We start from the raw sequence: 69265 nt of genomic DNA, 5'->3' as shown, positions 1-69265 counted from the left end.
CATGGAAATGCATTTCTCCAGGTAGGATTTGGCTCCTTGCATAAAGATTCCTGCTTGAATGGGATCTGGGGAGGGACTTGAGGATTTTAAGCTCCCCTGTGGATTTCCTGGCTCATTCACATCAGCCTTTTTTGGGACAACCCTGTGAAGTTCCTGCAACCTGTGGGCCTCAGACAGAGCAGAGGTATCACCATTGACCATGCTCTGCATCTCATGCTTCCAGGCATAGTATGTGGATCGGGAGATTTCTGGAAACATTTGTCGGAAGTGCTGGAGGGGGATTATATTGCCCTCCTGAAAGCAGGACTGGAGGAAGTGTTTAGCTGCAAACCTGGCAGCCGCTTTCTGCCGGTGCTCACGAGACTGGCGCTTCCAGCGGTAGAAGGTGCTCTTGGTAATGCTGTAGCGGTCACGCAGGTTGGAGTAGGTCAACTGGGGGTCACTGTTCAGCAGCTCAAGGGTCTTCATGGGCTGGACAGGAGGCTCTGGTGAAGGTATTGTGGGTTCCAGCTCCTCCAGGCCAACCACGGCCACAAAGTACTGCGCTTTGAAGACCTGCCGGGAGAGCTGCTGCCCTGACCACATGATGTGCAGCGTGGAGGTTCGCGGGCCACACTTCCTGGGCCGGATGAGCCGGTTAAAATAGGGTCGGATCTTCAAGTTGCTCATGGGATAGATGGAGTAGATGTTACACTGCAGTACTGAGGCAAGAGCATAGACATGCCACATGTTGGCAAAGGTGCCAGGAAAACAGGTAGCTTTGATATCAGCATCAAAGATGGCTTCCAGGATAGCCATGGGGAGGCTGGTCATCTCCGGTGTCTCCTCAGTGCACAGGGAATAGCGGGCAGCCTGCAGCATCACTTTAGAATCAATCATGCCATTCAAGTAGTATTGTTTGTGCAGCAGCATCTCCACCACAGTACGCACCTGCAGCTCCAGGCTGAGGCTGGGGTTGCCCCAGAGCAGCACACTAGCAGCCTCAAAGAGGCGGTTTCCCTCACCCTTGCAAACGAGAGGCAGCATGTTACTTGGGGCATCCTCAGGATAGAGGCTCCTGGCTACCCGGTCAACCTCCAGCTCCTCTTGGAACTGACTTCCACAATAACCAGGTAGGGAGAAAGATGACAAGGTCCTCTCTGCCTCCAGTGCAGCACTGGTGAGGCCCTCCAGACCAAAGCATTCGGTGGCTTCCTGTAGCTCCTGCAGCACAGACTGCACCAGCTGGTGCCTCTGGATCATCCTGAAGGATGGCAAAAATAAAGAAGTCACTGGAGATGAAGACATTGCACACTTCAGACTGGCAGTGACCTGGCCTCCAAGTCCAGCTCTTCCCCAAAGGACAGGATGGGGGAAAAAGGTAGAGGAAAGGCCACCATGCACATTCCAAGGACAAAGGAGGAAGACCCAGTCCTCACCAGGCAGACCTGTTCCTGGGAGTGGAACATGGGTTCAAGTTTGCTCGCCAGTGACCTCCTGTGGGCAGCACATATGGCACACAGACTCCATTTGTCTAAACAAAACTAAGGAGTGACTGCACCCATGGGGTGGGAATCCAGGTCACTTCCTACCATTGCATACCCGGTTTTGGCCTGGCATCACCCCTACACCCACCTCTCCCTCTAGTGGTTCCATCACTTCCATTTTACTACTCCCCTACCAGCACCCAGAGAGAAGTTTCCCTCAAAGGGAAAACATTTGTCGTCACTGCAGGAAAGGACCTGTAACAGAACCACCCTGTATGGGGCCATGGATGCACCTGGCTCAAGCTCAGCAGAAGGGGCAAGGAGCTTGCCTTCTCCCTCAGAGCAGGGCACTGCAGCTGCACCCACTGCATGCACCAAAAACTGCCACAGAACCTCGCATGGAAGTGACAGAGCCAGCCCAAGCCATGGCTACTGCTATCTGAGCTGACACTAGATGTCACTTGCTGCTCAGCCGACACACACAGCTAAGGAGAAGGAGCAAAAGGAGGGCTTCTTAGACGAGCTACCAGGCAGGAGGCAACCCAAAAGTACAGATAGAGTGCAAGCACTGAGTGGGTATTCCAGAGTCTTTATGGAGCGCTCCTCCCTGCCTGAGCCGGTCCCAGTCCTGTCCTACCTCCTTCTGCATGCCAGCTCCCGCTCATGAAATACAAAGGGTCAAAGCTTCATATTTCTACTGGATTCCACACAGGAATCCAAAAGCTTTGTTCAGCTTTTGGATTCCTATGTGGCTCTGTCCCCAGCACTCCAAGGGCTTTCATGATGGCTGCACGGCTCTTAGCTCCAGATTCATCAGTGCAGCCCTCTTCAGCATCCTTTCACAGAGAGACAGCTCAGGCCTCTCCCCAGCCAACCTACTCTTCCCCCTTTTGGGCCAGTTTTCTCCCAGGGACCACAACACCTCACTCAAGAAGCCAAATCTCCTCCATTTTCTCCAAATTTTCATTCTCATATCATGGCTACTATGTACAGCATCACTTTGCAGCCTGCTCAGTTCATAGGCCAGCCAGAGCTCACCTTCTCTCAACACTTCACAGGTATCACTATGTACTCACTGTTCTGTGGGTACATGACGCACAGCAGAAGCAGGAAAAGCAGCAGCTCTACAGTAAAGCAGATGTCCAGCCAGAACTCTCCCAATTTTCAGTCCTGCTGCAGATATGGTTTTTAGTGCTGTTACATCTATGGCCCCTGGCCATGAACAAACCACACAAGGTGCCAGAGAATCACACGGACACATACAAGTTCTTCATCACAAGGAGCCTCCATGCTGGTGCTGCTGCCCCTTGCCTTTAATCAGACCACAGGTAGTCACCAATTGCATCCCTTCCCCTGCTCCAAACTTCTCGACAATCTCCTTTATGTCAGAGGCCAGAACGCTCCTACAGCTGCTCCCACAGCTGTAGGGCATCAGTTACTAGAGACAAACAGGAGAATGCACACAGCTGTGAAGCAAGGAAGATAAACCTGTCCTAAAATCCTGATCTGAGAAGGTATGGAATTGTCACTTCAGGTCAGATCTGCATTGTTATTTTGACTAAGCCTATGTTGAGTGACATACACTTGGGGAGCTGAAACAAAGGCACAACTCAGGACAACTGTAGAGCTGACAGAGCCCAAGTACTCCCTCTCTGTGGTCTGTCAAATGCTTTAGGAGCCAGCCACCTCCCCTTGCAGCAGCCAAGGTCTGCTGAGCACTGTCCCACCAGGAGACTCAAGAAAAGCAAGACAGACTTTTTTCACCCAGAAGAGAGTGAGGACATAATTGATACAGACTAGAGAGCATCAGCAACAACCCTGGTATTTCTGTCCTAGTAGGCATTTCCTATCCCCTTATAGACTGAGGAAGAGCTGGAGGCACAGCTTAATGGCCATTAATCCTTTTCTTCAGCAATAAATCCACAGCCTCAATGTCACTGTCAGCTCCTGCTTCCCAGAGCAATCCTAAGGCAAAACTCACAGCTGAATCAGCAGCAGGGAACTCCTCAGGCAGCTGGAGAGAGGCTTGGGTAAATCAGAAGCAGAAGTCAGACAAGCTGGGGGGCTTGGTTCATGGCCAGATCAAACCCAGCAGCTCTCAGCACAGGGGACCCAATGCAAAGGGAACACTTCTCCCTGCACAGCCCCAGGGAAGCATGCTGAACACGACAGACAAGTGTCCACTAAAGCACCTCAGCACCAAGAAGTAACCAAGGGAGCTTTTTGCTGCTGATAAAGGTTTTACCTAACCTAGCCACTTTTGCATTGTAACAGATAAGGAAACAGCTGCAGGTCACGTTCCCTCACCTAAACTGATGGGCTGGTGGCATCCAGTAGTGCAAGTTCCCCCAGCCAGTCCCAAAAATGCTCCCACCAGCAGGAATCCAGGAGACTTCAACCCCAACTGCCAAAGACTGCATGTACCCCAGAGGAGCAGGGGTGTTCATGCACCCCAGCCCACCTGGGTAAAGTGGCTCACCTCCCAGCCCCAGCTGCAGGTTCACACCACCCCAGTGGTACAGCCTCTCGTTTGAGAGGAGGATATTTGAACCAGCGGGACCCTACGGCAGGAGCACAGAAGTAGTAGCCTCCATCAGCTGTCTAGGCTAGAAATATCACCGGAGGAGCTCCAGGGGGAAGCAGCAAAGGCACCAGGATGCCTGCTCCATCTGCCAACAGCCACATATCCACCGAAGCTCACAAATGGGGAGTCGCTCACCGGGAGAGGGAAAAGCCTCAAACCCACCTTAACCCAGGCCGAAGCGCTGCAGCCAAGTCCGGCTTCGTCCGCCCCTCGGGCGGGGGCACGGAGCGCCCGGGTGCGGGCGGCGCCGGGCAGACACCCCCAGCCCAGGCACCCGCGGCTGCTCACGCCTCTCCCGAAGGCGGCGGAGGCGGCTCTGCGCGGCTGCCCCGCGACGGGGACGGCCCCGCACCCCGGGTGGGAGCACAGGCGGCCGCTCCCCTCGCCAGGAGACAAAGGGACACACAGCCCCGGGCCAGGGGAGAGGCCGCCGATGCCCGGCTAGCTGCCGAGCGGAGACCGAGGGCAGAACGGGACTGGACTCCCGCCGGGGGATGGTGCCGCCACAGCGGGACAGCCCCGGCTTTGGAAGGGATGGCGAGGAGGCGAGGAGCCGCGGCCCCGACGGCGCCCAGCACGGGTCCGCACTCACCTGACTCCGGGGGTCAAGTCACGCCCAGCCCGCACCCTGGGCCGCCCCGCACCTTTAAGGGCGGCGGCAGGAAGCGGCGCGGAGCCGCGGCCGCCCCGGTGCCAGCCCCGCAGTGACCCCCGGGAGCGGGCGGCCGCGTGCGGCGCCGGGCCGGGCCGCCCCTCCCCTCCCCGCCGGCCCCCGCCCTCCCCTCCCCCGCCAGGAAGCGGGCCATCCCCGCGGCCCCGGCCCACATGAAAGCGGAGCGGGCCGGGGGTCACTTCCAAAGCTAAAGTGATAATGGCCATTGTGCCGCCGCCGCCGCACTTAAAGGGCCCGCCGCCTCCGGCCGCCCTGCCCCGCTGCGCCCCGGAGCGCCCAGGCACCCTGTGCCCCGAAGCATCCTCCTGCCCCACATCCCGCCCGGGCTCGCAGCCGCATGGCCAGTGGCGGAGCCCACTGGGGCCACGGGGTGGGAGCTGGGCGCCTGCGTGGGACACCCTTCGTGTCCCACGGGGAGCAGGCATGTCCCAGGTGAGTGTCACTGCAGCCCAAGGGTTGGCACAGCCTGTATGTGTGTCTGCTCCCTTCTCCTGGCTTGCTCCTGACGAGGCCGTGGTCCTTCTGTCCTGCTAGCTAGGAGATGCCCTTTCCTCTCTCCTTCCCGAGTGGTGACCTTTCACCAGCAAGGCCAGGTTGCTGGGACCCCTGGGCTCCTAAGGCAGACAAAGCTGCCCATCAAAACCTTTTCGTTTGTCTGTGGGAGACATCCAAATTACAGAAACATTTTCCCTGTCCCCAGCTCTGTCCCCCTTACATCTGCCTGCTGATGCCTGGGCCCTCAGTGGAGCTGTCTTTCTCCCCATTATCTCTGCCCTGCTGCCTCCTCAGCCTAATCTCAGGGCCGAGGTCCCCCTTCTTAACTCCCGCTCTCACAATGGCTTCATCCTGTCTCTTGGGCATCACGTGAGGCTGTGCAAACAGCCAGCACATCAGGCACCTTGTTCCAGCATCGATCCAGCATTGCTAAGTTGTCAACACCACCTCCACCCTATGGCCTCTCCACGTGTCCAGAGCTCTAGCTTCCTCCAGAATCTGTCTCATCCCAACCTACACCACCCCAAAACAGGAACCAAGGAGCCCATCTGGTCTTGCGTGTGAGGGTGCATTTTAATGACAGGGGCCAAGAGGGAAGAGTTGGGATCTTCGTTAACTGTGTCAGTGCTTCATGACCCCTGTGTGTGTGGAGCTCTGGTTGCAGGCAGTATCTAGTCTCCTGTCCCTCTCCCCAGACCATCCCTGGGGACCAGCTTGAAACCCACCACAATTGCTCCAAATCCAGTGAGGGGCACAAAGTAACTCCTGGTGCCAGAGACAGCAAGGGCTTCCTGCCTCACATGCCTCTGCCCTTGGGGAACCTCACTGTGGCACTCATTTCTAGTGCAGTATTTGGCAATGAGAGGGCAGGAGGGCTCACAGAGACACCATGTATAGGATTCCTGTGAAATTCAGGAAGCAACCAAACACAGATATTTCAAAGGGTAAATGTGCCCAGCTCCCTCTCCTGCTGCCTTCGCTTACACCACGGTCCAGGGACAAGCATTGCTGCACAAATCAAGGCATACCTTCACTGCCCAGAAGCACATATCCTAGAGCATTTTCCCCCACTTCTCTTGTCTCACATTTGATCCCAGGAATGCAGGGAGGGTTTGACAGGAGGAAAGGGCTCCCTGGAAGCTGTGGACTGGCTGATTGAGAGTCCTCCCAGCCTCAGTTAGGAGTCATCATCCCAGGTGACACTGAACCCCGGCCTTCAGGACTCAAAGAGGTCCTCTCAGTGAACCCAGAGAAGCTACTGTGCAAGGAAGAGAGACCTAAACCATTCCCTGGTGAGCTTTATCCCCTTCAGACAGTCTTTCAAAGCCAGCTCCACTCTCTCTATCAACCTGTCCAGTCCTGGCTCTTTTCCCCTCTTGCAGGCTGGTATTCATATTCACAGCTGCTGAACTTCCCTTCTCATCCTTCATCCTTTTAACTTCTTGGGTTGCAAATGCAAAGCAGTGCTCACAGGGCAGTGAGACACTGGTAAATGCCGGAGTCAGCAGGGTCAGTGATTAACATAGGAGCTGGAAAACACACAAAGAGACAGCTTGGGCAGTTCTGTTATGCAGATGACTGCACACACCCGCTTCCAGTTTATAAACAAGTAGTTAGCATTTTTCTGTTCCTCGGAGGAGTTCAGTGGGGGGACCAGAGTGCTTCCTGCTTTGGTGCAGGATGCTTCATCATTACAACCATGGAGACGTTTGCAGTTTAGCTATGACTGCCAGAAGTTTTTCTGTCTCTTGGGTTGGTTTTAACCTGCCTGCTTGCAGCCTGTTCTCTCCCAGACAAGGCTCAGAGAAAAGGTGCAGACATGTCCAGCTGTGGGGGGTCTCCAGGCACCGTGTTACCAGATGTGCTGTAAGGGAGGTTTTACTGCTCCAAGTTTGGGCACAGAGTCTTCCCCCAGATCAAGAGCAACCTCTTTGTTTAGCAGATAGAATTCTTGTTGGCTTGAACCTCATGAGGATGTCTCAAGGACTCAGTGCTGAGTTCTTGTATAAGTTCTTGTATAATAAGACAGGGCTTGCTCTGGTTCTGGAATGTGACAATCTTGACACTGTCACACATGGGGACAACATTTGAACACTCAGCTATCCACCCCATCAGGAAAGTTCCCCAGTCCCACCTAGGGGACCTCCAGGAGTGGAGGGAGGCAGAGCACCCTGCCTACTGCAGGGTTGTCCATGGGTGGACCAGATGAGACTATTCAGAGAGGATGGGATATAACTGAAACACCTGGGCAGCCAAATGCCATTTGGGGCAGGTCAGCCTGCGGACTACTTGCCAAAACCACTTCTGGAGCTGGAAAAGGTTGACCCACACTACTTTATGACACATTTGTGTTCTACACATGGGCTAAATTGATACAGCCATCCTCTTAAAGTCATTGCTGGTGCTCTGGCTTCTGTTTTTCCCACCTTTCTTGTTCCAGAGCACTGCAGAATTTGAACCTCTCCAGGAAGTCAGGGGAGATGAGACTGTAGAGGGGCTGATGGAAATGAGAGCATGGGAGCTTCTAGGAGGGTCCTAAGTGTCTATTACCTTGGCTGCTTTCTCTCTTGTGCCTGGCATTACCCCACAAGGAAAGAGCAATGAGCAGAGCTTGCAGCCTGAACAGGCAAGAGAAAGCAACAGGTTGCTGCAGCTGCAATATTCCCACCAGTCGTAGGGAGAAGGAAGTTCAAGGGGTTCTGGTGCAATATTGCCCCATAAGGACCTGGAAAACATGAAGTCCACCGCAATTTTTGTAATAACTTGTTTACTGTGAATTACAGAAGTCCTGTTTTGGCATTCGTATTGTCTGGTAGTTCTCATCCCTAGGCCTGAAACCACCTTTGAACCCACTGCCTCATGTCTGTACTGAAGCCCTTAAAGTGATGCTCAGAGAGAGCAATGGTCGGGCTCTGCACCTGTGAGGTACCCTCCACTCTGTGCATGCCTGGGACAGTGCTGCAGACAGGTCTGCTTACATCATACTGAAAGGAAAAGTAACAAACTATAGGAAGTTTTCAGCCAGGAGTAGCAGAGCTGGAGTGATTAAATTATAAGTAGGAGATGATGTGAGGAAAAAATGTATTTAGTGGTGCTGAAGTGAGAACTGGCAGGCAGGGATATTCAAGTGCATCAACCTCAGCAAGGGACAGCAGTTAACAGGAGTGACTTCAGCTGAGAAAAAAAAGAGCAACACAGACACAGAAGTATTTGGCCTGAACTTGAAGACAGCTTAAGGGCAAGGCCCAGCCAGGAGTTTCATCTCCCAAGGGAAGTGGGGAACTTGCCTACTACACATTAGATCCCACCTTGGACAAGAGACTGGAGGCTCCTAAGTCTCTCTCACACCCTATAGTCCTCTTCCTTTGAAGTGAATCAGAACTCAGGGTCATTCCCCATTGTCCAGCACTGGTCAGTGCCACCTCCTCATCCTGCAGAGAACACCCAGGACTCATTGCTGTTCTCTCTCCGACTTAAAATAACTCTTTGTGGGACATCAGTGCTGTCTTCTGAGAGCCACTCTCTGTCCCTCTTCTAATGGTTACTGCTTCCTAGTTCATCTTCTGGGTCGTGTTCGGCACTGACCAGCCTAATGCACCAGGACACACAGGAGAGCCAGGTCTGCCTGCCCCCTGCCTGGGGTGCCACAGCCTTGAGAGCAGGTCCCATCTCTAGTTCACCTCTGCTCATCTCGGGGCTCTTTTCCCTTCTGGCTTCTGTCCAACTGGGCTCCCTTTCTCTTCCCATCCTGTCAGATGGGGGGAAAGTTTGAACTTGGTGTTGGCACTGTGCTCTTGCTCCACGAGGCCTCTGTGAGGCTCCCAGGTGTGCAGGAGGAAATTGAATGTGAAACAGCAAGTGAAGTACCATAGCACAGAGCAAGGACTAGGAGTCCTGGCTATATCCTGTGGTCCTGGCCATAGGTGGGAGAGTGGGGGAGAGCTGGGAACTGAAGGAGACTCAAAGTCAAGATCAAAGCATTTCCCTCTGAAGCCCTAACACTCTCCTTCCCTCCCACTTGCACATAAAAGCACTCTGCCCTCAGTGGGCTCTCCTCTGGGGAGGGTGGGTGGAGGAGGGGTCCCTTCCCCCCCCACCTTTTTTTTTTCCTGTGTTACTAATAATTCTTCTTATAGGTGAAATGCTGGAAATCCTTGACCTCTCCTCCCCCATGCCTGCTTCTTACCCAGATCCAAAGGGCCCAAAGCCGTTTCAATGACTATGAGTTCACGGCAGACCTGGCCTGCTTTGGGGGTGTTACCAGCCAATGCCAGCATGGGGGAGATGCACCAAGCAAAGCCTTTGAAGTGTACAGTAGAAAGACACTGTTAGAGGCAAAGCACAAGGAAGGAGGATTGAAAAGAAAGCAGAGCAGTTTGGCCCACAGGAGGGGGAAAGGCTAATTAAGACACAGAGTGTGGAGAAGGAAAAGGCAGAATCATTAAGATATCACAGCAGGAGCCCGTGGTGCGGCTCCATGGAGGTTTAAGCCGTGCTGAGCCTGGCCCATGCTGTTTGCTCCCCCTCGGTTTCCCATTCCCACCCTCTGCTTTGGGGTGGCACAGGAGTGTGAGGGACTCAGTCAGTTCAGCTTGTTGATCCAGCTGAAAATTAGCTGGTTTAGTTCACACCCTAATACAGACAGAGCTGAAACTCAGGATGGGATTTTCATTACCCCTGCCTTACTAATGATCTGACAGAGGGCTAAAGCTTGTAGGTGACCTCACACTGGAGAAGCTGCAAGCTCTGGTGAGGACAGGTACCCATGAGGAGACTAGAAATTGGAAACATGGGCAGGAAATGGTGGATTCAGTTTTGGAAAGCCCAGGAAGGGGATAATCTTCTGGCAGTGCTTCATTACGCAACATCACACAAAGCCAGCAGCACTAAGGAAGACCTGGGTAAGAGGGAAAGCAAACTACAGATTCAAGGCTGCAGTATTTATGTTTCTTTCTGTGATGACAGAAGCTGCTGCTTGCTTCAGAGGACACTCAGGACCACTTACCACACAAAGGCAGTGAAAGATGGGTTTGTCAGGCTTCTCCCTGCATCCCAGCTTCGGGCCAATAGGCAGAGAGGGACCACAGGGAAATGGAAACATAGAGGGGCAGTGGGGAACAATGTGAGTCAGGGACTGGGAGGCCAGGGATGCGAGAGGATCTGGCTTCCTTCACTGGTCCAGGGCAGGGCAAAAATGCATGGAACAGGCAGGGGAGGTTGGGGGATGGGACGTTTCACACCTAGCAAGCAGGAGCAGATGGGGCTGTGGTTAAACACCGCAAGGAATTAACTTGCACTGCCTCAAGGAGCCCAGGACCTAGCAAGCCAGGCCCAGCTCTCCCTTCCCTGGATTCATGGCATACGCTTTGGTGACAGGTTAGCAGTGCAGAGGGGGTTTCTCTTGGGTCTGTAGCTAGTCAGGGAGCTGAGATATGGCCCTTCAGTGCAAACAGACCCATAAAACTCTGCTCAAGTAGTGATTGCCAGTCCTTTCCCAAGCCCTGCCCCCAGGCACACACTGAAATGGCCATGGTGTTTGCTGGGGGAGAAACGTGAGAAGTAGAGCTGGAGTGCTGTAAAAGATGTAAATGTTTCTGTGCTGACAGCAGCTGAGTGTCTAGGGCACAGCCTCAGAGGGGGGATGGAGAGGCACTGAGAAAGCACTTCTCTTTTGTTCTTGATCTTGGCTGCCTCTAGGAGGGTTCCCAGGAAAAATCGTGAAGCTGATACGCCAAAGGGAGCTCACAGCGTGTGCTTTATCAGGTGGAGGTCGTGGGGTGCCAGTGACAGAACAAAGGGCAGGGAGAAGGAAGTAGGAGGGCGGGCTTGGGACAGACAGTTGTGGCCATCTCATCTCTGTGTTAGATCCTCTGACTCCCCTGGTGCTGGAAAGCCATTTCATCAGTCGGGAAGGGAAGGGAAGGGAAGGGAAGGGAAGGGAAGGGAAGGGATACCCCCTCATCATAAAGTGGACAGCAGAGCAAAGGAGTCAGTTCAATCCTGGTAACAGTGACCCACACAACTGCCACAGCTGCAGTACTCCCCATGAGAGGATGTGACTGCCTAGGAGCAAACGTCACCCAGGTCTGATGCAACAGCTGAGAAAAAAAAAACCCCATGATTCTTTTAACATAAAAGTTAGTCATCACTGAGGTCAGGTTTTCACAGGGCTGATCTCTGCCCTCTGGAGCTTAACCTTTAGGTATGACTGATAGCATTGTGAATTCCAAAAGAGATGAGAGAAGGGAGATGAGGGCAAGGAGAAAGGGGCACTGCTTAGAGACAAGGCCATTTGCTGAGCAAACACACTGATGTGTCTTCTTTCATCCCTGAGAGCATATACATTGATTTTGTGAAGTGTGAAGTATGAATTATCTGGACCACTGAGCAGGTAGCAGCAGAGCAAAGATGAAGGAGATGAGGATGAAGGAAAGAAGGAGGGCTGGGAGGCAGGGAACTGGCAGAAGAACAAAGCTACTAGGCATATAGGAAGAGGGACCCACAGGATACGTGCAGAAGCCCAAAGGCTCTGCAGAAGAAATGGCATCAATGAGGTTAGGTGAGAGACACACCAGTAAGGAAGGCATGGCAGCTCACAGGATCTCTCATTTCTAATCACCAGGCTTGTCCAGAAATGTACTTGTTCTGAAATGTTTAATAACTCAGAATTTCGGGTTATGAAACCAGATTCCAACCCAAACCTGAAAAAAAAAAAAAAATTACTTGTTTTTTGTATTAAAACTGGGGTCACTGAGAAGCCAGAGAGGGTCCCTTCACTGACAGCTCATTGCTGCTTTCTTGAAGTCCGTCCCTCTGCCGGGGGTTTCGCTGCTTCGTTCCGTTCCTGCGGCAGCGTGGGGAGCACGCACTGCCACTCATCATCACTGGCTGGGGATCGTGCCTAATCCCAATGTCCCCTGCAGTGGCCACTGCGAGTTGTGAGTCCTTTGGAAGCAACCTGAAACTTCACTGCCCACCCCAAAATAAAACGAATGTGCAGAATTAGTACGGTACTTCTTTCTTGTCTCCCCTGCAACAGGCGGGCAATACCTGCTGCCCACGGCGACTGTCCCTCAGCCTCTGGGATCCCCAGAGGGATCAGTTCGTGCCTGTCCGGCTCCTTCCTCAAGAGAGGCGTTAGTGCTCGGGATCTCTGGCCCTGCCGCCTGTGGCTCGGCCCTGGACCCTGCCCGGCACCACGGTCCGTCTCTGTGAGGAGGCGAGGGACGCGAGCGCACCCACCGCGCCGGGATCGCCAGCCCGGCTCCGCTGTGAGGGAGGCGCGGGCGGGGCGGGCCGCGCGCGCAGCCGCACGGCGCCGCCAGGGGGCGTCGTGCCCGCCGCGGGGGAGGCGGCGCTGGCGGCCCGAGCTCTGTGGTGACGCCGCACGCGGAAGCGGCGGCAGCGGCGGTCGCCCCCGGGCGGGGCTGATGCCGGGCGAGGAGAGGTGATGAATATTCATGTGAAGCGCCCGCGGGGGCGGGACCGGCCGGGCCGGGCCGCTCGGGTCCGGAGGGCGCCGATGGCGGGGGGCAGCCGCAGCGCGGGGGGCGCCGGGGCCGGCGGGCGGTGAGGACGGACCGGGCCGGGCCGGGGCGTGGCGGAGGCGAGGTGGGGTGAGACCCCCGAGCTCACTGCCACCCCCCGCGTGTCCCTCCGTTGCAGGGCTGGTTCCCGGCTGGACGGGCTGTTCCTGCGGCGGTTCCTACGGCTCCTGGCCGTGCTCTTTCCTGGGTGGCCCTCCCCGAGCGCCCTCATGTTCTTGACGCTGCTCGGTGTCGCCTTGCTGGGTGAGCCTGGGTGGTGGGGATGGGGGGCTGCACCCCACGTCTGCTCCTTGTGGTCCCGACTTTGCCTTGTCACCGCAGTCCATCAATTCCTTCCCCTGCTTGCCTTTCTCCTCCAGAGCAGCTGGTTATTTACCAGGTCGGCGTCATCCCCAGCCAGTACTATGAGGTGCTAGGGAACAAGGACTTCTCCGGATTCAAAACATTGACTGCCGTTGCTGTGACTCTGATCATTGTGAACTCCACGGTAAGACCAGAGGCTCATGTGTCTTGGGAGAAGAAGAGAAAGCTGCCCATGGCTCCTGGCATGATCCTTGGCCACAAAGGATTCACGTCTGCCCGTGCCCTGGATCACTAGTACAAACTGCTAGTTTTTATTTAAGTTTGAAAAAATGTTTGTTCTCACTTATCTCTCCCCATCAATCTTTTTGCCCTTGTTCCAGCTAAAAAGTTTCGACCAGTTTATCTGCAACATGATGTATGTGAACTGGAGGAAATCCCTCACTGAATACCTCCACCGCTGCTACTTCCAAGGCCAGGTCTACTACAACCTGCTCGTGCTGCGTGAGGACATCGATAACCCGTAGGCTGCTGGCAGCTTCTTTCAGTATCTTGCTTGGCTTCTCCTGGGCTGCTGCACACCTTTTCTCTTTGTTTCTGGGTAGGGGCTTGAGCCCTAGAAGAAGCTTTTACTATGTAGGCACAAATCTAGGCACCCTCTTCTACCCTGGTGGGAGGTGTTACCTATTGCTGGGAACTCCTGTGACTGCCAGTTGTGGGCAGGTTTTAGGGGCAGGATGTTTCAGTTGCAAGGAAAGTGGATGCCCATTGGAACAGGGATGTAGTGCTGCTATAAAACCTCTGGTCTGCAAACTCAACCCTTGACACTGTGTGACGTTGCGAAGGGCCTGGCTGCAGTCAGCAGTGCCTCTCCTTCACACAGCTGGTGCTTTAGGACAGTCTCTGTTCTGTTTAAACTTCAAACACCAGGATCTGCAGCTGAGCACAGTGGAGTTGTATTTTAGTGGTTTGATAACCCATGGGAGCCAAATCCAGGAAGGGCTTTGTTTTGCACTGTACGAGGGCTACATTTCCCTTTCCTGTTCCTAGGAAGGAAGTGTCAGTGGTGACTTGAAATATAAGAGGAGGAGCTTTCAGTCTCTCCTTGTGGATCCCAGACCCACCGCCAAGAGGCCCCTCTCCAGTTTGCTTTGTGCACTGTCCTGCTTTCTGCAGAGCTGTTGATCTACCTGGGCTGCACAGCAAAGGTTGAATGCCCTTCCTCAGAGCTGTGTGTGGACCTTGGCCTTCCAGCCTGTCCTCACACACAGGGCACTGCTGTTATAGTTGCAAACTGTGAAGAGCTAAAAATCCTACGTTAGACATCATGTGAGAGGTCACAGAATCACAAAATACTCTTAGTTGGGGTGGACCCACATTGAGTCCAACTCTTGAAGTGAATAGCCCACACAGAGATTGAAGCCATGGCATTATTACTACCATGCTTTAACCAGCTGAGCTAATCTCAGTGTAGAATCTCCCTAATTCTTCCCCCTCCAGAATTTAAAGTTGTTATTATTAAATACTAGCTGAAAAACTAGAAATCAAAGGGGAATTTTTCCCAAATAATGTGTTGTAATACCATTGTTTTGAGACTCCAAGCTCTCCTCTGCTGGCGTGGGCACCTCTGATCTAGTCACTGCATTAATGTCGTTTCCCATGTTGATGGAAAGAGAGAAGAGCATGCCTAGGGTCCTGGGGAAAAATTGCTGTCTTGCAGGGACTCCTAATTCTTGCTAATAGTGGAAACTTCAAGAAACTGAAGCAGCTTCTGCAGTTCTGCTGCCTGTTGCTACTGGCTGCTTGTCCTTGCTCCTTCATTGCAGAGGAGGGTGGTTTGTGTGGCTGCTGCAAGAAAACATGCTGGGTATCTAAGGGGGAGCAGCAAGCTTGGGTCAAACAGCTCTGCATGTTGGGCAGTAGGTCATCATTATCAAGCTGATGCACTTCCAGGCTGCTGTTGGGTTTACTCCCAATATCATTAAATGTTCATTTCTGATAGTATTTTCCGTGGCACGGAGTGACAAGGAGAGGTTAAAAACCCATGTTTGTCATCAGGGCATGCAGCACTTGCTAGGCAGTGCAGCACATTGAAGCCAGAAGCTCCTGCATGCCTTTTTCTTTGGGGACATGAGGGGAGGTGGAGGACAGAGGCCCCTCACCACATGATTATTCTGCTCAGGTTTATTTTTAACTAGGGAACATGTTCACATTGTGCAGTGAAATGTAGGAGACAACTGGGTCAGTCTGCCCTGCAGCAAGAGACTCTCATGGCCTTTGCAGACCAAATGTGTGGGATTACTGTGGAGTACGTCTCATTACACCTTGCTTCTGCTCCAACATTCAGTCTTACTAAACAAGTGTGGTTTTGGTGCCACTGCAAAAGTTCTCTTCATCTTGCAGTTCTTTGATGAGAGTTTTTTCCCTGCACCAGGTACTTAGAGAACAAAGTAGAGCAACAGAGATCTCCCATTATGCAGTGCAAACCAAACTGAGTGTTCATTCCACTTCAAAGGAATGAAGAGTGGGTTCTGAGTGGCATACAAGCACTTGCAGCACCTAGTAGGGCATTTGAATTGATGCTTTCATGTGTTTCATGTGTTTTCATTACATGTTATTTAATAGCTTGTAAAAAGAAATATCCTCCTGTGAGACTATAGCACAATTTAAGTTACAATTTTGTGGGAAATATTACAGTGTGAGGAGAAGGAAAAATGATGCTGCAAGGTCAGTCAGGGTGAGAGCTGCCCCGGAATTAATTCCAGAGCTGCAAAAGTGTTAAAAAATTAATGCCTTTGTGGTAGTATCTGCACTGATACTATCCAGGAGTCCATCCTTGCTCCTCGTTCTGAACTCAAGCATTAAGTTACGACCTTTCCACTGGAGCTTAGCACAGTAGGCTGAAGCCTTCATCCATGTGCTCTGGACAGATGAGGTGCTGAGAAGTAAATATACTGAAATTCTTCCTAGTTATCCCGAGTGCAACTCCTGCTCAGTAGTGGGATAGATGGGACTTGAGGGTTTGTCACCCATGTGCCTGCTGCTGGTGAGGTGAGAAGGCTTGGTGTGCTGCTTCCTGCTCTTGTGGGCTGGGGTGGGTGGAAGCACTTCCTTCTTGGCAGCAAAGGAACCAGAGGCACTCCATGCAGAGCCAAGGGATTGGCTCTTGTGAGAGGGTAGCTTTGATGGAAGTGTTTGCAAATATCCAGTAGCTGGTGAAGGTTTGCCTTGTGCTCTGGCCTGTCCTGGTGGGTCTGATGGCATCTCAGTCCAGTACTGAAGGTTAGGGAGAGAGTCAGTAGTTTTTCATAGTACGGAGGTTGTTCCAGGAGAGGAGTAAAGGACAATGATGCAGAGACCTTCAGCACAAGTTTTGAACAATGTTGTTGAAAGTGGAACAAGGGATAAATACAAGGAACAGGTTGAAACCAAGAGTTGGCAAGAGTTGTTCTTCCTGGGTGCCATGAAGGCCCTTGGGTGGGTCCTGCTGGGCCATGAAAATGGTCTCCTGTGGGGAATCTGCAGATCCTTCCCAGATAAGCTTGTTCACCTGCTGCCTGTCCTGTGTTCATGCACTGAAACAGGCTGGTTTGTGCCCTGTTAGGGATTTAGTACTGGCTCTTGCTTCTGGGCTGTAATGGTGTCAATGGCTCTTTGTGCTGAGCAGGGACCAGCGCATCAGCCAGGACGTGGAGAGGTTCTGCAGGCAGCTCAGCTCCATGGCCAGCAAGCTCGTCATCTCACCCTTCACACTGGCCTACTACACATACCAGTGCTTTCACAGGTAACAATGTATCCTGGCCCTGCTTGCACACCTCTTTTCTGTGTTCTTTTTTTGGACCCAGCCACCCACATTACAACTCCCCAGATGGATATTTGTACACATGGGTGAGTGATCTCTATACTCCAAGGAGAACTCTGCCTTGGGGATGCTGGGATGTGCAATGTTGGCCCCCAAACTTCTGTGAAAGCCAAGAGAGGTGACAGCTGAGGGCTCTGATTGCTTGAGCCTAATGGTGCAGGAGTGTCCTTTTGCTTGGATTATTGGCTGAGTTCTCTTTCTCCTCTGTAGCACAGGCTGGCTGGGCCCGGTGAGCATCTTTGGGTATTTCGTCATTGGGACGATGATTAACAAAGTGTTGATGAGCCCAATTGTGTCTAAACTTGTGCAGCAGGAAAAACTGGAGGGAGATTTCAGGTGAGTCCCAGCAGAGATATGTTTTCACTGCCCCTTGGCAGCTCCTGTGAAAGCTGCTTTTTTGTCCCCATTCAGGGCTGTATATGTAGCTAATTCTCTTGTCTGTGACCTTCCTCACACTCAGAGAAGTCTACCTCTGCAATGGTGCCTCAGAGTCAGTGTACTGAGCCTCTGCCAACAATTCACAGCCTTGTGTCATGGCAGGCAATGCCCTTGGTTCAGTCTCACAGCCCAGTCTTTCCATATCCTCTGTAACTCACCTCCTCCCCCTTGCTTGCAGGGTTGGCTGTGTGTGTAGCAGGGGCTTTGTAGCTTTCCCTGGGGCTCAAGGGATCCAGGGACAGCAGCATAAGCTGTTGTGGCACAGGGAACCCAGCCCAGGGCAGTTGGCTTTGGTGATTTTGTGTGGTGGAGATGCTGGACTAGCAGCAAAGAGTAAGCCCAAGGGCTAAGAAGATGTGCACAGAGAGCAGGATATCAAAAAAATGTACCACTGAGCTGGCTGTGAAAGATGGCACCTCGTGTTAAGCCTTGGTCTCTGGTGCCTTTCTGAGCCTGTTGAGTATTTCTGCCAAGAGATGCCTCAGATCAGTGCTCTAACATGCAAGATAAGTTTCCTCTAGGAATGGTTTTGGCTACATAATTCACTGAGCATTTGTGCACAATTTTTTTTTTTTTTTTGCTTGTACAGGTTCAAGCACATGCAGATTCGTGTCAATGCAGAACCAGCTGCTTTCTACAGGTTAGTAGTGTTAATTTCTTTGTATCCTCATAAGGATTGTCCCAGTTCAGAGCATCCTTGTTCACATATCCCAAAGGAGCCTAAGTTCTGTTGCTGCAGCTTTCTATCCCTTCCATTGCAGCATCATTCAGCTCTGACACTCAGTTCTTTGCATTCTGTGCATCATCTGCAGAAGTAATCCACAGCAGCTGGAGACAACGATCTTTCCTTTGCCTCCCTTCTAACATCCTCAGAGGCAGATACAGATTTGGTGCAGGCTTAGAGACCCTTACTGATGTTTTGCTCGGTCCTTACCCGGAAGATTGCTCAAAGTCTTATTGCATCTGGTTCTGTTGAGGACTCACATGTTGCTTCTGGCCCCATCCTGCTGCTGCTTGCCTGCATGTCTTCTGTGGGTGTGCTAGCTGCTACTTGGCCATCTTACCTCTGCTTTGCTGCTCTTGGTCAGCCTGTGCCCTGACCCTCCACATGCTGTACTGGTCTCTGAATTTGCTGAACACCATTCACCCCAGAGCTGAGCGCACAATCGGGAGCCCAGCAGCACCTCCCCCATTTAGTGATGCCCTGAAACCTGTTGGGGTGGCAGGAGGTTGCTGCTTCCCTCTTGTCACAAGTCTGCCTTTGTATGTTGCAAAATTGCACTTTCAGGAATTGTAGCACATGTCCTCTCTGTGGTCTTCCCTGCTCAGGATCTATATTTGGCTCCTTCGTGCTATATTGAGCGAGCGTTTCAAGTGTTGTGGTGCTGTCCCTACAGTGGTTTGATTCAAAATCACTGATTTCATAACTTATATTGACAGGCATGAAACTCATTTAAATAACCAAAATCAATATTGGTTTGCACTGGCAAGTCTGAGTTATTTCCTTGTACTCTGATTGATTCTTACTGATTGATGATAATTTTTTGTAATGGAAAAGATACTGTAATTACATGCCCTTATTTAAGATGCAATACTTTCCCTCACAATTTTGATTTTTTTTTAAAATTCTATTACTAAGTAGAAAATGGAAAGTGGATTATTGTACCAGAAAACAGAATGTTTTGGTTCAGTACAATGTTTTAGTGGAAAAGCTTCATTTTGTGTGAAACTAGAACTTAGCTGAGTTGCACACAACCAGGCATTTTCATGGTATGCATCATAATTGAAAATGAAGGAATTTTTTAAAAGGTGCATTCCTAGAATGCTGCAAGAGGAGGAGCATATGGTGAGTGGCTGGTTTTGATTGCTCAACTTCTCTAGCTTGTGATCTTGTCCTCTTAAGACTGACTAAACATTGCTTTGGTAAAGGAAGCAACAGAAGCAGAGCACTGCCACCTTTTTACTTCTTTTGTTACTAAGTCCTTGGCAAACTTGCTTTAAAAGTGAAGTGAATGGGAGGAAAAGAGGAAACCAATACAGCAATCTCTCCTCATCTGCAAGAGAATAATAGCTCTGGAACAAAGGTCCCCGGTTCCTTTCTTACCTTTAATTCCTTGTGTCCAGGCCTTTCTCCTTTCCTAATACATGGAAAGCAAAGACTGCAGCTCAGTAGTTACCTGAGATGTGTTATAAGGCAGTAAAGCCAAACTGAATTCTAACGAGGTGCATTTTTGAGAAAGAAAGTATATATTTCTATGAACTGAGAATCTTTAGAAATGAGACCTCAAAAATCTTATTTTGAATGTTTTTGTGCTTCTGGCCTTATCTTCTTGGGCCCTAGTGAGTCCCCTGTTGCATAGATTGTGGTGGGAGCGTGGTTTGTGTAGTGACACAAGCCTCTGTTGGATGTCAGGGGCAATAAGTGCTATGGCAGGTGGGAGACTGAAATGAGATGTGGAGCTCTCTCTGCATTTTGCCACCTGAGGGCAGCCCAGGCCTTGCAGAGCAGCAGAAGGAGCTGTCACGCTTGCTTGAAGAGATTTAGGAGATGTCTCCTTGCTCCTGGCTCAGCCTGGCCACTGGAGCATCACCACTAACCTGTGTGGTGGGTGACCTGATGGAGGTAGCCCTGAGAAGGGGGAAGTTGTGAAGCTGTGGTACCCGTACCGGGGGTTGCACTGTTCAGGACTTGCCTTTGTCCCATTCCTGTGGAGTGGGAAATGGGAAGAGGTAGGCTAAGGCTGCTGGCCATGCAGGCTGGTTATCACCCCTGGACTCTCCTCTACCCTCTCCTTTCTGGATCCAGCTGTGTAGCAGTGCCATCCCTCTCTTCCAACCAGGCTGTATTTGGGAACTGTGTTTGACGTTGGGTGTACATGGCTTCAGCCTGGAGCCTCGCTGACAGTGTGTGGCCTGGCTTTACCTCCTCCTGCTGCAACAGCAGCAGCAGCCATGGGCTCTCAGAGATCTGTAGGACTGCTTGCTTCAGCCAGAGTTCCTTGACAATACCCTTCAGGAAGGCAGTCCTGGCTGTTCAGTTCCTGGTCAATAAAGAGCTTGTTAGTCAGAGGCAAGGATGCCAGGTCCATTCAAAGCTTCATTTTTAAAGCCCATGGTCCTAGGATGTCTGTGGCATTTTGCAATCTTACTTTTACAGGGCTGGGCGAGTGGAGCACATGCGCACAAACCGGAGGCTGCAGAGCCTGCTGAAGACCCAGAGAGAGCTGATAGGCAAAGAGCTGTGGCTGTACAGTGAGTGGGCAGACTGGGGGGTGAAGTGGGATGTGTGGTAACTCCATTCTAGTGGCCGATACGCTGGGAAACTCCACTGGGTAGAGCAGTTGGGTGGGTGCTGTGTTTTCTTCTTCTGCCTCTTGCTGGTGTGTGAAAGCCCTGAGGGTGAACAGAGGGTGTGTCCTGCAGTGCTAAATAGGAATCCTGTTGTGTAAAAGCCTCATAAAGAGGCAAAGTTGTGGAGGGCCCAGAATCTGGCTTTTTGTGGTGCAGGTGTTCACACACCAAGAAAAGAGGGAAGGGCTTGAGCTCTGGGGACTGTATATGTTGTTGGGAGCTATGGAAACTTCTTTCCCATAGAGCCTGTCCCTTAAGCATAGCTGTCCCCTGAAAATATTCCTCTCCCTTTTTCACTGAGTCCAGGTTTTTCTTTAAATGACCACTATAAAGACAGCTCTTCCTGATCTCAGCAGCACAGTGAGCTTCTGAGCAGTGTAATGGAGGGAGAACCCTGAACAGAAGTGTCTGTGGGAATTTGAATCTTAAGTCTTTTTGCCTGTGTGCTCCCAAGACACATTTCATGACAAACTATCTCACCCCAGAGCTTCCTTTTTGCCCTTCCCTTCTGTTTGCTGTGAATCAGTCAGGCCCCTGAAGCATAGCAGCGAGCAGGCAAAGTGGCTTTTGCCCCACAGTAGTCCCTAAGCTGTGTGTCTGGATGATGATTCTCTGCTCAGGGGCCTGCCCCAAAGTGCTCTTTGCTTGGCAAATGCTTTTTCACCCTGGTGCTTTTGCTATCCTGCAAAATGGGTTTTTCTGCTTTGGTTCATTATAAAGGGCTGAGGCAAGAACACAGCTCTTCCTCTGACTGGGCTCAGGGTCAGCACTTGGACCTGGCTGGGACAGAGGTTTCTATTTTAACTCACTGTCTTCTTTCAATGTGCTTGTGCCCAGTTGGGATCAACACCTTTGATTATCTGGGCAGCATCCTGAGCTACGTGGTCATTGCCATTCCCATCTTTTCTGGGGTCTACGGCGACCTGAGTCCAACAGAGCTCAGTGCCCTTGTCAGCAAGGTGAGCTAAGGGTAATCTGCAACCCCATTGTAGAGGGTGAGCAGGCACTGAGGATGGAGGTTTCATGTGGTGCTGGTGGCTCTGGGGCTAGATAACCTGCAGCACTTGATGTTCAGGTTAGACTGTCCCAAGTCACAGTGTTATGGAAACAGGAGCTCGTAGCCAGCTGGTATGTGATTAACCTGGGTGTGAGAACTGTCAAGGACACGTTTACGTAAGTGTTTCCTGGCTCAGACCTTTGTTTCTTAAAAATCCCAGGAGGTCAGAAAGCCTCTGGTTTTCAGCAGTGCAGGTGGAGATGGGGTCTGTGCAGTGCTGTGGGTCTGGGTTGTGCCCTGGGCTACTGCCTGTGGTAAGCCTTGCCACCTCAGGCTGAGCTGGCTTGCATTCACTTTCCTGACCTGACTCATTACAGATACTCAAAACTGGTTTGTCATAGAGAATGCAGAGCTAAAAATAGCTAAGTGGGCACTGCAGGCTGAGACACCCTGCTCTGAGCCATATACGGTGCTGAGGCAGGGGTGGTGGTATGGATCTGTGTGACTTGGGCAAGCATGCTGGGCCCTAGGCAGGCCATCAGGCACTCTGCAGACACCATCCCTGGGTGACAGGACATGTGTCTACCTGGCAAAAACTGCTGCATTGAGTAGGGAAGCCCTGCTTCTTTCAGATGTGGTCATCTTCACTCCCACCATCCTGGGTGACTTCACCACTCCTCATTCATCTTGCTGAGACAGCTGATGTGGCCAAATGTGTGGATTCCTTGGCTGCCTCCTTGCAGTCATGGAATAAGGGTCAGGGCCCCAGCTGAGCACTGACCCTTACTCTGCCATGTGATTTCTCCCCAGAATGCCTTTGTTTCCATCTACCTCATTGGCTGCTTCAGCCAGCTCATAGATCTCTCCAGCACTGTGACTGATGTAGCTGGCTACACACACAGGTGAGCTTATCTGTGGGCACATCTCTGGAGGAAAGGGCAGTGCAGAACAAGACTCTGCCCAGGTCTGTGCTAAAAAAAAAACAAACAAACAAAAAACCAAAAAACAACCAGTTGCTCGTGTGCAAGCATGGGCAAGTTTGGATATTGTGAGGAGGCTGATGAAGTTGTCCCTGGCTTTCATGCAATCTCTTGTGTGTCTAGGATTGGTGAACTGCAGGAGACCTTGCTGAGCCTTGGCAACAAAAAAAATGATAACTACTCAGAAGCCAAAACCAGTTGGGATTTGGACAGGTGAGTTGCCTCTCAGCAACTGGCTGGCTTGCAGCTTACGTGCCAGAGTGTGGGGTTGCCATGGGAGGGAGGTGGCCCTTGGTGTCACAGTCTGTTGCATGCATTTGGTTGGAGCAGGCAGTGCTCACTGTCAATTCTCATTCCCAGGGTGTGTGGGGCAGGGCTACTGTCACAGAGGCACAGGAGGTCTAAGGTGTCTGATTTTTGCCAATCTCAGCACTTACCCCCAGATCTCTTGTTCTTTGTTTTGGTGGTGGCCCAGCAGCCATTCTGGGGAGGACCCAGTGCCAAGGGACACAGCTTTCCTTCTGGAGCGAGTGACACTCTCAGTACCATCCTCTGGCAAGCTGCTCATCAAGGACTTGAGCCTCAACATCTCACAAGGAAACAGTGTGATGATTGTGGGAAACACTGGTACAGGGAAGACATCGCTCCTGAGGGTCCTCGGAGGACTCTGGGAGAGCACACGGGGTGAGGACTGCTACTTGCCTCAGCCTTCTTCTCAACCAAGGCTACCCTGAGTTTTCAAGGTGGCAGTGTGGCAGTTTGTGAGGCCAGTATCACCACGTGATGGTGAATGTGTCACTGATACATTTGAGCCACCCATCTCTTGTCACAGTCTTTGGCTCTCATTGCTTTGCCCTGTGTTGCAAACACGCTTTTGTGGGGACTTGTTGGTTACTTCATGGGACAGGACTACATGGGGCAGTGGGAAGTTCCTGCCTGATACTGCTGATGTGATGAGTGTCTCTGTGCAGGGAGCATCAGGATGCTGACCTGCTTTGGCCCCCGAGGAGTGGTGTTCCTACCACAGAGGCCCTTCTTCACTGATGGAAGCCTGCGTGAGCAGGTGAGCCCAGGGTCTGTCTTTGCTGTGGCCTCCCAGCTGTGGTCATGCCCTGCAAACCCTGCAAGAGGGTGATACCTGTGGCTGCTCCTTCCCTTGTGCCTGAGTTCTTGTTGTTGCATCTCTGATGGACAGTGTCCAGCTCCCTCTGACATGGTTTCTTTTGCTCTGTTAAACAGGTGATCTATCCCCTGAAGGAGATCTATCCACTTTCAGGTTTGTGAAAATTCATTAGAGCAATTAACCAACGCTGTGGTATTGCCTCACGTCCTGTACTCAGTGCAGCTTCTTCCCTGCTGTAACCCATCAGGAACACTCATCCATTTTGCTTTTGTTGTTCTGGTGTTCCCTAGAAGATTTGTGTGTGTTAAGGTCAATTCTGTGTCCCCCGCCTTTTGTGAGGGAGCACACTCAGTTGATAAGAACTTGCTCTCTTAGTATCATGAAGACAAGTTGGCCATGCTCTTCCTGCTGTGCTAGACATGCTATATGTTGCTGTTGGGATACATCTGATTTTTTGGTACAGCCTGACTTTCTGCAAGCCATGTTTGCCTTACTCTTATTTTCCATCCAGGTCCATCTTTTACTTTTCCACTTTTTCAAAATGATGTCCCAGGGCTTTGCACACTGTTGTAGTCAGAATATATGGATCCTTTCTCTCCCCTACCCTCTTCCAAAGCCAGACCACATGTGCTCTGCTGTAGCTTGGGAGTCACAATCTTGCTGAGAGTAACTGCAGCACTCAGCTACTGTTGTGGCTCTCCAGCAGCTTCAGAGAGGTCCATGGCAGATGCACAGCACTTCCTCTCAACTTCCACAGATGCTAACTGTACCAGCTCAAGTGTGTGTTCTGCTCCACAGCTGACTCACCCTGAGGTATTTCTCTTCCACACAGGGTCCTTTTGCTAGCTCCTACCTGACCCCCATTCCCATGACTCCACTACTTGTAGTGTGCAGTCTCAGCTCTAAGACAGCAACTGTTGGGCAGGGTCTTGGCAGTTGAAGCCTGGATCCTTGTATTCTGGCTGTGGCTGTGAACTGAGGCAAATCTCAGGTGTATTTGTGGAGCCCAGCTACCTCCTGGTATGCTGCTCACAGGCATGGTTAACACTTTCAAGGAATGTCTTTGGGGCTATCTCTGCCAAAGCTCAGGGTCTGGTATAACTAAGTGGTCAGGTCAACTACATTGAGCCTCAGGAGGTACTCCACTTCTTCCCTCCTGCCTCACCAACTCCTTCATTCAGCAGTGGCCTTAGCACACACTGCCTCTCCTCATGCTGTATGGCTTTCTCCCTAGGGTCTGCAGATGATGAGAGGATTGTGCGATTCCTGGAGCTGGCTGGGCTGGTGAGTCACTGATAGCACTGCTGCCTTCTTTCCTGGTGCCACCAGTGAGGGAAGGAGAGATGATTTTTTGTGGCAGCACAGCATGATTATGTGCTGAACTTATGCGGGGACATTGTCTGTGCCTGGGACACAACTGTCTGGGACAGAAAGAGGAGGAGAAATGTGGTACAACTTCAGCTCAAGTGGGGAAAAGGAGACTGGTAAAAAGCGTGTGGTAATGCTCAGGGCCATAGGCTGACAGGGTTGGGGACTGTGTTCACAAGTCTGCTGTGCTCTCTGTAGACTGATTTGCTGGCAAGGGCTGGAGGACTGGATGAACAGGTGGACTGGAACTGGTAAGGGAGCTCACTGTCTGTATGTGTTTGGGTGATTTCTGAGTGGGGAACACTTCTAAGCAGATGCACGTTGCTGCTGGATTTATCTGTGCCCATCTGTGTCCTGTGAGATGTGGACACTACACAGGAGCAAAGCCTTCATAGCCCAAGCATCTGTGCCAACAGTCACGAGCTGTGGTGTTCTGCAGACAGCTGACTGTGTACAGGGGTGCAGAGCCAGTTGCAGTATGGAAGGGAGCACAAGGGACACACAGGGACAGTTGTTTGCTGGTCTCCAATATCAGAAGCCATAAGATTTTCAGCAAACAAGCTCTGTTTCTTGAGGAAGGTGTTGAATCTCGACCCTGCTGCAGGTATGACATCCTGTCCCCAGGGGAGATGCAGAGGCTCTCATTTGCACGGCTCTTCTACCTCCAGCCAAAATATGCAGGTGAGTGACTGACTACAAAGAGGGGAGAAAAAAAGACAAGGCCTTTGTTATATAGCAAAGCTGGTACAGAGACAGCTTGTGAAGTCCCTTTTGTGCTAGGAACATGCTTTGTCTTGGCCATTATTTTCACAGCATAGCACACAGAGGATCCATTTGTGAAATGTGAAAACGTTTCATTATTTGTGTGGACGGTGGTAAGTCAAGAGGCTGTACATAAGACATTTTCTTCTTGGGGAACTGGTGATTCATGTTCATGGTCCATGTCCAGTGGCACCAGAAGAACTTTGTCAGCCTGCTCACCAGTTGCTGTGCAAAGAAGTGCATGTGTTGGGGAATATGGCAGCAGCTGTCATATCTGAAGCTCGCAAGCATCTGTACAGTTGTGGGGCAGTATGGAAGGTTTAGCCCTGATGTGGCAAAAGAAGACAAGGAGCAGAAGGAGAAACAGTCCTGAGGGACCACAGAACATCTGTGATTAGCTAATGGGGCCAATTCCTTAGGCTCTGCTGGGGGCTTGAGCTGTTGGAGGACTTGCCATGAGGGTCAGGTTGGATGTGGGTGAGCAGAGCCAGTTTCAGTAGCAGGTAGCTACATGTAAGTACCTCTCTTTCCCCTGAGGCCTGGGGCACAGCTAAGTGATGTCTGGGCAGAAGGAACCTGTGGATTGCAAACTAAAAGCTGTAGAGATGATTTGAATTTATTTGCTCCAGGTATGTAGTATTTACCCTTAATAGTCAGGAAAGTGCCACAGGCCATCCTACATACTCCATGTAGGGTCTGTGCTGGATGAGTACACTGACTGCTGTTTGACCTGGCACTCTGGCACGTGGTCTGCCTGGAGAAGGTCATGTCTTGGCTTTTGCTATGATGGGGATGAGGCGCAGTGGTGGGTAGCTGTTGAGGGAGAGGAATGAAGTGAACAGTGTGGTTTGGATGGATTCAAGTACTTGAAGGGAAAGACAGCTTTCCTAGTTGCCTGTCACCAGCTGTGGCAGAAGAATACCAGAGTTCTTGGGTTTTTCCTCCCTTGCTTTTTGCAGATGGTCTTAGTGAGCTCCAGTTAATATGTGAAATGTTCTTGTGAGTTGCTCTCCTTGCCTACAGGAGATATCTGGTTGGGAGAGGATTTGTGGGGCTTATGGCTTTTTTTTCAGTGTTAGATGAAGCTACCAGCGCCTTGACAGAAGAGGTGGAGCATGAACTGTACCGTATGTGCCTTCAGCTGGGCATGACACTGATCAGTGTGGGACACAGATCCAGCCTGGAAAAGGTGAGACAGGGAGGCAGCGCTTCATGCCTCCCTTGCAGTGGTGAGGTAGAGAGGGTCTCTGGCAAGCAGAGGGGAGTGACTAAGGCTGGAGGACCTCACTGTGGGTGGACTGCGCCCTTGTAGAGACATCCCTCAATGTGCTATTGAATTGCAGTTCCACAGCTGGATTTTGAAACTTCATGGGGAGGGAAGGTGGGAGCTCACTCGATGTGAGAAGATGAAGCGGCTCCCCTCTGAGGAAGAATACTGAAGAATATGCCCTTGTCGGGCCAGCCACAGAACCTGCACATGTATGGAAGAGCTCTCAATAGCAGACATGGAGCTGCCAAGCCAGCAGGTGTGTCAAACAGTGCAAGACCAGTTCTGGATTTTGCTGATGGACACAGAGTGTGTCTGAACTCATGGTGTGGAATTCTGCCAAGAGTAGACACAGCTATGCCACCCTTCTCCCATCCTCCTTCTGCCTCCCTGGCTCTCACAAGAGAAAGGAGCTGAGCTCCTAGGCCGCCCTGAGAGAAGATGCTGCCTCATGGGTCTTGTAGAAACAACAGCCAGAGAACCCTCTACGTTGTCTGGAATACATTGGTGTGAGGCTAGAATGCAGCCTCCTTTTCTGCCCTCTGTGCCTTGCGAGGAGCTCTGTCTTTGATACACAACTCTGCAGAATAGATTTATGTACCTTTTGGCTCTGTTCAGAATTGTGTTTTCCAGCAGGAGACAAGGGGAGAAGAATGCTAGCACATGGCATGTCTCTGCTCTCTTTACAACACACAGCTACAGGTGAAACGAACATTTTTGTATTAAAATGTGGGGCCTGTTTTCAAACTGGTTTTATGGAGAAGAGTCAATATTTGTTAACAGGACTGTTGCATGTTTTCTTTCTGGGCTTTGCTTTGGAGGAGATGCTTGTATATTGGCAATGGTCCTGTACAAGACTATTGCAATAGAGCAGAGGTAAGAGTAGTATCCCTATCCAGGGCTGGACATCTTGCTTGCTGCTACCTCTGCAGCTACTGCAAGGCACGAGGAACCTCAAGGAGGGATTTCTGTCCTCTGCTTTCATGGAACAAAACAACTTATCTCCCCTTACTTTTTTGCCTATGATGAGTCATGTTCTCTCTCTGTCCACATGGGTGTATGGAGACAGGTTTTGAGGGTCTCTTGTGTTGTGGAGAGGTCACTTCAAGACTGCAGTGGAGGTGTGATCTGAGAACTTACTGGGCACCACTTGCTTAGTGGTTTTTCTGGATGTTGCCCTGGTTTTCCTGCAGTGAAGGAGGAGGAGGTGGCTACTGGCAGAGCCAAGCTAGTGCCCCTTCTGCCGCTCCACAAGGTGCTTGTGTCCCTCTATGAGCTGCTGCACAGCCTCATGGTCATCCAGGGTGGTTAGGTCCCCAAGCTCACTGGCCTTGTCCTCCACAATCTTCCGTAGCACCCGACACATTATCTTACCCGAGCGTGTCTTGGGCAGCTGGTGTGTGACCTATGAAGGGGAGGAGCAGAGTCAAGGCTGAGAGAAAGGGCTTGGCCAATCTGCCAGTGTGGGTGTTGGACCAGTTTGCTTGTTACCTGAACATAATCTGGAGCTGCATACTTAGCAATCTTCTTTGAGATGAGCTCCTGTAGCTCAGCAGCAAGAGTCTCTTGTGTGTAGCCACTGTCCTTCTTCTTCAGCACAACAAACACATAGGCTCCTGGCAGAAGGACCACCAGGTTACTGAGCACAGTGCATACCATGCCCCTGAGACCTGCCTGGACCTAGTGCCAGGAGAGCCCCTCTCTGCTGGTAGCCTCAGGGGATTCTCTGTAGCCAAAACTGCGTGCTTTTGGCCACACAGAAGCACTGCTGCTGCCATCTTAGAGCTGGTTGCTGGGCAGGTGCAGGTTGTGATGGATGTGCTGAGATCCCCATTAACATGCTGTGTGGTGTGGACACAGCACTGCTACCAGTCCCACTTCCCAGTGCAGTGCCACAGCCCCAGGAGATGTTTTGGAGCAGGAAATAAAGCATCTTACCTTCTCCCTTGATCTCATGTGGGTAGCCAATGACAGCAGACTCTGCCACTGCCACGTGGTGATTCTGGAAGGGAACAGGGAAGGGGTTTGACTCGGTGTTTTTGGCAGGCTGGCTGCCCCCTGGAGCTGCCCTGACCTGACTTGACAGCTGCAGCCCACAATAATGCAGGTAGTTAAGGAAGGACCTCAGATGGCCTTGCCCTTTTTCCTTCCTGCCTCAGTAGGTCTGCAAGCACTGCTCTTTTCCTCCTGCCCCTGACTGCTTTAGTTTGGATTATTTTACCTCCCACCCACATCTCTTACCACAACATTCTCCACCTCTGCAGTGCCCAGCCGGTGTCCACTGATGCTAATGATGTCATCCAGCCGTCCTGTTAGCTGGTAGTAGCCCTCACTGGTACGATATGCACCATCCCCAGTGAAGAAAAATCCTGCAGTAGCCAGAACCATGCCATAGTCACTTGTTGGGGGGAGCATGTGAGCTGCTCAGCAGCCATACTCTCACATTTCCCATCCTCCTCTCTGCTGGCTTCAGGTCCATTCCTCAACTGCTCAGGGTAAATGTGCCTACCTTCCTTGTTAGTTTTTTGCCTATGTTGGTACCTGCTCTATCATCAGGCTCCTATCATCACTCTGCAGTGCACTGGCTAATGCTGTGCCTGTCTCATCACCGTGTGCTGGGGGCACTTGGCGCCAGTGCAGGTGCCTGTCATCTTGCTGCTTCTTTTTGCATTACATCAAGACAGACACAGACTTGGGCTTGCTCAGTGCTCTGGGTGAGTCACAGAGGCTGACAAGGTTTGCAAGAGATGTAGCAAGAGGTCTGTGCTCAAGGGGACTGGGGGCAGAAGGACAAATCCACTGCCTTAAAACAATGTGTGATCCAGTTGGGAAGGTTGGTGAGGGGCAGTTCTGTGATATCAGACCTGGGGAGATGAAAGGCTTCAGGACTGTGGAGGGTCTCTGGAAGAACAAAGGAGCAGTACCAGCTCTCCTGAATCCTGCCCCATACAGAAAGCCAGCAAGTGGACCCAACCATACCCAACCAAACGTGTGCAAGTGTCTTGCCACATGTTTTCCTTACCTGGATAAGAAGTCAGGTAAGTTTTCAGAAATCTCTTGTGGTCATTGTAAATGGTTCGTGCCATACCGGGCCAGGCTTGTGAGATGCAAAGAGCTCCTGAGACATCATTTTCCAGAAGGACTTTTCCCTGTAAAATAGTTACCTTTTAGTAACCGCGGCTGAAGATACTTGGGATGTTTGGGTACTGTCTGTTTAACAGCACTGTGGTGGAAATGTCAGGGAGGGCAGTGAGGAGGGTCCTGTGTGCCTCACTTCAACAGAACAGGCTTAGTCTCTCCCAGCATATACCTGCAACAAAATGCCTCCCATGGTGGGATGCAAAGCCTCTCCAGGGAGACTGGCTGTCCCTGCCCAGCCCTGTCCTTCCTTGAAAGATGGGCCAGGGAGCCCAAACACAGCTTCTCTTGTCAGGACAGTGCAAGCTGGACAACAACTCAACTTCTGCACTAGCTGGAAGAACATCTTCTCTGTTTGTCCCTTTCCAGTAAGTAAGGTTGCTGTCTAGCAGAGATGAGCAGGAAAGACATGCTTACAGATTTCCACTCCCATCTGCAAGTACACACGGCAAGCACCTGGGGGAACGGGGGCTGAGCCAGTGCCTGGACTGCAGGTTATAAACATACCTTGTCATCCAAGATAGAGGGGCTGATCCCAAAAAAGGGTCTCATAGCCATGCCTGGAAGAATTTCAGCTCCAGGATTAGAAGGACGGGGTGAGATACAGATGCCTCCTGTTTCTGAAGGAAAAGAAACTAATGGTCGTCAAAGTCAGGCACAAAAGGAATGCCAAGTAGTGCTGCTTGGCCAACAGCCTTTGCCCTGTCCCTTATACACACTGCACAGGCTGTGGCTGGCTTTGCCAGAGTGCTGGGGAAGGAACTTTGCAGAAGGATGATTATGCTTATTTAGTTCAGCAGGGATCTGTTGAGATGTACCCTCAAATCCCCATGTTTATCTAGGTTAGCTTTAAAGGCCGTTTTTCTCTTTTATGTTTGGGTGCTCAAGGGCCCTTACAGCCTTGCTCGTACAAGACTGTGAGCAACAACCACTATCACTTGGCCAGAAAAGCAGCAGGTCACTCCTAAAGCCCGGGCGAGCAGAAGCTGGAACAAGGAATCATACACATCTCACCAGTTTGCCACCAAGTGTCCACTACTGGGCATCGTGTCTCGCCGACCACACGGAAGTACCATTCCCATGCCTCCTTGTTGATGGGTTCCCCCACTGCAAGGGGAAAAACAATGGGGCAGAGCAGAAATAGTGCAGTCTCCTGACTCTGGGGTCTCATGTGCTGCTACTCTTGGCATTTGTGTGAAGAGACATAATGTGATGTCCAAGGATTTGCTGGCCCGGCCCATTTTGCTGCACTTACCTGAGCCAAGCAGTTTAAGAGAAGAGCGGTCATACTTCTTCACCCATTCATGGCCGTATCTCAGGAGCAGGCGGATGGCGGTGGGTGCCCCATAGAACTGGTTAATTCTTAACCTCTGTACGGTTTCCCAGTAGCGGCCTGGAATGGAAACAGGGCCGGTAAGCATCCACACAGGTCCTCCCAGCCCAACACCAAGGCAGAGAAAGAAGAGGTGAGAGCAAAGGCTCTCCAGCAGCACCGGGATCCTCAGCCAAGTTAATCATATGGTGGGAAGGATGGAAGCAGTTCAGGAGCAGCAGCCCCTTTTTCTTCACGTAGCTCTGCTACCATTCCTTCTGCAGGGAGGGAGAGGGATTAACACCTCCACCCCTGGAGAAGCAGCAGTGGCTTCCTAAGCAGAGGAAAAGACCTCCCCTTGCAGCCCACGGGCTGCTGCTGAGGCAACAGAGCCTTTGCTGCTCATCTCCTGGCATCAAGCTGCCAGCTCCCTGCCTGCTGTGGATCTCAGGGTGCTGTGGAATGTCCCAGCTCCACTGAGTCACCTCACTCACCAGGGTCAGGATAGACAGGAGTGCTCTCAAAAAGGACAGTGGTACCACCATTGCAGAGAGGGCCATAGACCACATAGGTGTGTCCCGTGATCCAGCCGATGTCTGCCACAGAGCCAAAGATGTCCCCGTCCTGGTAGTCGAACACATACTGAACAAGAAAAGAGAGGCAGTGAGGGGTTCCACCTGGGCCTGCACTCCTGGCAAGGGGCACAACAGGGAGCAGTGTACTCTCTGTCAGCCCTAACTCTACTGTGTTCTTCTGTCTTCCTACCACCCCTGCAGGGACACCTTCTTCCTGCAAAGAGGTTTAAAAAAAAAAAAATCAGAAAAAAAATAAAATTAGTTAAATAAAATTGAAGTTATAAAAACCCCAAAACTGTGAAGCTGCAGGAGACAGACACTTAAAAAAACCCCCACATACAAATTTTCTCTTCCAATGGTGAGACATACAGCCTTTCTTTCCTTTTGCTGGTATCTAGACAAGGCTGATCCCAGTATCCTGAAATACCCAGAACCTTCTGGGTAAGAAAGGTGCCTCTGTACTTACATGACCATGTGGAAGGAGAGGAGTTGTAGGCAAGGACAAAGTGGTGGAGGACTCCATGAGCCTCCTGTAGGCACTGCTGGACTTCAGAAGGACAGTAAACACTCAAAACCCCCTGAGCTCAGCAAGGAGCCCAGCACAGGAGCAGTGAGGCAGCAAGCAGAGGGACCATGTGATGCCTTGGCCCAGAGCAACCCCAGCCTGCTCACAAGAGTTGGACTCTCTCCATCTCAGCTGGGTGAGTGCAGTGCTGTGCCTGCAGGCAGAAAGCAAAACAAGCTCTTCTTCCCACTGCCCCATTTATTCCTCATGAGACCTTTTGGCTGCAAGGCTGGATCATGAAGGAATGATGACTACCCTGTGCAGGGCAGAGCTGAGTGCCGTCATATTGGCAGCAACACAGCCAGCTTCCTAAAGCACTCTTCTTCATTTCATTTACTCAGTGCCAGGAAAGCTTCCTAGGGGCTGCTCTCCCACTAGCCTATCACTTCTTGCTGTTTCTGATTCCTGTGGTTTCAGACCTGACTCATTTCTTCCTGCAGCTCCCGGCTGACTTTCATCTGGAGACTCTGGGGCCTCAAGTGTTCAGAGGTGCCATAATGGAAGCTTCTTTTAGTTCTTCTGTCTCTTTTTAGTGGAGCAGTGAGTTATGGTAGCAGAAGTCTGCCCCACCCTGCTGAGGGATCTAAGTGTCCAGCTCTGTGTCCAGGTTTTCAGTGCTCCTGGGAGCTAACATGGCCACACACTGCTCACCCCCTGCTTTGCCATTCTGGAATGACAGCCCTGGCTCTTGCAAACCTCTGATGGTCTTGAGAGGGTCACCCATCACACGGAGCACAGCTCAGCTCACAGGAAAGCTAAGGGCTTCCACACCTCTGGCACAGACCCCAGGAGGTATGGCCTTCAGCACTCATGGCTAACAGAGAAGACCAGCCAGCCCTGAGCTTGCATTGTCAGAGGGTGTCTGAGGCATTACTAAAACTGCAGTCACACTCAGGAAGAGCCAGATCCAAAGCTAAGGGACTGTTTAGGTAAGAACTCCCTCTTACATGGAACCTCATATTATGTCATAGGAATGCTCCTTTCAACCACTCCTGCAGGCAAAGATGTCTTTGTGCTGAGCTCAGTGCCCTTTTATCCAGTTCTAAGTCTGTTTTGGGCATGTGTTATGGTTAAAGTTTTCCTCTTCCTGAAGATGACCCACACTCCTCAAATATAGACCCTTTGTTGTGAGGGCACTCACCAGCTTTTACAGGTATTGTCAGATGTGCTCCTCCCAGAAGCACTGCCTTTGATGTCCCACCTGAGCTGGGGTAGTTACACTTAGGAAAAGCCAGTTTCTAGGAACCAGTTGGCTTTTTCCTCCTAACCCAGTAATATAAAATTACTCTTGCAAGGCTGAGCATCCTATCCAATGGTTCTGTTTAGTGTAGGACAATGAAAGAAGAAAGCCAAGAAGTAGCTCAGAGCAGTATGTATTTGGGAAACTCTGCTATGGAGCACTACCTGTAACCAGATATGGTCTACTGGTGCTTGGAGGGCTTCCCAGAGGCTTTGCACTGGATAAAGTTGAGCTTGTAATGCAACAAGGAGCATTTGTCTTCCCTGCACTGCCTATGAACTGCTGGCTCATGAGCACTTTGTGGTGAGGATCCATTACCTTGTGTGTGAGAGCAGCAAACAGCAAGTAACCAGCTTGGGAATGAACCAAGCCCTTGGGTTTGCCAGTACTGCCTGAGGTGTAGAGAAAAAACAACATGTCTTCACTGTCCATGACAGCAGGCTCACAGCATGCATCCTCCTTCATCATCTCCTGCAGGAAAGAGCACAGCAGTTCTCTCAGGGTCTCACAGCCTCCCCTGTGTCACCCCCACACCTGCCTGTGCACCTCTCTCCCAAGTCTCCCTCCCCTCTGAGCACTTGTAGGGAGCACCCTGCTCCCTACAAACATCTTTCAGAAGAAATGCATGGCAGCAGCTCACCGTTTAGAAGTTGTGCTCCATGCTGGCAGCCTAGCCACCCTGTGTGCTATGGATAATTGGCACATGCCTGGTCTGCCAGCAGACCCCTGTGTGACAGTGTAGTAGCAGCCCATGTCTCATGTGTTTGTAGGCCCCTGTCCACCCTGCTATGTACTCTGGCTTGCACTGCCTGCCCCTGACAGTACAGGGCTGGTAGTGTGGGAACACGTACCAGTGGCCCATTCTGATGGCTGCTGGGACTGTCCTGAGCTTGTGTGCAGCTCTGACTGCCACTGCTGCTATGGGACAGTGTTCCCAAATTCTGTCAATGCCAGCAAAACTGCTGTGGCCAGGTGAGATCCTCTCCACCCAGTGTCCCTGCACCCAGAGCAAGCACTTTGCCCAGGAGAAGTGGCAAAATCACTGGGCAGCCTCTCACCTCCTCCAGGGGCACATCTAGAGCTGTCATGGGAACCTTGCTGGTGGTCCTCATGGAAACCAGAACCCGTTTCACTCCAGGGCACTGCTTCACAGCCTGGTCCACTGTCTTCTATAGCTCAATAACCTTGCCACCTCTTAGCCCCTGGTTCACTGTAATCACTGTCTCTGACTGGGCTGCAGAAGACAAGAGCCACATAAGCAACTCTGCCCCTCTCTACCAGCCACAGAGCAGTTTCCCTCTACCATGACCTTTCATCTCTCTCTCTGTCTCCGAGCCCTTAGTACTCGTGTCCTTCACTTAACAAAAACAGCAGCTTTGCATCTTGGTTTTCCATTCATTTCTGCCTGTCTTACATCCCCTTACAGGAGACATTGTATCCCAGTCCTTCAGTCCCATGGATGAAAGAGAAAACCTGTTCATCCCATGGCCTGGAATGTATTTAGTGAGCTCATGCCATTTATTGGGTTGCTAGTACCTGCTCCATGACTATGCATTATGTCAGGTTACTCTCAGAGAGCGCAGGGAGTCTCACTCAGAAAACCTTTGCCATCCACACAACCATGAGTCCCCCTGAGCAGCTGAACCAACAAGCTCAGCACTGTCCCCCAAGGGAAATATGTCGCTGTTACCCAGTGCCTCTTACCATCCTGGATCCTGTCAGCGAGAGACTCTGCACTGAAGCCAGCAAACACCACAGCGTGCACGGCCCCGATGCGGGCACAGGCCAGCATGCTAGCCACTGCCACTGGGCACGGGGGCATGTAGATTGTCACCCTGTCACCCTGCTTCACCCCTTGCCGTTTCAAGGTATTTCCCAGGCGGCACGTCAGCTCCGGCAGTTCCCTGCCCAAAGAAGCAATGACACAGTTGGAGGCTTTCTTGCAGCTCTTACCTGCATGCGTAAAGATGGGGGGCCTCAGGGTCACAAGGACACAGCTTATATCCCTACATACCCTAACGCTTCTCACTCTGGAAGACCATGATAGAGCTGTAAAAATCAGTGGGAAGGAAACAAGAGAGTCTCTAACATAGACTGCTATTTATGGAAAAGACATAAATTAGAATGATTTCTGTACAACAGCCACTGGCAATTCCTCTGGCTCAGCAAACCTACAACACCTCAGCTGATTTTCTCCACATTTCTTACTAAGCTGTACAACCAGTGTGACACACTACCCTGCATATCTGGAGGTTACATGTGAGAAGTTAGATTATCTTTCCCCAAAACAGGGTTCCTTGCTTAACTAAAGCTGAGGTCAAGAAAGAACAACAGCTGTAGGAAAGCAGTGAGCAGAAAAGTGTCTCCCCCAGAGAAGTCCCTCCCAGAAACCACAGTGTGGCTGTCAGTGAGTCATTTTATGGAAGGGCTCTCCATGCATGGGGATTGGCAGGAGTGGCTGGTCATATTTGTCGTGTGAGGCCTGAAGTCAGAGAGGACAGAGGGACTTGTTTGGTGTGCAGAGGGATTTAAGTGAATTCTGTGGCAGTGACTCAGAGAGCAGGAAATTTAAGCTGGAAGGTGGGAGGCCCCAGACCAACCTAGCAGGGCTGGACAGGCAGCCACCCCAGAGAGCCAAATCCAGGAGCACTGCTGACATGAGGATGCGTGTGGGATTTCTCAATGCATTTGCAGCTGTGAATTTGCCTTCCTGGTAGACCACTTACCCAGAAGTTTAGATAACAGGAACCTGTGTGGGAAGGCACATGTGTGACTTTCCTGTGTGTCTTACCTACAAGCATTGCAGTGCTGCCCCAAGGGGCTTTCATCTGCCTCCCCAGCTGGGCAGGGATTCCTCAGGGCCCAGGAGATTTAATCAGGGGGTAGGCTGAAGTTTCAGATCAGCAAAAGCAAACCAACAGCTAGCATACTCTGGATCTGTGTGAAGGGATGCTGCATTCCCTCACATGACAGACATCAGCAGATCAGCTCTGTGCAGTGTTCATACATGGTACAATATGCCTCTCATACGTTGAGAGGTAATTACTGACCTGTATGTCACCCGTACCTCCTCTCCAGGTTCATCCTTCTCCCAGATTAAGGCCACTTTGTCTGGGGCTACATGGACGTGACAGTCCAGACAATTCACTGGAAAGGAAACCCCAGTAAAATGGACAGAGCAACCCTCAGTACCTCTTACCTCTCATAAAGCCAGCACTGGCTGTCCCATTTTCAAGTCAAAGTCAGGGCTGTGTGTGAGTCTTAGCATTAGCCTTGGGCAACCTTTGTGGATACCAGCCAGGAGATCACAAGCACCATCCCAAGCTTGTTATGCTCCTCACCAGTCCAAAACCTGCCAATCCCCACTATCAGCTTCCTCCTTAACTGTGACCTCATGCAGTCCAGAGCAGAAAACACCTGAAGTCCCTTTGGCGGTCACATCCCCAGTGCCCTCAGAGTGCTGACAAACATTAACTAAGCCGTCACTCCACCCAGCATTGCCTTGCAGCTGCCTCTGGGGTGAACTAGGGCAGTTTTTAGTGGTGGTGCTCCTAAATAACAAATGAAGGACAAAGTGAAGCTCTGCACTGGAAGGCTGCAGAGTGCATTTGTCCAAGATGGAAAAGAGCCAGGGTAAATACAGTGTGCACAGCTTCTGGCTTTCCAGGGACATTGTAAGCTGAGGCTTTGGCTGCAGTTCTTCCATGTAGTTTCCCACATTGCTGGCAGCTGCAGTTTCCTCAGAAGCCTTGTTCCACTCTTTGTTTTCCTTAAACTTGCTGAAGTTGTGGGATGATGCAGCAGCCCCAGTTTGCATACCAACTTTTTTCTCCTGACCATTTGTAGTTTTCCAGGAGAGAAAGAAATGCATATAAAAGGAGAAAAATTAAGATGTCAAATCCCAAAGGCAAATAACTCCTGCTTTTTTTCCCCAAATAGATTACATAAGATCTGATTTTCTCAGAGGTCTGTCTTGTATTTTGAACACAGGGACCAACAGCACTGTGAACAGGACATGGTGTGGACCTGTGTCCACACAGGGTCCAAGGTCCATCCCGTGTCCTCCTCTGATAGCCCCCCTAAGGCAATAGCCCCAGTCCACAGAAGAGCCTCCCACTACAGTGGTGACAGTATGGCTCATTTCTCCTGTATTTTGCTTTCTACAGATACATCTTGCCTCCTCTGAGCAGGAATGCCCTAGAGCAGCCCTGCCTGCTGAATGCACAGGGTTTCAGTGCTAGAGCCTATGGTCCTGCAGGACAGAGCTACTGCACTGCAGTGGGATCCATGGGGGCTGAGGGAGAGCAGCTCCCAGCACACACCATTGCAGCTGCAACCTCTCCGATGAAACCCAGCTGCTTCCTTAGGGTCAGCCACAACCTTACACTACACCCACTGCAGGACTAGCTGGACCTTTTGGGGATGCCCCTCTCTCCAGACCTTTAACTCTGTGCTCTTCTGATCCATTCCCAGGGCTGAAGTCATGCACACAGAAGCACCTTCAAGCACTTGGTACAATCCCAGGCCCATCTCCTTCCTTACCTGTCACATTCAGCTTGCCCCCCAGGAACCAGGAGACTCTGTCCTGGCACAAGTCACAGTCCTGGACAGAGTGGAAGGGGGTGAGCCGGCTCCTTCCTAGTGCTCCCCAGAAGATGTCACTCTGCTCCACTGACACCTTGTACAAATCTTGGTGGTCCTTGGGTCTGGGGAAGGCTTCAGGCATGTAGGCAGTGAGAGGCCCGTGGCTCCAGGGTCTGGCAGCCACCAGCCCAGAAGGGTATCTGGGAGCCTGAGAAAGCGCTTTGAAGCAGCAGGTCCTGGCCAGCAGCCTGGCCATCACTGCAGGGTATCTGCCTCTCACTGAGAGAAGGATACCTGCAGCCCTCAGCTGCTCAGGACACCTGGTCCAGGCAAGACTCAGGCCTCTGTGGAAGGTGGGCTACGTGGTCCTGGGCTGACTGGACACAAAGCAGATCTCTCACACAGGGAGCCCGGGCACTGCTTCTGCCCTGCCTTGTTCCTCTCTTCCTCTCTTCCAGAGCACTATGGGAAAAAAGAAATCCAATCACTGTAAGGGAGGGAAAAGAGGTGGGCTGTAGAAATATTTGTCTGAAAATAACCCTCATGCTAATCTGAGTCCTGACAGCAGTTCTTGAACAGGAGCCAGGTTAAACGTGTGCCTGTGCTCTCCTCAGGGGCCAAGGTGCCTGGGCCATGCTCCAAGAGCCTGCTCCTTCTTTCCTAGGGCTGCACTGCATCCCCAGAGCCATCTGTTTCATCCCCACTCACCTCCCTCACAGCTCCATCTATTCACCACCATCCCCTCCCTTGCCGCAGCACCCCCACTGCATCCCCCCATCCTCTGCTGGCCACAAAGGCACCTTGGGGCAGGTCCCTGTAAATCTTAGAGCCACCCCCATGCTAGTCATGAGTGATGGCCAGAATTAATGCCCATTTCTGGCAGAGCACTAGGCTGTGGTAGGCCAGGGAAGGTTTTTCTGACATAGCTGTCAGCTGCAGGAGGGGAATATTGCATCCCATCCCACCCACCTTGCTGGCTGGCTGTCAGAGCTGTCCCTCTGGCAGGTGGGACTGGGCTCTCTGCCTCCTCCCAAGCACTAGAGAATGGCTGTACCACCCACCAGCTGGGCTGGGAGCATTCAATGAGGCCATGGTGGAGCAGCTGGGGGTGGTTTGGCATGAAGCACTGCTGCCCATCTCCTCATGCTGAGACCTCCCACCACCCACCATAGCAGAGCTCAGCTGCCTCCCTGCCTCCAAACAGAGGGTTTTTTCTGCCTTCCTTTCCTTCAGGGCCTATATAGTTAGGTTTTTTTTTAAGGTAAAATTTGCAGGATTCCTTAATGTCATTGACCAAATTCCCTTTTTTTCCTAGGAGGCACAAGAGAAGAGCAGAGAAAGGCTCTCCCTGCAAGTAGGGTTGTTCTCAGCCAGGGACACCTAAGGAATCAACAGTAGAGATGACAGGATTAGTAGATCTCCTCTTTGGTCTTCAAAGCACAACAGCCCTCAGAATCTATGGTGGACAGGCTGGACACCAGTGTGGGAGACAGACACTATTTCCCATCAGGTGCACTCATCCCAGTCCACACACCTGTTTTGTGTCAAAGGCATCCCGATCTTGGTGGGAACGTACAAGGACCTTGTCCCTCTGGGGAAACACAGACCTTTGGCCTACAGCCTCTACACAAAGTCAGGCCAAGCAGCCTCATTGTTCCACAGGTCTCTTATTTCCTATGCACCTCACCATTTTTCCTGTCCCTGGAAGACATTAGGTTTTTGCTGCAGACCATTCCCAGACTCTCTCAGCAGGGCGGGTGACTCCTTACCTGGTGTCCTGCTTTAACAAAGTCTGCCTTTCCGTTGGGGAGGAGCCCACTGGCCGCAGGGGCGGTTCCCTGTGGGGCCTGCAGAACCAATCAGCTGGCTAGTCTGAAGAGCCAATCAGCTGGCTAGTCTGAAGAGCCAATCAGCTGGCTAGTTTTGAAGATTGACATCCGGTTAAACCAGTCAAGAAGAGTTGCACACGCCTCTGTGGAAAAGCAGGTTTAAAAACCTGCAAAGCCCGGGAGAAGCTCTCTTGGCTTTCGGCCTTTGAGCGGGAGGCTGGCTGGGCTGGGCCATGCCAGGCTCTGCTTGACGCTGGCCCCTTCCCGGGAAGCCCACCAGACCCCATGCTGGCAGGGTGGCTGGTGCCCCTTCCCGGCAGAGCCTGCTGGTCCTTTTTTGCCAGCGGTGCCACTGGGCCATGCCACTGTTGGCCATCCCAATGCTGGGTACAACGTGAGACCGCGAGCAGAGCTGGGAGTGGCCCCGTAGTCAACACTGGAGGCAGCCCCAAGGTCAGGAGCAGCTGGGGCCAGGAGTGGCCTCCGTCATCCTGGACCAGGAGCGGCCAAATGGCCAGGACTGTGCGGCCAAAATCAGCACAACCGGGACAGCGGCACACAGCCGTGGCTGACTTGGCGTGGCTCACAATGAACTTTGTTTAAGCTGTTTTTTGGCAAGCCATGCTGTGGACAGAAGGACAAAAATGTCTGCAGCAGCTTTTCCTGTTTTCAGTGCTCCACATGAAGGAAAGCACTGAGTAGAGCCAGCGGCCGGCACAGCTCACACGGTGTCGGCGGAGACCACGTGGCCAGCAGCAAGAGGCACGGCGAGCGATCTCTCTGATGCAGAGCCTGGATGAGATCAACATTTCAGCACTGCAGAGCTCTATAAAAACTGTTTCAGTTGATTAAGCCTGAGAACAAATGAGCCTACAAACACTGGTTCTCTCCCGAATCAGGAAAAGGTAAGGGTGAAGACACGTAGAGAAAAAAACATGGGACACTGAGGTCAGTGAAAAAGGAGTCAAATTCTAGACAGGAGGGGATTGAGGAGATGCCTTAGTTTTGGGCTGAAATTCTTTTGTAAGGCTATGGTGAAGATATATTTGATATATCAGACTTTTTTTTTTCCCTGTGAGTCATGGAATGCATTGGATGGAATGTAGCGTTCTAACCACAGCTGTGAGCAGAAGCATCCATTTTGAAACAAGCAGATGTTGCAGCTGCTGTGTTCCAGTGAGAAGCTTGAACAGAGAGATGAGAGAGAGGAACCTTGCCCAGGAATAGAAAAAAGAAAACCTCTGTTCCCAGAGATGGATGAAAAGAACTTTTGCTTTTATACTGGAACAGCTCCTCCTTAAAATAATACCCCATAAGTTGACATGGCCCATGAATGCAGCTGTGGGAAGGCTGCAAGAGATGGGAGGGACTTCACAATTGCGAATTTCTGGGCGGCTGCTGTATGTGGAAATTAAAAACCACAAGAGAACTGTTTCTTGTGGAGAAGTCTCCATGGCATGGCAAGAGAGTCTCCTCTCCCTAAGAGAACTGAAGAAAGACTGTTTTAGAGGTTGCAAACTGACTTAAAATCCCAGGTTTTGTCTCTTTATGTTTTCAGTGGGAGAGAAAAGCGGGTATGGGGGGAGGAGAAGTGTCCTGAAGGTTTATTCTTATTTTCTTTTTATATTTTTCTTTTAATTCTGTTAATAAAGTTTTCTTTATACCCTTTAAAGTTTTGAGCCTGTTTTGCCCTCCTCCTAATACATCTCGCAGCAGGAAATTAGTAAATTCTAGTGGGTGCATTGGTGTTTGGCCAGCACTAAACCCACTACACTGGTGACCCAGAATAGGCTTCCGTTGCTCTCGAATTGGAGCTCACCTAGCTGTAAGTCCCGTGGGTGCCCTTCCCTCTCAGCCAGCTCCCCTGCACCTGGAGTGTGTGGCTGCTGCCCCAGCTCCTCAGGCCAGCGGGGCCCTGCAGCCTGTTCCTGGCAGAGGCTGAGCCTGCCTGGAGGTCTGTCCGACTCTCTTTACACCAGGGCACCTGTGATATGGCATGACCCAAAGCACCAGGGCTGTTCTGGATGCTGAGGTGACTTGTTCTTTCACCAGTTGTATGCCGTGACTTCTGCTCCAAGTACAAGCACATCCCTTTCAGTTTTGTATTTCACTGCAGAGAGTGACCCAAGCCCCATCTCTTCGGTGCCTTGGTGGGGAGGAAAGTGCAGACCTCTGGGCTGCTTTGGATCTCTTACCTCTCTCTGGCTACAACATGACATCCAGCTCCCTCTCAGCTTTGGCTGAACTCGCCCTCCTTGAACATTGGTAACTGGACTCATACACAGGATTCCTGTTTAGTTTTATTCTTCTTCATATCTTTACAGAAAATGGCACATAAATCACAGATGCTGGATGACTAGAAGTTGTTACAGCTCCATATCTCAAACACCTCAATACTGAATTATTTTCTCACTGTATATACATTATTTACACTCCATGGGCTATCATCTAACACATCAAACGATCGGGAAACAAAGACAAACGGGTTGGATGACTGGCTTAACCTTTGATGGAAGAAAAACAGTAGCTCTGGGGAAAGGGTGCTCACAGCTGAAAGCAGGACAGAAAGGGTCACCTGGAAGTCACTGTCCTATGGCTTTCGGAGGGGGAACAGTGCTTTACTGGGATGGGAAGGTGATGGTACCATGGAGTGAGCTTGGCTGTGTGGGTCTGCGTGTGCTCCTATGGGATGTATGTACATGTTACAGGGTGTATCAGGGTGGGTGTGCATGGCTGTCATTCCCTTTAACACTCAGAGGGTGCGCTGGACAAATTTAATTCAATAAATACATTAGGTGGATGTTGTTATCTCACCTGGAATAATGTATTCAATAAATAAATTCACCATTCATCCCCTCTGCAGGGGTGTAGAATTTTGGTGTTTAGGGCAGAGTCAGACCCAGCCCTGCAGGAGCCAGTGAAATGGGCTGGGGTCAGCTCAGGGTGCCAGATGGGACCAGGGTGTCATGCCTGTGGGCTAAACCTGCCTCTCCCTGCCAAAGAGAGGGAAAACATAACTGCTCTTAAGCTGCAGTCCTATCCCAGCAGAGATGGGAGCAGGGAGAGATGGGTGGAAGGTGCAAACCACCCTAGATGGATGGTCATCATTTCATGCAAGCACTGCCATGGGCTTGTCCTGCTGCAGCCTGGGCCACAGGCAGAGGTGATGGCCAGCAGAAGGTGGCGTGTCTGCCTGGGGCACAGTGGGACAGGGCACAAGGGGAAAGGGCCTGACCAGCACTGGGCAGGGATGTGCACCAAGGAGAGAGGCATGGCAGCAGGGAATAGGCTTGCTTCAGGATGGCAAATGGGTTTTGGGGCTGCAGCAGAAGGAGAAAGCTCCAGAGCCAGTCGTGAGGCTGAAGGGACCAGAGCCTTAGTGTCATTGGTGGCAGTGATGATGTGACATTTCCCGGTCCCCCAAAAGGAAGGAGTGGGGGATGAGGAAGGCCTGGTGGGGTGGAGGAGTGAGGGGCTGGGGTATGCTCAAGGGGAGCAGGCAGTGGGCACCCCTGCCAGGCAGCCCCAAACACAGAGACCAGGGCCCCTCTCCCTGGCAGGGGTGGCCAGGGACACCTGGCAGTCCAAGGGGGAACGTGGCCCCCAGAGGACACAGTGTCTGTCGGGGCTGGCTTCTGCCACCTCTGTTCCCCCTAGATCAACTTCTCCTCCTTCTGCGATGAGTTCAACTTCTCCGTCTGTCTCTCATCCTCTGCCACTGCCGCCTCCTCCCCTGTCTCCGGCTTCCTGCCTGGGGCTGGGGTGTCCCCGGCAATGGTCCCCAGGACTTTGGTGCTGTGCTCCTGAGCTTTGGCCCTGAGGGCAGCAATGCTGTTTTCTCTCAGTTCTTCCTGGGAAATGGTGGTTTTGGGATCAGGACCCCTTTCTTCTTTGTCACCTTTGTCAAGCTTGGGCAGGGCCTGGCGCTCCACCTCTGTCTTCCTCCCCGCCTCAGCCGCTGCCTCCAGAGACTTTTTGTGCATCCCTAAAAAGAATTGTTGGTATTCGGGTTTAGAAAAGCGCCTGGGCATGGGAAAGCCATCTTGAACTGAAAACAGCAAAGATAAAGAGAGGCCAGAATTAAGGAAAAGCAGAAACCCTTGCTTCACACAGCAGTCATGGCGAGCCACTCGCTCTGGCCCCCGCACAAGGGCAGCCCAGCATCTGTGGACTGTGGCTGGTCCCAAAGGTCTATAATTACTCTCCCCTTCATTTCTCTCTGTGAACCTGAAGCTAACTTGTTCCTGTATGGAGATGAGGGTCTCAGACAGCAGCATAGCTGCCTGAGCTTCACTGAGGCTGGGGAGGGAGATCCCTCATTAGGAGGGATATTTCTATTTCTGTGTCAAACCACAACCACCCTTCTGCCTCTCTCCATTTCACACAGACAGAAGGACAGGACAGCCCATTGTCAAGATGCCAGATACTAATTTTGGGGCAGAACCAGCCTGGAAGTTCAGAAAGAGTAAAGCAAAGAGCAGGAGTGTGACAGGGTAGGTGCTACCTCCACGTCTGCACAGAAAACTGAGTGAAACTTGGGCAAAGACAGAGCATTTGGGAATCTTAGCACCCCATCCAGCATCACAGGGCTGGAGGAGTGAGACTGGGATGACCTCCTGCCTTGGACAAGGATTGGAGCCCCTGCTCCAGAGCTGGGAATGAAATATGCTTGAGCCATGGGAAGGGAAGGTTAACACCAGCCTGAGCATGTGGGCAAATTTGTGTCCCAGCCAGATTCTGCAGGTCATGATCCAAGGTCCAGCAGGAATTTGGGATGAGTGGTCAAACCCTATTGACAAGGGTTGTTGGCAGATGGAGGCATCGAGGGTGGCAGGATGGGGGGGATCTTGCCCTGCTGCTCCTCACCTATTTTCAACATGACTCTGATTTCTTCCCTGCATCCCCCTGTCTCTACCCATTTGCCATCCCCCATGAAGCTGGCTGCTCTCTTACCCAGGAGCCAAGGGGCACAGGACTCCATGATGCCATCCTTGGCAGACTTGAGTATGGATTCAGGCAGCGGGATGGAGTGACGCACCATGGCACCGTAGAGCCCGTACTCAGCCATCACACTGCTCCTGCCCCAGCACTTCTCCCTCTTCCGCCATTTGGCCCGGCGGTTCTGGAACCAAACCTGGAGCGAGCAACAAGGAGGGACATGGTTTTTGTGCATGGAGAAGGCATGCCAGGCCCCTTCCCAAGTGGGAACATGCATGTACTTCTGCAGCATGATGAAAGCAGAAGGGTGGATGTTTATCCCAAAGGCAATACAACCTCTTCCCCCTTGCAACAGACATTGGGTATCTCTCCCTCCCTCCCTTGAAGCAGTGGAGAGGGCCAAGTGTGAAAGCAGGTCCCATCCCTCTCCACAGGATGTAATTAATTTGCCATTGCAACGTCATTTTTCAACTGGCTTTTGGCTCTCGTGCCTGGGATTTTCTTTTATTATTTGCTGTGTGTCAGAGCAGCAGTACAGGGCTGCAGGCAGCAGTGCCTGCAGGGAGGGCTGGGATGGGGGCGGATGCTCAAAAGAAGGGGGAAGCTGCTCTGTGCGCTTTGCCCTGAATTCCCAGTTTGAAAAAACCCTCATCTTCTCAGAAAATTGGCAGAATAATCTTTGAGCTGTGACCTGGGGGGCAGTGAGCAGGGGGGCAGGCAGCAATGGCAGGGAGGGGGTGATACTCGCAGAAATCTATTAGTGCTCTCTCTCCGATTTCCATTCCTCTTGTCTCCCTCACCCTGCTCCCCCCCCGGTTCCCCTCCCTTCTCCCCCCGAGCAGAGGCATCAGCTTTAGATGAAAAATTGCTTGAGGTCTATTCAGAAGGAGGCAAAGGAAGAGTCAGCCCCAGGGGCAGCCCAGGCCTGATTGAAAAATAAGTTAATTTCAGTTTGAATCGATGGGCCTCAGGCACTGAAATATCACGGGAAATTAAAGCAGCTGGTCCCCAGGGAACCTCGCCATTGACCTGCGCTAATTAATGCCATGGAGTTACCAGGCCCCTCTCTGAGAGGCAGTCCCTCCCTCCCCGTGGACACCCCAAACACCTCCTCATTTAACTAATTAGACTCACAGAAAATTGGGTGTTAATTTGTTTAGGATTTTTTTTTCTTTTCTATTTTTTCCCTCCCTTTTCCGGAAAGTACACGGCAGAATGGAAATGAATGTCGGGGTCTCGCTGGCAGATGGATGCTCGGGGTCACTCCGCAATCTTCTCCGACTTGATTGCTTGATTAGGTCGTTAGCACATTAAAAAAAAAAATTGCTTGCCGTCTGGCGCTGGCCTGATGAGTGGGATGAGGCGGGAATCGCCTGGGTAATTTATCTTTTTATACTGCAAAGAATTTGATTTCAATCTGCAGATATATGGAGGTGCCTTTGACACCTGTTTAACATTACAGAGCTGACAGCTTAACCCTCTCTTGTCCCCACCACTCGTAGCTGTGGGGGAGCTCAAGCTGCCGTGGGGAGCACTGGGGGTCTGTGCCAGTACCCCAGCTCTGCCATGGGGACCATAAGACTGATGCCACTGAGTGATGTCCTGGTCTCAGGTGGCAAGGCAATATCATCTCTTCTACCTGTGCAGAGCACTGAAACCTTATGGTAGGGACAGAGCTGTAGGGTAGGCAGATGGGTGGCTTGCCAGCACTGATGACAGCCACCATTGGCCATTCCCAGGAGCCCAGCCAGCCTGCTGCCCCAGACAGCTCTGTGGAATGGGTGGGGTGATGGTCCCACTGGCTGTGATCCCAGCTTCTCCCAGCAGAAGACACTCTGTGCATGTCAGAGAGGATTTTACCAGGCAAAGGAAGGAGGCTGCTTCACCACGTCACCTCCTCTGCATGAAAACCAGCGTGATTTACACTTTCATACTGCCGATCTGTAACCCCTGGACTGCAAGGGTTGCAAATCCTCCAGGGCGTAAGCAAAGACAAAATGGAATACAACACCTCAGGAATGAAGAGCTTCCTCTCTTCACCCTCTCCTCCATGCCTGTGTGAAATATGGGTTTGCTTGGCTGTGCAGTCAGCAGGATGCTGGCAGAGGCTCTCACTCCAGGTCATGCAATCCTCCCACTCCCAGAGCACAGGGTGCAGAGCTGCAGGTGCCTCTTTACTGATGCTTTTACCACTTGCCCTTTCTCTTCCCTCCTATCCTGATGCCTCTATCATACTCCTGCCTGCCTCGTGCTCCTCTTTCTCCCTGGCTGCGTCTCAGCCTGCCCCAGCACTGCCCAGTGCCACTCAGCCTGCTACCCTGGAGCATCCCCTTTTCCATGGCAGTGTTACACAAATAGTGGAGGCAGCAGAAGCTTTGCCAGCTGGCAGCCCAATTTTGACTAGAGCTGGTAGAAAATCTTCAATCAAAAAATGCTGATTCAATCACACAGGAAAAACTGTGGCCAGCCAGTGGAAGTGTAATCAAAATTATCTATAGCTTTCTTCTGAATGCTGTATTTTAATCTCAGCTGCCTAAGACATGCAAAATCTATGCTTTAAAGCCAAATGAGAAAATCAAAATTGCATCAACATCTCAGTAAGATCATTCTGAGATTTCCAAAACCAATTTTTGTCATTTGATGGGAATTTCCTCTTGGTTTTGATTAGGAAAAATGAAAGTTTGAAATCCCAGAATGTTTAGCAGAACAGAAATCAGGAAGATTGACCATCTTGCTTTAATACTAGGAACGATATCTTCATCTGAAGCATGAAATGAAGTGAATCCAATGGTGCTCAGTACTGTGTATTGCTGGGATCAGATCCCAGTCAAGCATCTCTGTCACAAGTTCATTGTGAGAAGCATTGAGTGACGAGCTGCAGCATGGCACTGGCAGCCCTCATGCCATTTCAAATCAGCAGGATTGTCCCCTGTGCCCTGTTTTCATGATTTTGTCCTCATTCAGATGGCTCCATCAGTGGGGCTTTCATTTACGAGAAGCTCTCAGTGATTTCTTCAAATGTATCGACGTGTTACCAAAATTTTCACATGCCTTGATTCTGAGCTGAATTGCACGGTGATTTTGGTAACTCAGAGCTATTTTCAGCTGTGTTGGTACACCAGTCACAACATCCAAATATGCAGTTATTTATTATTGGCACCTCACTTTTCCACATCTCTTGTGGTTTTGGTATTCTTTGGCTGTTTATTGTCCTTGCTTGGAGATATCTGCTCTACAGCTTCCTCTGACTCTGTAAGATTTGGTCTGCTTCAAACAATGTCTAAGTTTGTCCACATTTCCTCTTTCCCCTTCCCACCCAGGGACTGGCTCAGCTTTGTGAAATGCTTTACTGACATTGCTCTGTATGCTGCACCTTCTTCTCATTTATTTCCATCTGGTTCTCTGTTGCACAGCCCAGGGTATGGTGTAAAGACTCTGCTTCTGCTTCCACATCTCCTGGGCAGTGGTGAAACCTTCTGATTAATTTTAGACTGAAGCATGTTTGTGCAAAGTTGTCATGATGTGATGTGCAGAGGTGTATTTTGGACCAATGTGTTACACCCCAAAAAGTTTCACACCTCTATTTTCACACAAACACCCTTTGTGAAAACTGGTAATCTTGCTCCAGGAAGCCTATTCTCCAAAAACAGACAACAGGGAAAAGTGGACAGGTTTGTCTTGCAGTATTGCAAAAAGTGGGAATATTTCTAACTTTAACCATCACCTAATACTCACCTCCAGTGCCCACTGCCCAAAGCAATAGAAGTTCAGGCACTCTGTACTTAACTATAGGGTTGCAAGGGTTTTGGAGTGGGAATTTTGGAGTCAAGACTGGCAAGGATAATCTCAACAATTTTCTCCTCTGAATCACAAATGACAACTGATACTTCTTCAGATTATTATGATGTAGAAGAGCAAATTGTAGGAGGAGAAATCTCTCATTTTGCAAGGGGACATAAGACTTGACACATCCTTGTTATCCACATTCATCATATTAGTTTGTTTACCAAATCAGTGTCTGAAACATTGTCTGCTGAAGAGAGAAATCTCCCTGAGGTTAGCCATAATTCAGAAATCTGAATTAGTGAAAGGATATTTTAAAACATCTGTGGTATTCCTATGTATTGTTTCTGGTTTTTTTCAACCTAAAATTTTCCATGGGTAACACTCATTTTCTTGGCAGCTACTTTCCAAGCTAGGGTAAAAAGACAGGAAAATTTATATGGGAATTTTTTTCTTATTAATATAAAAAATATATATTTTCCCTGCCCAAGCATTCCTCATCTATTAAAGGAAAATTCCAGGCTTGTTAATTGTGCGATTTTCCTTCAACAAATCCTGCCTTTGATACAGCATTCCAACAGGGCATTTCAAGGAGCGATGTTTATGGAGCCCCAGCCGGTGCCAGCCCCGAGCAGCACGAGCTGAGTGTCCGCTAGATGGCCACAGGCAGATGCACCTGCGGACACACGGACACGGACACACGGACACACAGCCCGCCTCTGCCAGGCTGCGGGGAGCAGCGCACGCAGCTGTTGGCAAAGCAGCCCCGAAAGCGAGGGGCGGAACCCCAGGAGCCCCGGAGCCACGCGGAGACCGTGTCCCCAGCACACGGACAGGCAGGTGTGTGTCCTCTGTCTGTCACTTCCACACCTGAAGCACTCTGGGGGGGTCGAGCCAACACCTCCAGCTGCCCTCCGCATCCACGGCCCTGTTGCTGTCTCAGTACCCAGCTTCTGCCAGCAAATACACCTCTCCCTTGCTACCTCCTCCCTCTCCAACGCAAGATTTAACAATGACAGTGCTCAAAATTAAAACTTCCTCTGAGAAAACAGTGCTGTCCTCATCCTCATATCAGGCAGGACCTGTAGCCCTGGCTAGGTTCAATCTGAAGATGTGAACACTGCAAAGAGTGGCCTCATATCTTGCCTGGAGCATGTCCCCACCCATTCCCACGAGAGCATGAGGTCTGACTGTGCCCTGGTGCTTCCTCAAATCCCTCTGGTTTAGCAATCACTACAGAAAAGCTTCCTGACTGCTGGTGGAGACGGCACCACTTGTATAAGCCTGGAAACAGTTTATTGCTGTCTTTTCAAATGTAACGTCAAAGTTATTGGTGCTGTTTATGGTGACATCACTTTCTATGGCTGGTGTAAAGTGGTTATGAAGTTAAATGAGAGCAGTAAAGGGTGCACATGGGCTGCATGGCTGATCAAAGGGCTCATCATCCCTCTTCTTGCTAAACACTGGGAAAGAGCTTGCTGAACTCACTTTAGGAAGGGCTATTCCTGTACACAACACAGCAAGCTCCCTTCCTGATAAAAGCTGGAGTTGTGTCCGACTCACTTGGCTAACAGGTCCAAACAGGGATACAAGATGAGCTGTGAGACAGCGCTCATCCCTCTTGGGTGCATCATGCTTGGGTCTCCTCTAAGCTAGAAGAGTAACAGGGCATTCATTGAATACAGGCTTCATGGGCACCCAGCAAAACTGTACATGATGCTACCGTGCCACCAGTCCTGTGGGCTAGTCCTGTCTCTGAATCCCGCTCTTAAAAGCACTACATGGGCCAAGAATAATTATTTGTTACAATTTATCTGACTTTTGCAACTGAAGCTATAAAATCCCTCTTCACTAGGAAACATGTCTTAAACTGTGTTCCCTTGGTATATTTTCACCTGGCCTCATGTGGCAACATGTTTTTTTACTTCCTGTAACATTTCAAAAGCAAAGAGCTTCATTTGCTGCAGGGATCCCATCTTCCCCAAGGAAAAACAAGTGTGCACACGATGTGCAGGGTCAGTTCAGTGAGATCAGGGGGTCAGCACACACTCAGTCTGTGTGTGCATCACATCTGCACAGCAAATGCATCTCTGAGACATTGACTCCACCATGGCCACACTGTGATTCCAACTGACCAGTAGCTTAGCTGGCATTACAAAATAGGCTTCCATATACTGGGACCTGGCAGATCAACACTCAAATCCCTCTTTTCCTAACATGCTGAGTGAAAAACAAGAAAAACATCAGGACCATAGATGCATGATAGTCACAAGAAAGCTGACAAGGGTGCAGTCATCATCTTAATCCACAGAAACCCAGGGAGACATCTGTCATTGTCAAACAATGATAGTGCACATCCATCCTTTAGGTGATCACAGTACCTGACTCCATTATCCAAGCTGCTATCCTGCCTGAATGATTTCATTTTGCCTTCTTTTCCCCCACTAACACTGCTCTGCAGGTCCTCTAGCATAGAGGAAACCTTAGCATAGATCTTCATAAACATCTGTAAGTAATGCACAGTAATCATGCAGGGACACACCACATTATCACTTTCATGCTAGAGAAGGTGAGTCAGGACAGTCAGAGGAGAAATGTCACATCCCCTTTGCAATGCCTTTGAATGGGTCCTGAAATCAGACCATGGGATGCCAGCATTCCTCTGAGGCTGTGGAGCACTGCCTGTGCTCTGGGACTGCCCCCTGCATGCCAGCATCAGCTCCCTGGGGCCCTGCTCTTCTTCAGCAGACACTGAGCACAGGGCAAAGGTGCTCTCTGACCCTCTCCAGAAAAAAAACATAGGCACCAGAGGCTGTGCACCAGCAAGAGATGGTGTCTGCAGTACTACTGGTGCCCACTGCTCCCTGAGACAAGGCTCAAGCGTTACGTGCATGGGGACAGCCTGCAAAGGGGTACAGCACATGCTTACCAATGCACTGCACCCTTGAAGCATGGAAGCATTAGCTGGAAGATATCTATACAAACATGACATTTTATAAAATGCTGTAAGATCTAATCAGTTTCCCTGTTCCAGCTTGGGTGGGCCTTCAGCACTCTACTCCTACCCTGTGTCTGCTCCTGGCTCTACTTTTTCCTCAGCTCTGTGTACTCTTAACCTTCTTTGGGTAATTCACAACTCCAGGGGTTTTCACATGGCATCTTCCAGCTGCAGAGAACTGATTCTCCAGGCTCTGGCTACTGCTGGCACCTGTGGCTGACACCACCAGCTCGGGCACAGCACAGCTGGTGGTGTGACCCACAGAGCTGGTGACACGCGGGCTGGCCAGGAGCGCTGCTCGTGCAGGACAGCACACCTGAGCTCACCAGCACAGTCCCAGGTGTCCCAGGCCAGGACCCTCCCTTAGCTGTCACTTGGACACTGAGCCTTGATCTCAGTCATGGTCATCATATAAGCTGAAGAAGTTGATCCAGTGAAATAACAAATGGCAGCACTTGTAGTGACAGTGATGGGGCACTCTGATTTGGGATACTGTGAAGGGACCCAGAGATATTAGAAAGATGTGGTGGACATAAAGCAAGTTGTCTAGGAATGGACATCACTGGCACAGCTGGCTGTGAGCAGTGTCTGGCACAGTTATTTGTCATGCATGTTCACGTGGATGGGATGGCTAGATCCTTCCAAGAATTTGTTTTTCTCACAGACACTCACAGTTCAGCCCTCCCTCTGGATGAGCCAAGCAGTGTCTTTAGAAAGGAAAGAGTAGCACAGTGAGAAAGTATTTTGCCATGTGGATCCCAAAGCTGCAGGTGAACAGAGCTGCCCAGAGGCACGGCAGGGTGGGCAGCCTGTCTGGGCTGGCCTGCCCGAGGAGCACAGGATGCTTATCCACGCTGCAGCAGGCCAGCTGCAGCAGCCAGGCACGAGTCAGTCACTAGGTTACTTCTAGCCATAACCCCTGTGGTTATGAGCGTGCAACATGCACGGCATGAGCATTTCTATAACTCACAGAAAAGTGACCAGCTACAAGCAATGCCTGGCTTGCATTCCCCTGCTACAATTTTGAGGAGAAAGCTGCAGCTGAAACCTCTAATAACTATGTGGCAGCCATAGCTTCAACTCTGCCTTTGCTCAGACATTTGGGAGCCTACCAGATACCTGCTGAGAGAGAAAGTAGGGAGCAAATGTAATTCTCACGCCAGGCAGGTTCTAAACGGAACACATCTCACTGCTGCTCCAGGACAGCAACAATCAGGGCAGACAGAAGAGCACCTAATACTTTTTCACAGCCTCCAATAAAGCACCCTCTGGAAGGCATCTTGTTGTAAGATACTGTAGAAACAGTTTGTTTCAGAGCTCAGTTCCTCTTTTCTGCTTCACAGAAGGACCTGCCAGTCTCATGCACATGGAGACTGAGGTTCTTGGTATGTCTGCTGAGGACTGGACTGCTCTGCAGTGCCTGGGAAAAACCTGGCTCACAGAACACCCACAGAGAAGGGCAATGAAAAGGAGAGCAGGTTTGTGCTTCCAGAGAAGAATCAGAAGACTTGTTGAGATCTATCAGGGTAAAAGAAAAACACTACAGAGAGAAATAGATCCATTAAGAAATAAAGGGGAGAGTAAATTAACTGAGTGTCTAAAATGCCTGTGTTATTGAACTGTTAGAAAAATCTCTATTCAAAGCCAGGAAAGGAGGAAAACTTTGTAATAAGGGGTCATTAAAGGAAAACATGAATGCAACCATCAGCTGTTCCCTCTGCCAGGCGTCATAAGGCTGGAGAGGAATTAACTACTGAAATTGCTGGGATGACCAATTATTTTTAAAAATCAGATGTGAAAAACTGCAGTGGTATCAGAGGAGAGAAAAGGAAGTTCATAATTAAGTGAAGAAGTGAACACAAGTGTTCCCAGCACAGGGATTCGGGATAGTATTTCCAGAAAAGCTAAAGTGACCTAGGAACTGCAAGCCTAATCTAACTCAGAGAAGTGTTAGCCTTAAACCACTGTTGTTAAGAAAATGGGGGATGAGTGCGGGGAAGAGCTGTCACAGCCTGGCATCATGCCTGCAGAGCCATTCCTGATTCTATTGGATATGATGGGGAAAGCCTTTACCAAGGCACTCCAGAGAAATGGGCTTCAGCATGTTTTGTTGCCCGCCTGTCTTTCCTCTCACAGGGAACTCGTGTGACCCAATGCTGAAGGTGTCAGATCCTTGCTGATAGTGTCTCCAAACCATGGAGAGAACAAGCAGAGTCACTGTAAAGGGCCCTGTTTTCCTCCCAGTTCTGTGGAGAAGCACACCAAATTCCCAGTCCCTTATCCTGGGACAGCCATAAACATCTTGCAAGAACAGAGCAGAAGGCAAGAAGAGGCAAGTTTGGTTTTATTTGTTTTTCTGTTTAATTTAGAAAATTGATCAGTGGCTAAAGCAACTCAGGGACTGAACATAGAGGGATAAAGCAGTACCTGGGTAAAGAAAATATTCATAACTCTATACCTTCACCTCTCCACCAGAAAGACCTTTTAAAACTGCACCTAGCAGCCCCAGCTGTAGCAGGGTAAAATCTCACAAGATAAGCAGGCAAACTGCATGGTCTAGCAACAAGCAGGAGAGCCCCCACCTCATTAAGCTAAAGTGTCATTCCCAGCCCTCCATTTTCCTTCTTTTCTTCTACCACAGTTTCTTTCTCTGTCCAAAAGCATGTAGTGTAAGACTTTTCAGACAAGAATCCCTTTGGAAAGGCTTGCCTGGGCCCCTGCTCTTGCCCATCACCCAGCCCCTCTGTTTGCAGTTCTGGTAATTAACTTGTAAACGAAGTTCTAGCACATGGGCTGAAAACAGGCCATAGATAAAGGGTAATGAAAACAATCCATTAGAGAAAGGGCCAAATTAAACAACTCTTAATTGAAAAATGGAAATGAATATGAATTTAGATCAACTAAACAAGCATGTTATTGAAGAGGCAGAAAAGTGGATGAACTCCTAACATACCAATTAAAGACATGGAGGCAGAGATGCACCATATGCCATGAGAAAAACTCATAATAATATTCTCAGTAAGCCACTAAGTTTGATTAGTTTTATTATTCTCACTTGTACACTTTCTACATTTCTAGAAGCATAGGGGAAGTTTATGACACTTATCTGGTATCACAGAGTCATGGCTTGCCCCAGTGCTCATGAATTATTGGCAAAGGTAGCCAGCACTAGCTGCTCAACTCCATTTCATGATTAACTGCTTGCAGGGCTCTTAAAACGTGTATATATTTTGAAATGGTTGGCTCACACAACAGCAACACTTTTGGCTGGTCCTTCACCTTGGTAATCTACCTCCAACAACCCTAACCACTGTGGCACTTTCCTTCCAGCTACGTGGTCCCTGTGAATGTGCGAGGAACCCACTGGCAGTGTGCCTCATGCTGGCCTTGCTCTGTGCTACGTGTGAGAGTCACCCAACATTTTAACAAAAGTAGACAGGTCCTCACTTCTTAGAGTAATAGTGATAAGCTTAGAAAATCCACAAGCACCACTTTCTGCAGCACCAAGTAATGCTTTGGAGGCCACTCCAGGCACACATTCAGGAAAGGTCACCAGCTGCATGGAGCAGTCACAGCATTCCATACGCACACCGTGGGATTCAGACTACACCTCAGCACTCTGCAACAGGCAGGAAAATCTGGCAGGACAGGGAGAAGCCACGGCTGCTAAAGGTGAATAAAACTAATGTTTCCTTCATGCGTTCTATCATTTTTCTTGAGGGGACTCCGTGGGTTCACTCCTGAGCATTCAGTGCAGTACAGGTTCCTCAGGCCCTGTCAGATTATGTTCATCTCTAAACAGAGAACCTTTTAGCAAAACTGAAGGAAGGAAAGCCTCTGTCCTTGCAAAATACTCTTGGTACTTGCTTCCCTCTCAGTGATTACTCCTCCTGATTCCTCCATCCCTGTTCAACTCCTAAAGGGCTTCCCAGTGATACCGAAATGTGTTAATCTGATAGCTAAACCAATAGTTTTTCAATTAGAGATTTAATTGACCCTGTTTTGTTTTTAGCCAAAATTGGCCTCTTAGCTGCCTGACAAAGCTTGCTGGATGCACAGACAATTCCCACTCTGCACACAGCGCCAGCCTCTTCTTGGGATTCCTTTTGCTTATGTAAGCAATTTTATTTGTCCCAAAAATTGTCACCCAATAATTACCATGCAATCTTTTAACATCAAGAACTGACAATTTTTAGCAGTTTTATTACCTTTTTTAATTGATTACTTCCCTTAAAATGTGGCTCTAATGTCCCTACAATAGCAGTCAGGATCTTATTTTTTTGAAATACTGATTAATCAATTTGTTTGATCAGTAGGAAACATACTTTAAGGACAAACATACACAACCATTTCAGTAATCCCCAAATCAAACTGTTACTGAACTTTCATGTTGTAACTACTCAGTTTAAATTTTGCAACTGTTATGTATTAATAAATTCAATCTAAAATCTACATGTTACATTTAAGAGATTTGTTATGAGAAAGAGCAGTTTAAGTCAGATGTCACAGTATTTGTCTGCCTCAGGACATTTTTAATACTTCATAATGTTTATAAAGGATATACTTCCCAGGAAGTACAGGAATCTACTTACCTCTCTTGGATTTTACAGAACAGCCTGGGTTTATTCCAATACTGGCACTTCAAGTCCTATGAATATTCTTTCAAATACATTGATTTATGTGGTCTTTTTCAAGTATCTTGCAAAAGGGCCACAGTGACATCTGATGTGACTTGTGCATAGTATCTCACTATTATAAAAAATTATTTCCCGGTGCTGCCCAATGGGAGGATGCTCATTTTCCTTCCTGGAGCAGCCAGCTCAGTGTGGGAGTAAGACACACAGAGTGTTGTGTCTGCCTTGGAAAAAAAATTCACTTTCATATCCTCTTTAAATGGAGGGTTTGAATATTTTTTTCCTGGATTCAATGTTCTTTTAAACCAGTAACTTTCTTGGCCTCTGATGGCTATTTGTAGTGTTCTGCTGAAGGCTTTATCTGCAAACAGTTCCTATATATCATTCTTTCAATTGCCCTCTTTGAATTTCTCTTTCACATCAAATTTCATAGGTGATTTACTTTCTCTTTGACTAATACCTCCTGAGAAATAATTCCATGAATGAAAATAAGGGGTAGATATCAGTCTTAGGTGAGGATCCAGTGGGAAACCACATGAAATGCTGCAGAAGTCCACAACATGCGATGCTCACAGCAATATTAGAAAACACTTTCATTAATGACCTACAGGAGGGAGAGAGCATTACTGAAAGATGAGAGCAACCACAAGCTACAATGGAAATGCAAAACTATAGAGCTCCCTCAGGCAGCTGGAAACTCATCCAAGGAAAAAAAAAATGTGATGTGACATTATAAATATTATGAAGATGGGAGTAAAGATTCATTGTAAGTGTCTCTTCCAAGGGACATTAAATGATGCTAAGAGATTCAAAGCAAGATCTACTGCACTCAGGCAGTTCTGCTGCAGAACTTCTTGCCATGGGATATTAAGATATTTACATGTATTCAAAATCCCAGGAGACTGACAAAGTGCTCAGTATCACTAGATAGCTGCCCTGTGTAGCATCCACCTCCTGCCACTGTCAGAGCTGGTAGGGCTGTTTTATGCTTGTCAGCCAGAGTTAACAAATTTCCATATGAAACCCAGAACACTGAAGGGAAAATCCTGAGCATGAAATAAAATCTGTCTAAAAGAAGTTTGAAGTAATTGAATTAGATAAATGGAAATAAAGAAGGAAGCAATCAGACCAGTGCTAATCCAAGACTATTTCTGCAAAGGACCACAAGTTCAGCTGAACTGGTGTGGACACACCCAGCATGCAGCTGTAGCCATGGGGTCCCTTATCTCCAGGAAGGCTGACAGACAGGATGGGCTTCATGTAAGAACAACCACATGATTAAGAGATGAGCATGTGATTTATGAAGGATGATTTAAGGAAAGATCTTTGCAACTTACTTGAGCAATGATGAAAACTAAAAGTGACAGCCAGGAGAAGAAATATCTTGTATTTATTTAAAGAGCATGAACTTTATAGCCAAGGGGAAAGAATTAGGCTCGTAACAAAAAGGCACAAAGTTGAAAAGGAATACGAGGTAAAATATCAAGAAGAATGATCAAAGCTGGGAATCACCTTGCCATGGCTTGTCACACACAAAAAATATGGACAAGGAGATTTCATGGAAATGCGTGGTAAGGGACAACAGATTGCTGAGGTATTGGAAAGAACAGTGGTGCTCAGGACTCCTACATCAGCCTGATGCTCACCCTGGCAAGGTGCTCAACAGATGCTACAGAAATTCTGTTGTTTCTCATTATTTCCTCTTTCATGATCAGCAAAACTGTTATTCACAATCCCTTTTTTCTGGAATACGCATGCCGTTAGTTACACCTGATGTTCAGAACAGCCATACATTGGGGTGCTTCTGCTGCCCAAGTCAAACCTGATCTCAGAGCAGAGGGGTCGCAGTAAGGAGCCCTCCTAGGTTTAAAAGCTGCAATACAGGAAGAGTAAGCAGTTGTTCATTAGCCAGCTGCAGAATGACAGGGCAGACCAGTCAGTGACAGCTAAGATATTTACCTGCTATTCCATTCCAAATCAGTTAAAACACTCAGCACTAGAAGGGTGTTCCAGCTGCTGAAGCCTTACAAGCTGTGTCAGCTCTACGCTGTCTGCCACATCTCACTCCACCTCACACAGAGTGAATGCTCTCAGCTCTGGCCAGAGAAATGGGGCCTCTGGAATTCAACATTCACTGTGCCACTAGATAAATCTCTTCCTTGGAAAGGTCTTTTATAGGAAATCAAAGGAACTTCTTTCCAGCCCAGCACCAAATTGTGGCTGTGGGCAGCAATAAACTCCCAACAATCTCTCCTCTCTTGACCTGATGTCCTGCAGGATCACAAGTGGAGAAGTGACCATCCATCCATTTCACACCTCCTAAAGGCTTGTTTCTCAGAGCAAAACCCTAATGCATCAGGTAGGATTTGAGATAGTGGGCCATTATTTCTGAAGACTGGTGGAAATCCTGTTAGCACACAGGTAATCTACAAGCTGTTGGATCAGCAGGAGTCCTGCCAGGTCAATGGGATAAGAAGAACATGTTGCTTTTATAAAAATGTAGTTTTTGATTGAGCACAGGAATAAGGGTGTGAGGAGGGCTCAGGACAGAGGGGAAAAAGGCTACACTTTTGTTTCTGGAGGATCTTCCTGTCCCTGCACGGGGTCATACCTCAGCAGCTTCCAGCATCTGTGTTATCCTGCCAAGTGCCCTCTGAGCTACATTCCAAACCCACAAGGGAGCAGCCTCCTGGGCCATCTCTTCAGCAAAGAAAGAGCAGAAGCTCAAGACACAGCTTGGTGGGTGCTGGGCATGCATGAGGGATGAACAGAAGGAGGAACCAGGGAAACCAGGGCCCTCCCAACACCACATGGCACGTAGGACAACGTGTCTTGTAGAAACTACTGTGCACCAGCCACAGAGGCCAGCCCCTGCCACTGTGTGGAGAACAAGGACTGGTTAACTTCCAGCCAGACCAGAACTTCACCTGCTCAAGGCTTGGCCATTACAATCCTGTGCCTTGTGTAGAAACCTGATGGGAGTAAACCACAGAGTAAAGCAAGGCAAAAGAAGCTGCTGCAGCCCACCCTTGTGAACATCATGTTAACTCTGTCCAGAGTGCCTCTCACACTGGAAAAAGCGGCTGTTAAGTCTTCTCCAGCTTTCTGGCTGTAATGCATGCCAAAGGCTGGTCCTGGCCCAGCCCTGCAGCTCAGGCTGCTCCTTCCTGCTGGAGGACTCACCACACAGCAGTGATATTCCACACCCTCTTCTTCTACCTCCTCACAGTAGCATGACAGGACTGACATGAAGCTAAAACCTTAATGTTAAAAGCTGTTAACTTCATAAAATTTAACAGATTAACAAAAAAAATAACAAAGAATTATCCCCCAAAACTTTGAGGGACATGTCACTTGAGGAGCCAAATACAGTCAAAGTGCAGATGTGGTACAAACATCTCTCTGGCACTCACCCATCATTCCCACACTGCATCCCACCCACAGCTGTACTAGCTGCCCACGCCATCCCTGTGCATCCTTCTGTGGCCAAAGGAGCAGAGATGAGCTCTTTCCCTTCAGCAATGCCTACCCACACATGGTCTCTGGGAGGCTCTCTTCTTGCTTTTACCAAGACCTTGAAACGCTGTCGTCTTTTTTTGCCTGCCTGTTGTCCTTCTCTGATTTCAGATCCCCTCTGTTACACACCCCCCAATCACTGGTACCACACACCACGCACAGCACACGTCCACATACAAACACCAAATACAAATCTGCCAAGAATATCTGATCTGCCTGCCATCAAAAGCAGGAGAGTGGACAGCCTGGGGAAGTTTATTCAGAAAAATGTCAGCCTTCCCATGCTGCTACCTTTTCTTCAAGGAGGGATGAACATGGCTGAGAGCAGCACAATAAGGGGGTACAAGAGATACGATTACCTGTATCCTGTCTTCTGGCAACTCTGTTTTCATGGCCAACATCTCTCTAGCATATACGTCAGGATAGTGGGCCTCATTGAAGGCCTTTTCCAGCTCTTCCAGTTGATAGGATGTGAAGATTGTCCTGAGGAGAGTAAGACTCTTTGATCAAAACACAAGAAGCAGCAAAGATGATGAAGAGTCAGAAAAATGGACACTGAAAACAGTGAAACCTGGGTGACCGGCTAATACATAGCTCTTCCCCACCTCCTCTGTTTCTGTGCACAAAAGGTCAAGTGCCAGGGTGAAAGGAGAACCAGAAAATGCCAGAAGACAGCATTTTTAACAGTTACAAATCACCTTCCCTTTCAGGGACTTGCCTCTGGAGACAGTGCCTCCCCAGCAGCAAGCACCCGCAGTGATGGCAGCTGATCTTAGGCTCTGCTGCCTCCTGTGAGGATCATCACACCGAGGTGAAGCAGCATCTCCTCAGCACCCTGTCTGGAGAGGTGCTGAGCCCTTTCCCAGCTGCTGGTCCTTAGCCTCTTCAGTCTCAAAGAGCAAATAATCCTTCACCTTGAGTCTCAGTCTTTGGACGAATTCTCCAAATGTTTTCTCCACCCTAACCCACCACTTTTCACCAGTTCTTCCCCATGAGATCCAGGACCAGCTCCCTTCCTCTGCCTTTACCCTGGCTGCTTCCACTCCAGTATCTCGTTAGCTGCTCCCTGCCAGTTTGCATTAGCCCGTTATCCTTTAGAAATCCTCCTGGACTGCCCTGGGCAGGCAGCAGCCCAACCTGCCTCCACACAGCCGCTTCTCAGTTTGGGACAACCAAATTGAAAAATCAGCAGCTGGAAAGCCGAGACAGATGAAAGCCTTTCCCTAGCAGATGGATGAGAAGTCTCGGACCACTTCCACTCCCTGGGGGTTAAAACTCCCACCTTTCAACTCCTCCAGTACAGAAAGCACAATTTTTGATAAAAGCTAAAAATACTGCAATCGCAAAAAAAAAAAAAAAAAAAAAAAAAAAAAAAAAAAAAAAAAAAAAAAAAAAAAACCCCCAAAAAAAAAAACAAAACAAAAAAAGCAACCAAAAAGCCAAATCGAACAAAAAACCTCAACCAAAAAAAAAAACCAAACCAAAATAAAACAATCCTCAACCCAACAACGAATTGCAGACCTTGTGCAAAGTAAATGTGTAAATTTACCATCAACTAAAAACCATGTATCTCCCAGAAGGAAAGAGGAAATAGAGTCTTTTTCTAAAATACACCCAAATTTCAGAAAAGCCTTTCAGTTCCAGAGAGCATAAACACAAAATATCAGAAACATCCTCCGCTATACAAAATGAAAAGGATTCCACCAGATCGATAATAATACTAACAAAAGCAGGATGCAAATGCAAGGGACCTGCCTGCAATCAGACGCTTCTTTAAATTCACTCTTAAACCCATTCTCTTTTCAAACAGTTTTTCTTCAACTGTGACAAATCTGTGAACTCTAGGGAGAGCAGAGGCACACTGAATCATGTATTTTCTCTCTCTGCGACCACAGGAAAAATTATTTCAATTTTGATCCTGTTTAGATTTCAAGGATTCCCCTCCATCTTCCTCCCACAAGAGCGCGGGAGCCTGTCCAGCTCACCGGCGGGAGGGTTTCGCTGACATCCAGCTGAAGTTTTCCCTTTTTAGCTCATGTCCGGGTAGTCCCCGTCCCTTTTGCAATTCACAACCCCTTTTGTTGTTTCCATCATGCAGCTTTTTGCGGGCTATTGGCCAGTCATCTTCCAGCCCTTCCTTGGCACAATTAGAGGTCTTAACTGTTTACAACAAAATATTCAACCACAGACAAATGTTGCAGGTCTGTTTGTGTCCAGAACTGAAAACAAAACAAATCTGAATTTCGTTTCCTATCTCTCATCCAGATCGGGACCTGTATACAGTCCCAGCTGTTATCGCCCAGCAGGTCTGGGGTGCAAAGAAAATGAACTCGTACTTACTCCAGAGCGAGCACCCAAACTGAGAACATTTGCCTGGCGAGGGGTCCGGTTTTGGAAACCAGCCCTCCAGACCGAGCCTCCTGTTGCACACATAGCAGGATGTCTCCCGGGATACTCGGTCTCCTTCCACCCCGCATCCTGCTAAGCTTTCACTAGAGCGTCTTTTAATCCACCTTTCCTGCATCGTGGCAGGATTGATTTAATTATTCCTAAATCACCCTCAGTGGATGGTGTTTGGCCTTCCTTTGTCCTGGCGCTCTGGCCACAGCAATGCCAGAGCCCAGCACGGGATTTTTCGTTTCAGTTTATAAAGCGCAAGCAAACCAACTCCATTTTAACTGTGGGAGAAGTCAGGCAAAGTCTATTACCCTGACCGTGCTTATAGGAAACCAAATCCCAAAGTGGATCTTCGTTTCCTTAAACAGTTTCCCAGCCTTCTTCAGCTTCTTTGCAGGCTGTCTCTGATTCCCAACTATTTAATCTATTGGCAAAATATTTATTTTTACGTAATAAAATATTTAAATTATTGATAGGAATTCTGTCTTCCTGACAGCCAATATTAAGATTGTTGTATGTGGAGCTGAAAACGGTTTTTATTATTTCTGACAAGCTGATAATTTTCCCTTCCAAACACTGATGATCGCATTCCACCGCAGCTCATGGGCTGCACAGGATTGCGACCAGGGATACCTGGATCCGCAGCCAGAAAAAATTAAATAAAATGACACCTCTGGTCGAATCCCCCACTCCCTATCGGCACGTCCCTGTATCCGATTTATTTTGGACGGGGAGAAAGAATAAAGGCAAGGACCCACTGGAGAAGCCGCAGGGGCGCCGGGGCGCTCGGGCGGCCGGTGCCGGGAGGAATATTTTACTCCAGGCCGGAGCGGGCCGTCCCCGCCGGGCCGGCAGGGCTCGCCGGTGGCCGGTTCCCTGGGGACTGAGGCGACGGGAGCGGGCGGGGTGGCCCCGCTGTCTTACCTGTGCCGCCTCTTCTTTCGTTTCTTGCTCTGATTTAGGGAGGATTTGGACATTTTTCGGTCGCTGGAGGAGACATCCTCGGAATCTGCGGAAAGACAGGCAGCGGCTGTGGTCTGGGGTTCGCTCCCCGCCAGAGTCCTCCCGGGCAGGGCCAGGCCCGCCGGCTCCGCTCCCTCCGCCGGCTCTGGCCGAAGATTTCGTTGCGGTCGCGCCGCGGACGGGGCCCGACGCCGGCTGCTCCCCCCAGCGCGGCACCAGCGCCGCTCCCGATCCGGGGCGGGCAGCGCGGGGCGATACGCCCCAGCCAGGGAAGGCTCCGGGCCGGGACCGGGCTCTAGCTCTCGCCTCTCTCCACCAGAGTCGTTTGCTGAGGCTGCTGTTGCCTCGCTGCTAAAACGCAGAGCCCGGCGAGCCCAACAAAACCGTAGGAAAACGGGAACGCTGCAGCCCCCGCTCCGCGGCCGGGCAACGGCGACCGCCTGCCCAGCCCGGGGATCCCGAACTGCGCTCCAGATACACCGGAGCGAGGAGGGAGAAATTGAGGTTTATGGAGCTACCAGCAAAAACAAGCCCCGGGAGGAGCTGCTGCCTTCCGCCGCCCCCAGCTCCCCGGGGATGCCACGGCCCGGGGGTGTTGAGGGCAGGACGCCTCCGCCTTTGCCCAGAAGGAGCAACCGGGGCACGGATCGGGGACCCGTATTTCGATGCGCGCTCCGGTCCCACTGCTGCCCGCGGCGCCGCGCCACCTGCCCGGGCCCGTGCTGCTCGGCGGGCGGTGCTGCGGCCGGGGGCGACGAGCACGGCCCGGGACGGCCGCCGCTGCCGGAGGGAGGCCGGGAATTGCCCCCGGAGCCAGGGTTCGGCGCTGCTGCCGGCCGCTCTGAGGGACCCGAAGCGGCCGCGGAACGGGGCCTTGTAGGCAGAGTTATGGGAGGCTGCTGCCGTCTAGGAAAAGGATGCCGAAAAACCCCTAATTATCCGGCAATACGGGGTCGCGGGGGCCGCTCCGACGGGGCTCTGCGCATCCCTAGGCCGGGCCCCGGGGCCACGCCATCAGACCGCGGCCGCAGTCCCGGACGGGGAAAAATAAGGTCCCGCCCGCCCTTCTCCTCATTTTCGGGATCGAAACGAAATCTCCCTTCCACCGCCGAGCAAGTGGCCTCCCGCCGGGACACCGGGTGCGGGCGGCAGCTGGGTGCGGGCGGCGGTGCTGGTGGGGCGCAGCGGGTCCCCGGGGGCCGGGGACGTGCCTACCTGAGCTGGCCGTCTGGCTGCTGTCCAGCTGCCCGGGGGCCCGGGCCAGGGGCTGCAGGTGGACGCTCTGCGGGTCGGAGAGCACCTCTAGGAAGGTGGGCTGAGTGTAAAAGCCGGGGATGCCGCTGGCCCCCAGCAGCCCCATGCCCACGCCGCCCACCCCGGCGGGACTGAGTACGGAGCGGGCCGCCAGCAGGTGCCCGGCGGGCAGAGAGTCCAGGGCGGCCCGAGGGTGCGACGGCGGCTCCTTGTTCAAACCCAGGATCTCCTGAATGCCGAAGCCGGTGCAGCGGGGAGGGGTGGGCCCAGAGTTGGACTTGACCCCAGCAGCGGGGGGCGGCGGAGGCAGTGGCGGGGCGGCGGGGGCGGCGGCCGCGCCGTCGGGCTTGGGCTTGCCGGGCAGGCTGGGGGCCAGCGCCGCGCCCGCTTTGCCCGTCATGCTGCGGCCAGCGGTCCCTGGTGCCCGCTCCGGGAATGCCTGGGAGCCCCCGGCTCAGGCCCCTTTTATCCGCCCAGCCGGGAGCCCGAGCGGGGTCAGAGCCGCGCAGCCAATCACAGGGGCCAGCCGCGATTAGGGATGCCAAAAAGCCGGCACCGGCGGCGGCGGGGCCGCTACTCGGCGGGCTGGGGCCGGTGCCCGCCAGCGGACCGGGGCTGCCGCCCGCCCCTGCGCAAAGAAGGGCCGGCCGGCCCCGCAGGCCCCGGCCCCGCTTCGCCTCCAGCCGTGCTGGGGAGGTGGGGTTAGGAAGGGAGGGAGGGAAGGATGGAGGCATCCCTGCTTTCATAAACACGCACGGCGTGGGGCACCTGCCCTGGAGGAGAGATGCGCAAGGCTTACGTGTAGGGAAACCACGGGCGCTCTGGCTTTCTTGCTCATCCGATATTGTGAGGTAAATAAGAGGTCAGAAGAGAAATTAGGGCCCATGCAGGTAAGCTAAGAATTAAAACTGAGCAATGTTGCTTAAAAATACTGAGCTGGAAGGTTTGCACGTTGGAGAAGCGTTCAGCTTCATGCCATCAGAGGAAGTGAAACAGTTGGTTGGACTCTCTAGACACCCATGCCCATGAGCAGGGTTTCTGAACCACACAGTTTCTTGTTAACTTGCCTTTTATCATCTGTGGGCAAGGGACCACACACCTCACCCCTGCCAGCATTACCCAACCAAAGACATTAAACTAAGAGAAACCATAAGACTTTCCCTGTTCTGCTCAACCCAAGGCAGGAGCTCCACCAGCGCATGTCCTGCGACAGCGCTCAACAGCCTGCAGCAGGGCTCCTACAGCCTGCTCATGGGGACACTAATCAGCGGGACACCAAACTGGGGCTGGGGCTGCAGCTCCAGGTCAGCATGAAAAGTCCATCTTCTGCCTCAGCTTCGAGGAGAAGCAGCTCCCTATTGCTTCTCTTCTCCGTTTTGCAGGCCTCTGGGGTGGTTCATCAGGCTAAATGGCTCCAGTCTTCCCATGAAGGGGAACCTGTCCCCAGGGGAAACCTGTCCTCCTAGTCTCTGGAGAAGGCTGTCCAGTGCCAGGTGCATGGTGAAACAAGGGCAGGGACTTTCTCTGAAATTTGTGGTATCTGTCCAGGATGGCCACAAGTGTTCAGGACTGCCCAAAAGCCAAGTCCTGCATACTTTGGAAATCCTGGTTTAGAGTCTTGGCCAGCCAAAGTACTGGGGCTGCTGAAGATGCTGAAAACCATGCCTTCCCTGAGCAAACCAACTCTCCACTGTGATGGCAGCATTGCTGAGACTGTGTCATATTAAAGCAGCAAGGTAGTCATATTCCCAGCCATTATCTTAAAGAAACTCACATCTGCACAGAGATGGAAATGGTTCAGAAGAAGTGAACGAAGACTGCCAGGGCACTGGGGTGGCCAGCTGCTTTCTAAGAGACAGGAAGCTGGGAGCCAAATGTGTTAAGAGTCTTGGAGCAGGTTTCCCCCGGTCCTACCCCATCTCACTGTACCTGAGCAAGACAAGCAGAGCAGCTGTGGGCTGTAGCCAGACTCAGCCTCCAGTCCAGATCACCAGACAAATTGATGGGGATGAGGCAGCTCCAAGTTCTGGCCATGAAGTCAAGTCCTGAATGGGGGGTCCAGATCAGTAGGTACATGGCCTGGTCCAGGCATGTAGCTCAGGCAGGAGCCAGGAATGAGACCCTCAGTTTAAAAGCAGCTGCCAAGCAGAGCAGGGAGGAGCCCCTGCTGAGGGTCCCTCCAGGGCTTTGCTGACGGCTGCCAGAATCAGTGAGCTGACCTTGAGCAGCAACTTCTCTCCTAGATGATGGTGAGGTTGCACTGTACACCTTGTCAGGGACATATCAGACAATCCTACCACCTCAAACTTTGGTTGTGTCTTGTCTGCATTAGCCAATTCTTGGTTTGACCTCTGTCCCACCCCACTGGGGCTCCCCAGGTTGAATGCTTCCCCAGCATTCAACCTGGAGTTACACAAGCTGTGCCTCAGCATGACTGGTCTATTAGGGTAAAAATTCAAGCTATCATCTTATCATCTTGCCAATAAATTATTCAGAACTTTATTATGATTTCTCTAATTCTGAAGTTCTCTGTAAACTGATTCAAATTTCTCCAGCAACAGTTCCTCCCCAAGCATCTCTGAGGCAGAATGACATTGTGTGTGTTATGTGGCCCCAAGTTGCAGTCTGCAGTAAAACTAAACCCACCAGGTCTAAAGCCCTCTGAAATGTTGTAACTACCTCTGTTTGGTACCAGTATCAGTGTGAGGAGGTGCACACTGTTGTTCTGCCTAAAGAACTGCCCAGAGCTTACAGAGGGTGTGGGTATGCATGGGGGCTGCTTCTCAACTTGAGCCCATGTTCTGACAGCTCTGTGCACCACAATTTCTCCTTTTCCTTCAGACCCAGCTCTGCATCCCTGCCCAAGGACAGGGTGTGGGTCATTTGGGTGTTCTAGCCCAAGCTATACACAGAGGCCAATTTGACAAGCCCATCAGAGTTTATCAGCCTGAGGTCCACTCTACAGCATGTGTCACCTTTATCATTTTTAGCCTCCTTGACGGGTGGTTAGAAATAATTCATAAAAAGTTAATGCTCTGATCACTGTCAGGATATAAAGGTATAGAAATAGGGGCTTTGCTGATGTATACTGAAGTTTCTTATATATCAGCATTTACTTGTATTACTCAATACCTCTCTAACTAATTTCTGGCAATATTTTTACCCTGTCTTCACCAGAAAAAATTCTGGCTTTACGTAAACTTTCCTCAGCTACATGACTCAGATGGTTTCCTGGGCAGAGAAACATTAGAAACCTTGAATTCTCTCACGTTTTTCTGATCCAGCTCATCCTTTTTCCTTTTCCATAGTTTATCTGTCTTATCCTTGGGGCTGAACTTTTCCACTTCTCCCATTTGTTTGCAAATCTGTCCTTCACCCAAGCACATGTATTGGGCTGATTTGGTTCTTTCTTCAGTCTTAGCTTTACTTCAGCCTTCTCCTGTGTCCTGGAAAACTTGAATCCCAGGAGCAATGTTTGTTCTTAACCCCTTAGTCTCTAAAGAAGTGTTACTTCTTCTCTATTTCTATTACAGAAGCATGCTCTTTGTTGTCTCTGTCAGCACTGGGTTCAAAGCTGTCCTTGTCCAGACCCCAGTGGACAAAAGTGCCTTAAAAAAGATGGAGGGCAACTTTTTACATGGACGGACAGGGAGAGGACAAGGGGGAATGTTTTAAATTGAGTAAGGAGAGATTTAGATTAGGTCTTTGGAAGAAATTCTTTACTCAAGGAGTAGTGAGGCACTGAACATGTTGCTCGGAAAAGTTGTGGATGCCCCATCCTTGGAAGTGTCCAAGGCCAGCTGGATGTGGCTTAAAGCTACCTGATCTAGTGGGTGACATCCCTACTCATGGCAGAGGGGTTAGAACTACATGATCTTTAAGGTCCTTTTGACCCAAAACATTCTGTGATCTCTGATGATTCAAAGAGATAGGTCAGACCTGCTCTCCCTGGGCTCTTCCATCTCCTCTAAAATGGCTTTTGGGTTCTTCCAGCACTGCATCAGTTACCCTGGTCTCCTCTGCAGTGCAAGGGCATGCAGCTCCTACCTGTCTCCTTTCAAAATTTACATATATAAAAATACTTTCAATAAAAGTCTTTCCTGGTATGTTTTTATTTTAGCTATGTTCTTAAACATTGGGGAGTACTGGTGATCCACTGAAGTCACAATCACTGGACATTTTTACATTATCCTTCCACCATATGTTGCACTGTAGATGGATATAAGACATGATAATGCTAATATTACAAGAAGAGACACTTGCTGTATTAATCAAAATGACTGAGACGCAAAGACTGACCAGAGCTATCTGCCTACAGATGTTTTA

The 69265-nt window shown here is 50.4% G+C and overlaps 4 protein-coding genes across 13 annotated transcripts in view; 1 reads left to right on the top strand and 3 right to left on the bottom strand.

Moving 5' to 3' along the window:
* VRTN (vertebrae development associated) overlaps window positions 1-1242 on the bottom strand; it is a 2028-nt gene extending 786 nt beyond the window's left edge. The window contains exon 1 of the mRNA XM_041399861.1: window positions 1-1242. This exon is cut by the window's left edge and continues 786 nt beyond it. Coding sequence (XP_041255795.1) covers window positions 1-1242 — 1242 coding nt within the window.
* Window positions 1243-12569: 11327 nt separating this feature from the next.
* Window positions 12570-28225, top strand: ABCD4 (ATP binding cassette subfamily D member 4). Of its 10 annotated transcripts, none has more exons than XM_041396831.1 (19): window positions 12570-12665; window positions 12884-13008; window positions 13125-13252; window positions 13449-13588; window positions 16733-16849; window positions 17138-17263; window positions 17955-18005; window positions 20523-20617; window positions 21554-21675; window positions 22524-22615; window positions 22817-22906; window positions 23169-23377; window positions 23665-23756; window positions 23933-23969; window positions 25051-25100; window positions 25383-25435; window positions 25789-25865; window positions 27020-27135; window positions 27290-28225. In XM_041396831.1, exons 1-19 carry the CDS (start codon window positions 12649-12651, stop codon window positions 27383-27385), a joined length of 1833 nt encoding a protein of 610 aa, XP_041252765.1. In that variant the 5' UTR covers window positions 12570-12648; the 3' UTR covers window positions 27386-28225. The 10 variants fall into 10 exon arrangements, 7 of the variants coding, with proteins under 7 accessions (XP_041252765.1, XP_041252792.1, XP_041252756.1 ...); XM_041396858.1 differs by having other exon boundaries at window positions 12650-12665; window positions 13130-13252; XR_005952089.1 differs by lacking the exon at window positions 12570-12665 and adding an exon at window positions 12733-12787 and having other exon boundaries at window positions 25998-27135; window positions 27290-27318.
* LOC121331952 (acetyl-coenzyme A synthetase 2-like, mitochondrial) lies at window positions 28221-38883 on the bottom strand. Its single transcript, XM_041396799.1, is given in 14 exon segments — window positions 28221-28618; window positions 28705-28829; window positions 29152-29215; window positions 29455-29582; window positions 30236-30362; window positions 30859-30971; window positions 31366-31458; window positions 31607-31744; window positions 32158-32305; window positions 34362-34514; window positions 35102-35277; window positions 35748-35947; window positions 37094-37190; window positions 38586-38883. Coding segments are annotated over 14 exon segments (2037 nt in total). The 3' UTR covers window positions 28221-28441.
* A 5179-nt stretch (window positions 38884-44062) lies between these two features.
* On the bottom strand, window positions 44063-65339 carry VSX2 (visual system homeobox 2). The gene is made up of 5 exons (XM_041400655.1): window positions 64901-65339; window positions 63647-63731; window positions 60685-60808; window positions 45410-45590; window positions 44063-44441 (listed from the first exon to the last, which is right to left on the bottom strand). The coding sequence occupies exons 1-5, from the start codon at window positions 65337-65339 to the stop codon at window positions 44110-44112; spliced, it is 1161 nt and encodes a 386-aa protein (XP_041256589.1). The 3' UTR covers window positions 44063-44109.
* Between the last annotated feature and the right edge of the window lie 3926 nt (window positions 65340-69265).

The sequence above is a fragment of the Onychostruthus taczanowskii genome, unplaced genomic scaffold, assembly GCF_017590055.1.
Source record: "Onychostruthus taczanowskii isolate IOZ18803 unplaced genomic scaffold, ASM1759005v1 scaffold1, whole genome shotgun sequence".
NCBI classification, from domain to species: Eukaryota; Metazoa; Chordata; class Aves; order Passeriformes; family Passeridae; genus Onychostruthus; species Onychostruthus taczanowskii.
This window is presented reverse-complemented; position numbering and strand designations above follow the sequence as displayed.

Bases quoted from the DNA above. Each gene is read 5' to 3' on its own strand.
- ABCD4 (XM_041396811.1), top strand. From the start codon at position 12,741: ATGGCGGGGGGCAGCCGCAGCGCGGGGGGCGCCGGGGCCGGCGGGCG. The intron at 16,850-17,137 runs GTAACAATGTAT...TCTCCTCTGTAG, and splicing joins ACATACCAGTGCTTTCACAG to CACAGGCTGGCTGGGCCCGG. The intron at 23,757-23,932 runs GTGAGCCCAGGG...TCTGTTAAACAG, and splicing joins ATGGAAGCCTGCGTGAGCAG to GTGATCTATCCCCTGAAGGA.
- VSX2 (XM_041400655.1), bottom strand. From the start codon at position 65,339: ATGACGGGCAAAGCGGGCGCGGCGCTGGCCCCCAGCCTGCCCGGCAAG. The intron at 60,809-63,646 runs GTAAGACAGCGG...TACTCTCCTCAG, and splicing joins CGAAAGAAGAGGCGGCACAG to GACAATCTTCACATCCTATC. The intron at 45,591-60,684 runs GTAATCGTATCT...TGCTCGCTCCAG, and splicing joins TGCCAGAAGACAGGATACAG to GTTTGGTTCCAGAACCGCCG.